We start from the raw sequence: 72,089 nt of genomic DNA, 5'->3' as shown, positions 1-72,089 counted from the left end.
GATTATGGATAGACTCACGAAGTCAGCTCATTTCTTACCAGTCAGAACTGCGTATGTGGCGGAAGAGTATGCAAAACTTTTTGTTAAAGAGATAGTGCGGCTCCATGGTGTTCCAATGTCTATTCTCTCAGATAGAGGAACTCAGTTTACAGCTAATTTCTGGAAGTCCTTCCAAGAGGGCTTGGGGACTCAAGTGAGCCTTAGCATGGCATTTCATCCGCAGACTGATGGACAAGTTGAACGTACCATCCAGACTCTTGAGGATATGTTACGGGCATGTATGTTAAATTTTGGAGGTAATTGGGATGATCACTTACCCCTCATTGAGTTTGCTTACAATAATAGTTATCATTCTAGCATCCAAATGACACCGTATGAGGCTTTATATGGGCGAAAGTGTAGATTCCCAATTGAGTAGTTTGAAGCAGGAGAGGCTAAATTGATAGGGCCAGACTTGGTCCAGCAAGCCATAGAGAAAGTTAAACTCATACAAGATCGATTATTAGTAGCCCAAAGTCGTCAAAAGTACTATGCAGATAATCGTCGAAGGGACTTAGAGTTCCAAGTTAAAGACTGGGTATTCTTGAAAGTGTCACCAATGAAGGGCGTTATGAGACTTGGCAAAAAGGGGAAGCTTAGTCCCAGTATATTGGGTCTTTGGGCGAGATTGTGCGCAAAATAGGCAAAGTGGCTGACGAATTAGATTTACCTCCTGATTTTGAGTCAGTTCACCCAGTTTTCCATGTCTCGATGCTTCGTAAATGTGTTGGAGATCCTGCAAGGATTGTTCCAGTAAATGATGTTCAAGTGACAGAAAAACTGATTTATGAAGAGGTACCCATTGCCATATTAGATAGGCAAGTACGGAGGCTTAGAAACAAAGAAGTGGTCTCAGTTAAGGTTTTGTGGAGAAACAATAACCGAGAAGAAATGACATGGGAAGCGGAAGAAATTATGAAATTCAAGTACCCACACTTATTTCAGCCCCCGGAAGAGGGCCAAGATGAGACATCAAGATCATAAGGTATGTATGTCTTCCTTTTTATGCATTTGGGTCGTGTGTGCTCAAATTCTATTGCTATTATGTTGTGGCCCTGTGAGGCATTGTTATTATGGGTTGTTGTGATAGGATGGTAGTGCCATATTATAGGGGAAACTCTGGCGAAATTTTCGTAGAATTCCCGAGTGCTTAACATTCGAGGACGAATGTTCTTAAGGGGGGAAGAATGTTACACCTCGAAAAAAATTTCGTTGATGCACAGTGAATAGACTAACGAAGAGTACGAAGTATATAGTGTTTCAATAAGTAAAGAGTGACATTTCATGACCTTAAGTAAGGTTTCAAAGACATTCGATTTTAGACGAGAAAGTTGCCAAGAGAAGGCAATGCATACGATAAGTATCAGAAAGAATTTACGAGTAACGAGTTAACGATGATTTAATGAGGCTTTGAAGAAGAGTTATAACATCCCTTAGATTATTAATGAGGTGATAAACAAGTGTCAAGAAGGTTCCATAAGGATTGGAGATCAAACGAGTCGACGAGAACGAGTTCGGATTAACTGGGCATTATACGGCCAAACATACTAGCCGTATAAAACATACGGACTGTATGTTCAGCCGTACATTCAGCCCAGATTGACGCCCTTCTCTGGGCCAAATCTACGGCCAGACATACGGTCAGTATAAATTATACGGACCGTATGTTGGTCCGTAGAAGTTGGTCGGGGCTGAATTGTGTTATTAATAAGGGATTCAAGTCTTATTTCATTTCATTTCCCTCTTCACACCCCTTCTCTCTAGACATCTCTCTACACTTCTCCCACAAGATTTCAAGAGAAATTAGTGTTCAACTTCATCAAACCAAGTGAATCAAGTATAAGAAACCCATTAAAGTTCATCCAAGACAAGAATCCAAGTGAAGGTGAAACTAGGGTTTTGCTCAAGTGAGGTGTTTGCACCCAAGGTTCATTCCTACACATTCTAAGGTAAGTTTTATGATGTTTCCATATTATTTAAGGTATTTGAAAGTTTAAACACTTGGATTGTAGAAGAAAATAGAAAATGGGTCATAAATGGGGGAATAGTGTCACTTGTGAGTAAATGTTTGGATTGAGTCATGATTCTTGATACATTATGATTATAATCATGTTATAAATGATGTTGAGAACATGAGATAGATGTCGTATATGAATGAACGTAATTGTGTGATATGACCATGAATATAGATGAATTGAAGTGAATTGAGAAGTAAGGATAATGTAGGTGAATAAAGGCTATTGTGATGATATTGTGAATATTATTATTGATGTTTGGGAGTTAATATATGATATGGAGGAAGTCGTATAAATAAAGGAGATGCTGTCCAATTTTCTCTGGCTTTAGTCATGAATGCTAAGCTATCAATTCTCTAATGTTAGTATGTACTCTAATGAAGGTAGAAACATGAGCATTGAAGGAGAACGTGCAAGTGATAGAATAGTTGAACGGAAAGGTATGTAAGGCTAACCCTTCTTTCATAAGGCATGGTTCTTTGGCCAAATATCTATTCTTCTATGAGCCTATGATATTCTCCAATGATCCTATCTCTAAAAGCTACTAAGTTTATGATTCTCGATATGATACGATTGTACTAAGTTCCTTATATGACGAGTAATCCTTTAAGGATAGATGTAATGAACGACGATAGTAATAATGCTAAAGATCTTTATGAGCTTATATGTATATGTGCCTATGTGTGGCTACTATGAAACCCCGAGCTTATATGGCCGGGTAGAATGTGTATATATATATATAATGCGCGCGCACCACTGCAATTGGGTACGGATAACCCTGAGCCTTGGTAGGGCCAGGTATGTGAAACACCGAACCTTCGTGGTCGGGTATGCTACATAAATGCTATGTATATGACATCAATATGAGTACGAATATGATAAGTATATGTAAATGCTATGTAAAGACTATGTATATGCAATGTATATGATATGAATATGAGTATGAATGGAGATATGAATACGAATACGAAAATAGATACAAAAGGTAAATGAGTACGAATACGTATACAGATACGGATATGGATGTATGTACACGGATACGCAATAGAAGTGGAATGTCCCTATGAAAAGCAAGTAAGTGCTATGACGATGATACTATTATCTCCCATTCTATGTTATTTCATATGTTATCTATTACGCTTTCATATTGATATTGATCATGCTTTACATACTCAGTACATTCTTCGTACTGACGTCCTTTTGTTGAGGACGCTGCGTCATGCCCGCAGGTGGCCAGGGAGACAGACTTGATCCATAGCTTCACTATTCAGGGACTACATAGCAGGGCTCCATTTCATTTGGAGCTGCAGCTTTTGGTATAGATTCTTTTGTGTACATATTCATGGGCACGGCGGGGTTTTGTCCCGCCTATATGATATGACGTATTCTTCTTAAAGGCTCGTAGACATGTGTATATGGATAGATGTGTTTGGACTTGTCAGCCTATATTTTGGATATTATTTCGTTAAGCCTTGTCGGCTTATGTACATTTATTTGGGCATAGTTGTTAATGTTGATATAAATGAATCGTCGCCCAATGAGATTAGAATGATGATGAACGAAAAGTATGATTTAACTATGTGGCTCACCTAGATGTGATGTGAAGGTATGTTAAGAGGTGCTCGGGTGGGTTAGCATCGGGTGTCCGTCGCGACCCTCCGGTTGGGTCGTGACATAAGGCTTATGTTATCTTGGTTATAGGCTTACGAGTTCGAGAAGTAGGAGTTGGATAATTAGATGCACTTCAAGGTATGTTAAGGCTATTCCTTCTTCATTTTGGCATGATCCTATGTTATGAGCCAACAAGCGATTGAATGAGCTTCCATATTACTCTACTCTTAGAAGCACTAGGAGTACTTCAGTCTTTGATGTTCCTATACCCCGTATGATTGTTCTTTCTGTTCATGGGTCTTGAGATTACTTATATTGATGATGTTAGCTCAAAGGTTGTCCATCGGAGGTAATATGACCTTATGTCACTCCGAGAGTTCTATGTATACATTGCAGTTATGCATGGCATTCATATACATATGCATATTGACCCGCGACCGAGAAGACGTTATATACGCGTGTATTATATGTATATGGGGTATGGGGAAAGGGATAGGCGCTATATACGCATTACCACCTGATCAGCTGGTGCACCTTCATGATGATATATGGATTGGGCCGTACGTTCCTCGGCATTATTATATGATATATGGATCGGGCCGTACGTTCCTCGACACTATTATATGGGATATGGATCGAGCTGAACGTTCCTCAGCACTATGACCTATATTTATGTATATAAGCATGATTATCATTGAAAACATGCATATTATGCGCCCACAGAGGCATTGTCAGTTGTACAGATTTATGTAAATACTTACAAATACTCGTTCATTATGCATGCAGAGTTGTATAGATATGATCAGATATTTAGTCATACAGATGTAGTCCGACAGCCATTTTAGCTCACGAGTTTCAAATTTATTCATGATTCTTTATGCGTTACTCTTATGCTTTACATACTCAGTACATTATCCGTACTGACTCCCGTATTTCTCGGGGCCGCGCGTTCATGCCGCGTGTGTTCGTGAGTACAGACATTGTGCGGTCCAGCTTAGTAGGACCTCTATCCCGCGGTGGTCAGTGCGCTCCATTTGAGATTTTACCCATTTAGAAGAACTTTCATGGTTTGATATTGAATTGTACCACCTCATGCTAGCATTCTGTAATTGAAGAAACTACTTGTTAGATAGTGTGTATATTATTGTAAAGGAAATGCTATATTTTATCTCAAACACTTTATTTGAAGAAAGGTAATGGTAGTTATATTTGGGATTTGGAGGTTAACTAAACTTTTTCCCAACTATGGATGATGCATTTTTTTTATTCAAAGCCACCTTTCGGGTGGGGGTTAAGCATGACCCCTTCCTCGTATATTAGAATCCAGAAGTGAAATACAAGTACAAGAGGTATGAAGGGCCTAACCTCTAACAAAAAGTTAAGACAGTGGTCATGACCACTTAGCCTTAGCATATAAGCATAAAATGCAACCAAAATGTATATTAAGGATGATGAAAAGGAGGTTTTGATGTACTGCACATAGCATTCCTATCAACAAGGCAAAAATATACAAGTTATAGCACATCGAATATATACTTTCATCCAGTTTCTTGTTCCTAATCCTAAAATCAGAACCATCCATCCGTCTAGATTCACTAAAGCCTTTGACCCGTCGGGAAGATCTCCATAGTTCAAAAAGATATTGTTCTTGTTGATAGCCGAGGCTTAAAGTGGCAAGTTTGTCAAAGAACTTGTTTGCTTCCCGAAGCGGTGATTAATAGACCAAATGATTCCAATAAGAGAATTCTAATATCCCCGATAGCAGCCTCAAGTCGCCAGAAGTTTGAACACTTCTTTAATCTAGGATACAAGAAGCATAGAGTCGATCTCCCAATTCAATCCGGTCAATCTCATTTAAAATTGCACCATTGAATGTTAAATAATAGAGCTTTAGCTTTAGCAAGGTTGCCGGATCCTCTATCAAAAGGGATAGAGTAAGCCATGACAAAATTTACTTGTGAATCTCTAACAATTCCCCTCCTCCACTGTTATCAGCTATAAGACTACCATCAGTGTTGACTTTGAAGAAGTTAGAGGAGGGTTTACACCAGTGGATTCTTTTGCAAAGTTTCACAAATGCCTATCCTCCGGTCGCCTAACAACACAAGATCATCCGTGCAAGATCATATTTGAAATTAAGAAATTGCAATCTTACAATTCCAATAGTAAACCGAGCGATCCGGAAGATGAGTTTTGAGAGGAAAGGTTTGTTGTTCCCATATTTACCGCTACATCGTTTCCCGAGTTCCCGGATAATAATGATAGGAAAAATCTTAAAAAACAAGGCGGTCAAAGGGTTAGAGACCACCAAGCATTCAAGATATGATTTAAGGTATGGAAGGCAACTCTAAGTCCAAAGTAGTTGCCCGTAAAGTGTTAGCTAAGTTACCGGTGACAAAACATGATCGATCGTCTCGGTTTGAGGGGGACATTACGCTCTCTATCTATTTTTGAAAATATTTACGCCACGTAACCCATATCTTGAGTTTGTTACCCGATATAATTCATATTTGTGTATAAAACACCTTTTATACACTTTATACAAGGTTGATACGTTATAATGTTTTCCCCCCATGTATAATATTGTATATTGGGCTACATGGCATAATAATTTATGTTGGGCAATTTGCACGATTTCCCTTATTCGGGGGTGGTCTTTCATTTTTGCCCCTCAAATTGCTGGTCTTTAATTTTTGTCCTTCACCTAAAAACCCATGGGTTCGGGGTTCGAACCCCGCTCGCCTCAAAAATTTAAAAAAATTCGCAAGGCAGAGTTTGCCTTAAGATAGCAAATTCTACTTTATAAGGTAGAGTTTGCCTTATCCGTATAAGGCAAACTCTCCTTAAGCAGTGGCGGATCCAGGATTTTTGCTCAGGCGGTTCCAAAAAAATAACAAAAGCTAAATATAAAACATTATGTTGTCCTTGGGGATCAAACCTAGGACGCTAGAGATAATTTTAAACACCCTGGACCACTTGAGCTAACCTTTTGCTTTTGTTCAGGGTGTTCAAAAGTTAATATATTTACATAAACACGAAAAATTTATCCTATATATACATTGTAATTTTTTGCCTCGGGTGAACACCCTCACCACCATGCACATCTGCCCATGTCCTTAAGGTGGAGTTTGAATTCAAAACTTTGCCTTGCGAATCCAAAAGTCTGTCTTGCGATTTTGCTTTTAATTTTTGATTGAAAGGTTGTTCGAACCCAGAACCCATGGGTTTTTAAGTGAAGGGAAAAAAAATTAAAAATCAACAATTTGACGGGCAAAAATTAAAGACCAGTGCCTTTGAAGAGCAATCCGCGCAAAATATATATATATATATAGAGAGAGAGAGAGAGAGTGAGAGATTTATGTTGGGCGATACAAATGGAGGGTCCCGTAATGCCAAATCTAGAAATACGACCATCGCCGAGCACTTTCGTGAATCACCCTCCAAGCAAGAAAGGACATTTAAAAGGATAAGGCCTGTGCACGCTTAGCAAGTAAGACTTTTTCGGTGCCTAGGATTTGTCATTAAGTTCCAAGCAGATCCTATTGAGAACATACCCGAATTGGTCTTTTCCCAGATAGGTCTGTCAGATTCACCATTCAGCTGAGGAGATATGCAATTTAAGTTCATTTTACCGCACTTATAATTATCCATTCAAGATTGTGCTGCTTACCTAAAGCATTACAATCAAAAAAGACATTCATATGTCCTGCGGCTCATAGATTTGCTATACTCTGCAACCACAAGGAATTAGTAAGAAAGCGAGACCTTCCAAATTACGTGTTCTAAAAATTTAAGTTTTGCAGCAAGGAAAGAGTGAAAGAACATAAAGACTCGTCGAAATTTTCAATCCGATACGTTTATAAGCAGGACTATTCAATAGAAATAATTATATCACTCTCAAACTAGAGTCAACTATATGAATCATGTTACTCCGTTTAAGCTCATCTCAAGCAATTCAATAGAAACAAGGAGGCCAGGACAAATGCTGTAAGATTAACAATATAATTTGGTCATTTGTATCTCCTAGAACACACAGCTTCTTTTTATTATCTAGCGATTAATACGTAAAACAAAGTTTTCTGTAGAGACCATTTCAAGGTAGAGTAATATCTGTTTAAGACAACTAAGGTTATTATTATAAACACCTATTATTATCTCCAAAAACACATACTAGAACTGCTAATGTGCTTCTTCAAGGAACCCTTGTCACTAAACAATACGCTATTAGAGCCAGAGTATCATTCAAGCTTCAGCAATAATTTAACAGATTGCAATTCTTCACAGTTCTAAAACATATTCTTGACATGGTAGGCCCAAGTAACACTATTATGAGATGTGAAAAGATGAGCTTATCATTTTACTTTTCTGTGCCGCCTTGCCTCAAATTATGAAGGCTTTGTTTTTTGTTGGGTGAAAAGTCATAATTTTGGAAAAGAAGAAAAAGGACAGTTTTGCTTTTTTCTTTTCTATGACTGTCAGGTTGTAGTTAATGCTAGAAAACATAATTGTATAAATTACAAGTAAGATTACTAGGTAAGATAAAGCTGGTCGATTGGTAGATAGTCAAAATTATTCTGAAACTATAATTTTGAAACTAATTTATCATATTTCTTGGGATTATTTTATCCCATCTGAAAGATGGGATAAAATAATCCCAATCTTAGTGGGATAAGGTGGGATATCCCACCCTTAGGATTAGCCTTTATTTTGTAACCGTATTTGGTAGGAGGTATAAATTTATTTCAGGATAAATTTATCCCAGGATGAATTTATACCTCCTACTAAACATGGTATAAAAATTTAGTGCTGAAATATCTCAGCCTATACCATGCACCAAATGACCCCTTGGTAAAATAGAAATATTGATCTTCTCAAAATTCTTAAAAGTCTCGACTCCACCAATTTCCAGATCTATCTTTCTAAAAGTCTGTATGTTATCACAGTTTAGAGACCGTATTAGCGCTGAAACTACTCGTGAAAATATAAAAAACAAATAATAAAACTTATTCAATTCATGAGTATAACGGGAGCTTAGTGCACCGGGCTGCTCCCTTTTTTTTTTTTTTTTAATTCAATTCATGAGTAGGAATAGGTAGATTCATTGCATTCATTCGACTATAAATTAAAGAGACAGCAACCTATTTGAGTCTTATAATTAGCTCTGGAAAGCTCTTAATCAATATATTACCCAGCATATCCTTCCAAAAAGAAAAACACATAACTCATAATATTAAAATTTTCTCTTAAATTTGCGTTCTCAAAAAAAAATCGTGCTGAGAAATTTCGGCATTTCAATTTTTATCTCCTTTCTCTTTATAAAAAATATCTCTCACTATGAATTGTCTCAGTAAGTGGTGCAGACTATAACAGTTTGTTACAACTTCACAAAACCTTGAACATCAGAAAAAATAATACTTGAGAGAAAAGAAAAATCTTTCAAAAACATATTCATGATATGGTAGGCCCAATTAAGCACTACAATGAGCTGTTGAAAATGGAAAATACATAAAGCAAAAGTAACGAATAGACATAAAGCAAGAGTTACCTTCCTCACTTGCCTCAATTAGCCGGTTGAGAGAGTAAAAATGACTAATCAACAAACCAGACTTCATTAGTCTTTGCTTTTGGTGATAGGATTTCGGGTCGGGTTAAAAGGGATTGATTTGAGGGATTCCATCAAAATAAGGATATATGTGTGAAGTTTGAAGACAGTAGAAATATAATTAGCCGCAATATGTAACAGAGGATAAAATTAGCTAATAAAATAAAATAGAGGGGTATATTTGACCGTTTTCTCTAAATTCTTAAAATCATCTGATTTTGAGTATCATTGTCCTATCCTGCCTATCAATTTTAATTCATCCATTCTTTCTTTTGCATGATCATCAAACATCAACGAGAGTATATCTTTCTTTTTTTAGTCAGCAGAACCGTACCTTTCTCTATTTTGGAAATATGTAAAATTAGCATCCAAATTTTACCCTTAATGACATAACTTATTTGGACCCATATTATATAAAAGTTTCTTTTTCACTAGGATGTAGAAAATAAAAAGATATGTGAAACTTACACTACCCCTCATTTAATTATTTGTTGTTAGGGTAATCTTGATACTTTCAGCTCATGTGTGAATGCAAAGTATCATTCAAACAATAAATTTAATTTTGAGTAAATATAAACTTCAGCAATAATCTTTTCAAGAATGATTTTATTTTATTTACATCAAGAACGTAGGCTAAACATATTCATGATACGATAGCCCTTTTTAAGCCCGTCAACCGGTTCGGTTGAACCGGTTAAAACCGGAACCGAACCGGTAAAAACCGGAACCGGTTAACCGGTTCCGGTTAACCGTTAATTGTTTTACCGGTCCGGTTCCCATTTTTTTGAAACCGGAACCGGACCGGTTTAACCGGTTAAATTAAAAAAAAAAAAAAAAATTAAAACAGCCGTTGGGCTGGCGAAATTGGACCGTTGGCAACGGTCCATTTGCAAAAATGGTCGTTGCCAAACGGTCAAATAATTAATTTTTGGCCCCTCCCAACCCCCCAAACTTTTTTTTTAACACTTTAACCCATCCCTCACCCCTATATAAACCCTTCTTCATTTTCATTTTAATTCACACCAATTCACTCTCTCTTTCTCTCAAATCTCAATCTCTCAATTATAGTTACTTTGCAATAATTAGTCACTTTATATTTCTCTCAAATAAATATTACAAAGTCTTATTATAGTTTCAATTATTAATTTTGCAATTATAATATTGTTGGTGGAGTTGGTGATTTTGCAACAATCCGAAGTAACTTTGGTGGATTTGCAATTCTAGCCGCCTTCACTTTGTTGGAAATTAATCCGGCAATTTGGTACCTTCGTTCCAACTCTATCTTTATTTTTCGCAATTTAATTCTAGCAATTTATTTTTCGCAATTTAATTTACGCAATTTAATTCTAGCAATTTAATTTATTGTGATTTATTTGATTGTGATTTAAATTAATTCTATTTAATAATGTCAAAGAGACTAAGACGTGGTGCCGGTAGTAGTAGTGGTATTGTTAGGCGTGGGCTTAATGAGGAAACATTTGTGGAAGAAACACCTAATTTAGGTATTGATGTTGGAGGAAATAATCCACTTTTAGGTCATGAGGCAATGCAACAACATTTTACCGACACTTTTAATGAAGACTTAGATGATGATGATGAAACACAACCCCCCGAAAATCCCATAGGAGATACATGTCCTGCACAATCACATACACAAGACAAACCGCCTAGAACTCGTGAGCCAACAGCTAAAGTTTGGAAATTTATGACTAAGAATAGGGAAAACCAATCAGCTACATGTACCCTATGTGGACAAGTATTTAGTTTTAAGAAAGGAACTGGTAAGGATGGTGGAACGGGTACACTAAATGGTCATATGAGAACCAAACATATGGATGTTTGGGGAGAGCAAACGGGTTCAAATGTAGGGGGATTCAAATGACGATAGACCCACGAACCGGTAGGAATTTTAAGTATGACAAGAAAAAAGAGCGTGTAGAAATAGCTAAAATGGTAGCTTATGATTGTTTACCATTTTCCTTTCCATAGGGTATGGGGTTTGTTACTTACATTCAACGTTGTTATAATCCGTTATTTGAGAGTATTCCTAGAAGTACTTGTAGAGCCGATGTTATAGATTTGTTTAAAAAATATAGATTTTATTTGCGCCATGTATTTAATTCTTTAAATTGTAATGTTTGTCTTACCGCCGATTTGGGTCTTAGTCTTAACAAGTTAGATTTTTTTGCTATTACATGTCATTGGGTTGATGACAACCAAGTTATGCAAAAAAGAATTATAGCTTTTTTATATGATGAAGGAAAAGGTCGTCACGATGGAAAAATTTTAGCTGATTCAATGTCTACTATTATGAGATTTTTTAACATTTATAGAAAAACACTTTGTATTACTTTAGATAATGCTTCTAATAATACAAAGGCGATTGGTCTTTTAAAGAGAGAATTAAACCCTCCGCTAGAAAATATTTTTCATGTGAGATGTAGTTGTCACATTTTAAATTTAATTGTTAAAGATGGTCTTGAATATTTTGACGATTCTATTCAAAAAGTTAGAAATGCGGTTGCGTTTTTTTTTTGTAATGCTAATAGGGGAAGAATTAGAGATTTTAAGAATGCTTGTGTGGAAAATAACCTTAGACCTAGGAAAATTCAAGTAGAAATTAAGACTAGGTGGAACTACACTTACATTATGCTACAACAAGCATATGAGTATAGGATTCCCATACAACAAATTCACAACAAATATAATACCGATAGTGATGATTGGTTAAATTTTTCGCATCAAAGAAGATGTTAAAGAATGTGTTGAGCTCTTAGAAAATTTTTATAATGCAACTCTTGCTTTTTCTAGACAATTCTATCCCACGGTAATCGGAATTTTAGCCTACTTAGCGGAAATAACTAGAGTTTTACAAGAGTATAAATATAAAAAAGTTATCAAGCGTCTATTTTTGAAATGATAATCAAATTTAAGAAGTATTTTTTTCCCATCCCAACTTTATTTATATTGGGTTCTCTTTTAAATCCTTGTTTAAAAATGTCTTATACTAAAAATTTGGTTGGTCAAATTTATACATTTTTAGAAATTGAAGCGTGAGTTCAACCATCTTTAAATGAAGGTTCGAACTCGCTATTGATGATGAGTTTAGAAAAAAATTTACTCATTATTGTAGTTTGGAAGAACATGCTACACCGTTCTCCACGCCCTACTACTTCTCGTAGTAGCAAAAAGGGCTTGTCGGGTTTAAAAGTTTTACATTCACAACCAACTTCTTCTTCTAGTGCAAACTTTGATGAATATAACTTTTATTTGATGCGGCCAAATGTGGATATCAAGGAACCGGGATGACGGACGTCTTAGCATGGTGGAAGAAGATAAGGCAAGTTATCCGATACTCTCAAGAATGGCTCGAGATATTCTTACGGTTCAAGTATCAACCGTGGCTTTGAGAGCGCATTTAGCCAAGGAAGGACAGCAAATTGGAGACCATAGACATTCATTATCGAGCTTTAGCTTGCAAGTACTAGTGTGCATTCGCGATTGGATTAGATCGAGCGACGCAACCAAAACTTAGAAGCGGAGGAAGGCGAAGAGGAAGAAATTGAAGATTTGATAGCTAGTGGACCGGACCAAATGGAAGACTTTGAAGATATTTCCATGACCGAATATAATGTGGAGGAAATTAACGAAATGGTTCAAAATTGGTGATTTTATTATTCGACTATTTCTATACTACTCATGTATTATTTGTAAGTTAAAAAAAAATTACAACTTGCAAATAAATGTTATCCAAGAATGAATAAAATATATGGCTCATTGATCTTTCTTCTATTTACTTGTGTTCATATTTTTACTTTTATAAAGTTAGGAATATACCTAAAATATACTAAGAATATACTTAAATTAAAAACTTGAAAGTTATATACTTGAAAAATAACTAAAATATACTAAGAGTATACTTATAATATATAGTATATATATAACTATTTAAAATATATATATATATATATATATATATATATATATATATATATAAGTATATAAGTATATAACTTAAATATATATATATTATACATATATATAAGTTATATATAACTTAAACATATTTATAGATATTAAGTTATATAACCTAAGTATACCGATACATATATTGATATATATATATAAGTATATTCTTACTATATTTTAGGTGTATATATATATATATATATACGTATATACGAATTTATAAACTTAGAAAACAATTAAGCTATAAATAACATAAGTTATAATATATAAGTTATAAGTATATATAGTATACTTAAAGTATGTATATATATATATATATATATATATATATATATATATATAAGTATATATATAATAAGTATATATAGTATATAACTTAAACATATATCTATATATAAAGTTATATAACCTACGTATATTGATATATATACGTATATTCTTACTATATTTTAGGTATATGTAGTATATAGTGTTAACTTAAGCATATAACTTAATATATATATGTATACACGTATATTCTGTATTCTTGTAGTATATTTTAACTTAGCATATAACTTAATATTACTTTTTAAATATTTAAATTTTACTTATAAACTTGTATAACATATGTATTTATACCTACAATATACTAATAAATACTATAATATATATATAATACAAAAAAAAAAAAAAAAAAAAGGTTTTGAACGCTTTTAACCGGACCGGTTCCGGTTTGAGGTTTAAACCAGAACCTAAACCGATAAACGGTTCCGATTTTTTAATCGGAAACCGGCCAGTTCCCTAACCGATTACCGGTCCGATTCCGATTAAACCGGTTAACAGGTTTAGCCCTTTTTAGCACTGTAATGAGCTGTACAGTTCCCCACCTGGGGCCCCTTTCTACATACCCATTCTTCTCTTGCTTCAATTATTCAATTGAGATATAGTACAGTAATTCTTCCCTTTCATAATAAAAATAAATGTCATCTTAATAAAAATTTCACATATTAAAAAAGAATAATATAATATAAAGTTTACTAAATTATTTTTATATAATAAAAATAAATTATTTTTTTCTCTTAATTAGAGCATATATGAGTAGTTTTTTTGATATTAAAATTCAATAATACCAAATTATTATGTTACTTTTTGTCTTGAATACATAAATTTATCACCTTTTATCTAAGGATAGAGTTAAAAAAAGCTAAATAATTTATATTTTAATTTTCTAAAGCAACATTTATTATGAAACAATTTTTTATAATTAACACGACACTTATTATGGAAGAAGGGAGCAATGAATAGTCAAGAAATCAGACTCCATTACGAAATATCTATCTTCTTGTTGTATGAAAAGTCATACTTTTGGAAAAGAGAAAAGGACAGTTTTGCTTCTTTTTTTTCCTATGGCTGTCAGTTGTAGGCTGTAGCTGTTTACTAATACCACTAGAAAACACCGTTGTACCAATTACAAGACAGACCACTAGCGAGAGAGAGAGAGAGAGAGAGAGAAATCACTGATCATTCTTCTTTGCAGATTACTCTTATTAGCGTTCAACAGGTAAAATAAAGTTCTTTGTAGAGATTATTCTAAGATAGAAACATTATTAATCTTCTCAAAATTCTTAAAATCATTTTGTGGTTCCTTGTTTTGCTTTGCAGATCTCAGAAATGGAGGTTGGCTTAGCAGTTGGTGGTGCGTTTCTCTCTTCAGCTTTGAATGTTCTCTTTGATAGGCTTGCTCCTCAGGGTGAGCTGCTCAAGATGTTTCAGAAGAATAAGCATGATGTTGGGCTGTTAAAGAAGCTGAGGATGACTTTGCTTGGCCTTCGAGGTGTGCTAAGTGATGCAGAGAATAAGCAAGAATCAGATCCATGTGTGAGCGAGTGGCTTAACGAGCTTCGAGATGCTGTGGACGGTGCTGAAAACTTAATAGAAGAAGTCAATTATGAAGCTTTGAGGCTTAAGGTGGAAGGTCAGCATCAAAATATTGCTGAAAGAATAAGCAACTTGCAGGTAAGTGACCTTCACTTGGGCCTAAGTGATGAGTTTTTTCTTAACATAAGGGAGAAGTTGGAATACACCATTGAAACGTTGAAGGAGTTGCAAGAGCAAATAGGTGACCTTCATCTGACAAAGAATCTTGATTCGACTAAACAGGAAACTAGGACACCTTCAACTTCTTTGGTTGATGAATCTGATATCTTTGGTAGGCAGAATGAAATAAAGGAATTGGTTGACCGTTTATTGTCTGAAGATGCAAATGGAAAAAATCTGACTGTAGTCCCTATTGTTGGCATGGGGGGCGTTGGCAAGACAACACTTGCTCAAGCAGTTTACAATGATGAGAAGGTGAAAAACCAATTTGATTTGAAAGCTTGGTTTTGTGTGTCTGAACCATACGATGCTCTCAGAATAACAAAAGGGTTACTTCAGGAAATTGGCTCATTTGACTTAAAGGTTGATAACAATCTCAATCAGCTACAGGTCAAATTGAAGGAAAGCCTAAAGGGAAAAAGGTTTCTTGTTGTCCTTGATGACGTGTGGAATGATAACTATAATGAGTGGGATAAGTTGAGAAATCTTTTTGTACAAGGAAATATAGGAAGTAAGATCATCGTGACGACACGTAAGGAGAGTGTTGCCTTGATGATGGGTAGTGAGGCAATCAACGTGGGGACTTTGTCGAGTGAAGTATCTTGGTCTTTATTCAAAAGGCATGCATTTGAAAACATAGATCCTATGGAACATCCAGAACTTGAAGAGGTTGGAAAACAAATTGCACACAAGTGCAAAGGATTGCCTTTAGCTCTAAAGGCACTTGCTGGTATTTTACGCTCCAAACCAGAGGTGGATCAGTGGAGAGACATTTTAAGAAGTGAAATATGGGAGCTGCCAAGTCGTTCGAATGGTATATTACCAGCGTTGATGTTGAGCTACAATGATCTTCCTGCACATTTAAAGCAATGTTTTGCTTATTGTGCAATATATCCCAAAGATTATCAATTTAGCAAAGACCAAGTTATTCACCTGTGGATTGCAAATGGTCTTGTACAGCAGTTGCATTCAGGTAAGCAATATTTTCTTGAGTTGAGATCAAGATCATTGTTCGAAAGGGTCCCAGCGTCTTCTAAATGGAATACGGAGGGATTCTTAATGCATGACCTTGTCAATGATTTGGCCCAAATTGCATCTTCAAAAGGTTGTATCAGGTTGGAAGATAACGAAGGATCTCATGTTTTGGGAAAAAGTCGACACCTGTCATATTCAATGGGATTTGATGGTGAATTTGAAAAGTTGAAACCCCTCTGCAATTTGGAGCAGCTGAGGACATTGCTTCCAATCTCTCTCCAGGGGTTTTCCTCATTTATGCTAAGCAAGAGGGTGCTGCATAACATATTGCCAAGACTAACATCCTTAAGAGCACTATCATTGTCTTTTTATCGGATTGAGGAGTTGCCTGATGCCTTGTTTATCAAATTAAAACTCCTAAGATTTTTGGACCTTTCTTGGACACTGATTACAGAGTTACCAGATTCCGTTTGTGCATTGTACAACTTAGAGACACTTCTCTTGTCATCTTGTAAATATCTTGAGGAGTTACCGCTGCAGATGGAAAAGCTAATCAACTTGCGTCACCTTGATATTAGCGGCACTGCTTGCTTGAAGATGCCGCTACATCTGAGCAAGTTGAAAAGCCTCCATATGCTAGTGGGAGCTAAATTTTTTATAGGTGGTAGCAGTGGTTCGAGAATTGAAAATTTGGGTGAACTACATAACTTGTATGGATCTCTATCAATTCTAGAGTTGCAAAATGTGGTTGATAAAAGGGAAGCTAAAAATGCAAACATGAGGGAGAAGAATCATGTTGAAAAGTTATTGTTGATGTGGAGTGAAAGTATTGCCGACAATTCACAAACTGAAAGAGACATACTTGATGAGCTACATCCAAATCCAAACATTAAAGAACTCCAAATCACTGGATATAGAGGTACAAAATTTGCTGACTGGCTTGCTGATCATTCGTTTTTTAAGCTGGTGGAATTGTCACTTAGCAACTGCAAGGACTGTTATTCCTTGCCATCACTAGGACAACTTCCTTCATTGAAATTCCTCGCCATTAGAGGGATGGATCGAATAACAGAGGTGACTGAAGAATTCTATGGTAGTTCATCTTTCAAAAAGCCATTTAACTCTCTTGAGAAGCTTGAATTTGAGCAGATGCTGGGGTGGAAGCAGTGGCATGTACTCGGGAAGGGAGAGTTCCCTACACTTCAGGAACTTTCAATTAGAGATTGCCCCAAGTTGATTGGGAAGTTACCTGATAATCTTTGTTCTCTAACAATATTGATAATTTCAGAATGTCCTGAACTCAATATCCAACTTTCAAATTTGAAAGAGTTTGAAGTTTTTGGTTCTCCTAAGGTTGGAGTTCTTTTTGATGACGCTGAACTGTTTACATCCCAACTTCAGGGAATGAAGCAGATTGTTAAATTAGAAATTACTGCTTGTCAGTCTATTACCTCCTTACCTATTAGCATTCTGTCGAATACCTTGAAGACAATAGAGATAGATGGTTGTGGGAAACTGAAATTGGAGGCGGCATCAGTTGGTGAGATGATCTCTAGAGGAACTATTCTGGAGAAATTGGATCTAAGTGGATGTGATATATCACCTGAGTTGGTCCCAAGAGCACGTGATTTGAAAGTAGAGAATTGCCACAGCCTTACTAGGTTTTTGATTCCTACTGGGACTGAAACTCTCAATATTTGGGATTGTGAGAATCTTGAAAGACTTACGGTGACATGTGGGACTCAGATGACGTCATTGCATATTGAGAGCTGCGAGAAGCTGAAGTGGCTGCCAGAACGTATGCAGGAACTCCTTCCATCTCTTAAGGAGCTGATACTATGGAGCTGTCCAGAAATAGAGTCCTTTCCTGAAGGAGGATTGCCCTGCAATTTAGAAGTCCTTAAGAACTATGATTGTAAGAAACTGGTGAATGGCCGAAAGGAGTGGCGTTTACAGAGACTCCCCAGTCTCAGAGAGTTACAGATCTTCCATGATGGCAGCGATGAAGAGATTCTTGTTGATGAGAATTGGGAGTTGCCTTGCTCTATTCGAAGACTTGAAATATCCAATCTGAAAACATTAAGCAGCCAAGTTCTCAAAAGCCTCACCTCTCTTGAATATCTATATACTCATAATTTACCTCAAATTCAGTCACTGCTGGAAGAAGGGCTTCCCTCGTCTCTTTCTAATGCTATCATTACATGGCCATAATGAGCTCCATTCACTACCGACTGAAGGTTTTCTGCGCCTCACTTCACTTCAACGTCTAGAGATCTGTGATTGCCCTAATCTCCAATCTATTCCAGAATCAGCACTGCCCTCTCTGTGCCTCTCTGTCCTAATCTCAATCCCTTCCGGTAAAAGGGATGCCCTCTTCCCTCTCTGACCATCATGGATTGCCCTCTATCTCCAATGCCCTCCAATTCCAGTAAAAGGGATGCCCTCTTCCATCTCTGAACTATCTATTTCCAACTGCCCATTGCTCAAACCACTTCTAGAATTTGACAAGGGAGAATACTGGCCAAATATTGCTCATATTCCCACCATAAAAATCGATTGGGAATATCTGTGATGATTAAAACGAATGGGGCTCCAACAGATGTAAGTTATTCTTTTCCCTCAGTAGCTTTTTTTTTTTGTTTACCTCTCTTTGCTTGTTTGTTGATTCTTTTCCTTTTTTAAATCTTGTTGAGCAGTGTGGAGCGTCTATTGCTCAAACCACGTCAAAAATTCGAGAAGGGGGCTTAGTGGATCATATTTCCACCATAAATATTGATTGGGAGTACCTGTAATGATTAAAACGAGTGGGATGCTCCTATAGATGTAAGTTATTCTATTTTCTTAGTATCTTTTGATTTTTGGTTACTTCTCTTTGCTTGTGTGTTTATTCGTTTCTTTGTTAAATCTTTTTGACCAGTATGTGGCATCTATTGCCGCTGTGAAGTGGAGGAAGCATCTTCAGATCAGGTGAATATATTGATTTTTGATTACTTCTCTTTGCTTGGTGATAATTCTTTTTCTTTATATCTTGTTGAGCAGTCTGGAATCTATTATAAAAGAAATCTTCAGATATATTTGCAGATTCCCAAAAAAAGGTGATAAAAAAAAAAAAAAAAAAAATCTAGTATAGGTAGGAATTGAAATAATTTGCTCCAGAAAGTTGATAGCTTAATATATGTCAGCAGGATGTTTATTGCCTTTGGAGATTCATCTCAATAGCAATTCATATATTCTTGTGATATATCTTCATCTTACTTGACTATTAAGACTCTCTTTTCTTGTCTATTAACCTATGTTCTCCCTCAAATTTTGCAGACTGGAAAATTGTTCGCCATCATGAAAGCTGTTCGGCTCTGTTCCGCATTTTTTGTCAAAAGGAATTAAGGAACGCAACCTCACTTTCTCAATCAGGTAGCCAAGACCTAGAAAATAGTTACATTAAGCTTGAAATTTAAAGAAATTGGAAAAGACTTCCAATATCTGCTTCCATTATTTAAGCCATGTTACATCGCACTTGATTTCAACCGTTGATGAAAAATTGCATTTGATAGCAAATACTGAGCTTTTGTCAGAATCTGGATCTTTAGCACAACGGTTAAAACACCATTTTCTTGTTTTGGATATTCAGAGATTCGGACTGATAACTTTGGAGATTATGAAGTTTCCTTCAAATTATTTCCATTACTCAACCTCGAGTAGAACCTTAGAACTAGGGAAAAGGGAAGGAAGTGTACCCTACTTGGAATAAATTCAAGGTTAGATAACAGAAGACGATTTACCCATGTTTTAGTTACCAAGATCTTATTTCTGGTGGTAGTAGTTTGTAGTTTATGTGTATGAATAGACAGCATTATCCAGAAAGAGTCATCTCTTTTTAATTTGTCTATTATTAACTGATTCATATAAGCTCTTCAAAATATGAGTCAGACTTGCTTAACTCGTTTATTTCAATTTACTGTCCAGATAACTTGACTGTTAGTTTTGAGGATTTCTCCTTTGCTTATCTGTTAGCTTGATTTGATAGTTGATCCATTGTCATTGTAGGAGTTGTTCAATCTCTGAGCTGCATATATATCATTGTCATAATCTCCAACCCCTTCCAGTAAAAGGGATGCCCTCTTCCATCTCTAGACTATCTATTTACAACTGTCCATTACCGACCAAAAACTGCTCATACCTTCCTGCAACTGTTGAGATTGATCGGGAATAACTGTAATGATTGAAACGAGTGGTATTCTGATAAATGTAAGTTATTCCTTTTTTTTTTTTTTTTCCCCTTTTTCAATAGGTTTTTATTTTTTTCTTTACTTCTCTTTTCTTGTTTATTAATTATTTTCCTGTGTTAAATCTTGTTGAGCAGCATGTAAGGAAGAAATCCGAGTGAATGGAAAGGACAAATAAAGGAAAAATTCCACTCCCACCTTATAGAGACAGGATAAAATTGTAATTGTGAGGAGAGGCAGCAAGCGCTGCAGACGGAGCAGGAAGCGCTTTTTGTTCATGGAGCACTCGGTCTCCTGGTAGACTTTAAAGACGAGATGAAATCTTTCTTTCTGATCATAAGTTGTGAACTCATGGTCAAATGGCTTCCGAGGTGGGCTTCCCCTTCTCTATGGTAGTACTGCGTCTATTGCCACTATGAAGCTGAGGAAGCATCTTCAGATCAGGATGAAAGATGACAAAAAAGGTAATATGTTGCAACTACAGAAAGTTTTATACATTGTGAGGAAAAAAGACCTAGTTTAGGTCGGAATAAGGAGTAATAATTTTATCTAGGAAGTTCATAGCAAAACATAATCATATACTGCTGCGAAAAGGCCTGCCTAGTTCATGCATTTTTGTTGTTTCAACTTTTCCAGTGACTTGAGAAAGGAGGATGCGGTATAGAGTTGCACATGTTCACCCTTGTGCTTTGAAAATATGTACAATCTTATTGTCCTTCGAAATGCGGAGTCTCTAATAGAATATCCAAGGTACATGTGGAAGAAAATTCTAGTTCCTATATATAAAAATACAAGAGGCATCAGAATTTTGAATTACTTGGCCTCAACTATTAGGGAGTTTTTTTTTTTTTTCTTGATCAGGATTTTGGTAACGATATGTTCTTAGCTCAGTTGGAAAAAGAAAAAGCATGCTAACATTCTTCATTGAATAGACAATCACCTCAAATGTGGTCTGTCAGCAAACTGTAAGTGAAGAGAAGTGCTTCTCTTTTGTGTGGAATTTGACAGTACTACTTATCTTTGATCAGTCTTAGAACCAAATATCAAGCAAAATTGTAAGTTTGAACACCAATTAGGACTAGTCGATAGTATCAATTAAATGATCCAGTGGTATTAACTATCAGAACTGATATTTTGTCCAAATTACAATAGGTCATTGCTTGTTTGTTAATTGTTCTTTTTCTTAAATATGGTTAAGAAGCGTGGAGTGTTTACTTCCACTGTGTAACCATAAAGTAATGCTAATGTACTACAAATCTTTTGGCATTAACGTAGGTAGATATGTCAGCTGGATGTGCATAGTAATTTGAAACATGAACTAATCTTGCTTGAAGATTTTTAGTTCATGTACTGCTTGAACTTAAACTTATTATATAAAATATTTGACTTATCAGCTTATTAAATATAAAAAAATCACTCGTTTTTGGACAGACCGTAAAAAATAAAAGAAGATAAGACACCTTAAAATAAGACGAAGTGAGTATTGTTTACTTATACTGCCAACTATGCAAACACAGACAACTTAGTTAAAGCAATATATTGCAAATAACTTTTGCTAACAGTTAGTATAACCAATCTTTCTTTTTTGCATGTTGCTCTATCATTGAACAGCTATAGTAAAGTTCTTAGTAGAGACTCTTGTAAAATAGGGAGGATCTTTAATTTTCAGAATTCTTGAGCATTTTTGTGATTCCTTGTTTTGTTTTGCTACTTTCAGAATGGAGATTGGCTTTCAAAGTTTTTGGGTTGATATTTGGTGAAATTGAAGTTTTGGAAGCTTTGTCAAATTTGGGGTTTTTATTCAAAAGAGGTAAAATTATTTGTTAAAAAATAATGTATTGTATCATAGAAACATGACTTATATTGTTTTGTTATTATTTTCGGTTGATTCAATGCTATTGATTTGAATTTTTGTTGTTTAGTTTAGGGTGGTTTTAGTTAGTTCTTACATTTTACGGAAAAACTTAATTTTTTTTAAAAATTTGTATTTTCGAGGGTTTATATGAATATAAATATAGTTTTTCACATTTTAAAAAAATAATTAATTTTTTCAAAATTTTATAAAAAATCAGTTTTTTTTTCAAATTATACAAGGTTTGTTGTTGTTGTTGTTGTTGAAAAATAAAAGTGCTAAGAAAAATGAAATCATGAAAATCAAGATCTTTTAAGACATTTTAAAAAAAATAATCAAGCTTTTCATATTATTAACAAATCCATTTTTCCATATTTTAAAGAAAAATCAGTTTTTTAATTCGACTTTTCAATTTTTTTTCGGATAAACAGTTTATAAAAATAAACTATTTTCAAATAGAAAAATGTTTTTTAATTGGTTTTCAGTTTTTTTTTTTTTTTTTAAAAAAAAGTTTTAAGAAAATAAACTTTTTTTAAATAAAAATCATTTTTAAACGTTAGTTTTTTTTTTATTTTTAAAAGAATTTTGAATATGTTACTTTAGTTATATAGTAGTAATATGTTTTTAGTGACTTTGTCTTTTTATTTTTAAAAATTTGATATTTTAAAATTAACAGTTTTTTATTTTTTTATTCTTAAAAATTGACATGACTTGTTTATTAAAAAAATAAATATAAAAAGTTAATTTTTCACTAAGATACAGAAAATGAAAAGATATGTGGAATTTTCACCACCCCTCATTTATTTATTGGTAGTTAAGGCAATCTTGGTACTTTGAATATATTTAGCGTTTGTGTTAAGTGTCTTCTTTTATTTCATAAATTCTGTATTTAATCAAAGTGTCAAACACATTCACGGAAAGTAAAAGCATCTAAATACTAGATTAGGCACATTCCCCGACTAAAATGGCACTATTGCAATTTAGTGTTGATCTGAGAATCTCTGAAACAAATATCATCTTTCCTATGTTGAATGCAATCGAGGGAAAACAAAGAGAATGGAAATTGAAAATTTTGGAATCACCTTATCATCTTTAAACTGAGATGGTTATTAGTTGGTTTGAGGAGTTATTTTCGTCAACTTTTGTTGCCTAATTTTCAATATTAGAAAACCTGGTACTTTGAATATATTTCTTGTGTCAAACACACGGAAAGTAAGAGCATCTAAATAAACTCTTAGCTTAGTGGAAAACATAGAGAATGGAAATTGAAAATTTTGAAATCACCTTATCATCTTTAAAATTATAAGGTTTGATGTTGTTGCCTAATTTTCAATATTAGAAAACCTGTTCTTGTACAGAAACTCTTAGCTTAGTGGAGCTCTGCAAAAAAAAAAAAAAAAAATAAAGAAAGAAAAGAAATCCTTTCCTAGAACACACAGCTTCTTTTTATTATCTAGCGATTAATACGTAAAACAAAGTTTTTTGTAGAGACCATTTCAAGGTTGAGTAATATCTGTTTAAGACAACTAAGGTTATTATTATAAACACCTATTATTATCTCCAAAAACACATACTAGAACTGCTAATGTGCTTCTTCAAGGAACCCTTGTCACTAAACATTAAGCTATTAGAGCCAGAGTATCATTTAAGCTTCAGCAATAATTTAACAGATTGCAATTCTTCAGAGTTCTAAAACATATTCTTGACATGGTAGGCCCAAGTAACAGATTGCAATTCTTCACAGTTCTAAAACATATTTTGGTTGTGTGAAATTCTTTATTGTTTTTTGGTTGTACCAATAAAAGTTGGTTTATTTATTTTGTTTGATTAAATGTTATGTACTATTCATGTTTATATGTTTGTATTGGGAGAATATGCATGTACGTACTGTCAATCCCTCAATTTAAATAAAAGAAATTGTTACTATAAATGTGTTCTAAGGGGAGTAAAAATTTCGTACAACAAAACTTTTGATTTTTTATTTTTTTTGCCGAGTACGTTTGAAGTATTACTCGAATTGAAATTATGACTCTTATTAATGCAAAGCAATATTTGCATATCAATCTCTCTCATCACTAAATGAAGAAAAAGCTCTCATTCATAGAAGCTTGTAACGAAAATTCAAACGAAAACATAAAGTTGAACTGACATGCTTGATCTTATCGGGATGATATTCTAGTTTTTTTTTCTCTCAATTATATAACCACAACCAAATTAGTAATCTCTCCATTACTTCAAATCAAAATAGAACAAGATCAAACGAATTAATTTGACTAAAGTTTTGCTACATATATTGCTGCAGGGACATTTGAAGTTGTATTTAAGAAAGGCTAAATAACATTAGCAACAGTGCTCACTTACATAGAAGCCGCTACTTTTATATATATACTAGAAAGGATTTGCCGGTGCAAGCATGGGCCCAAGCACTACATCGAACATGATTTTTTTCTCTCTCTAGTTTTTATTGTCATGGATAAATGATGAAGGAATAAATTTAAAAATTTAACAGAAGTCTTTTCTCATCAATTCTTGTTATTTCGACAACATATTTTATACTTTTTTAGGGCACATTAACAGTTAGCCTAGTGTGATGACTGATGGCTCTCGACATTGCTTGGTATTTAAAGGGAGCCCTTGCTTTTCTAGTAAAAGAATGTATAGGGATAAAAAGGCATAGTTAGATAAAATTATTACACCTCAATAGTTACAAAGCAAACCGAGAACGAAGTTTTGAGTAAAATGATTGAAATATTGGTTTTGTTTTGATTGATTTCATAAAGACTTGGTTGAATTTAACAGCTTAGGTAATTTGAGGTGGAGTTTTATTGATTTTATCTGAAGAATTAACTGGGTAAGGTTAAAATAAAAATAGAAAAAGGAAAGCCTTCAAGTGCCATTATAGCTTTTATCTCACATTTGGAAGAGCATATATTGCTCTAACTTGTTATTATGTGTGTCGATACTTATTTAATTAACTACAATGGATTTGAAATTTGGTAAAGTTAATAATTTAAGTGTAACAATTTAAGAAGGAAAAATGAAGTTCTAGCATGCAATCATAAAATTAGTGAGGTTCCTCTCATTGGGTCAAGCTATTTAATTTTTATTTTAAATTTCAAACTTCAAAGTTCATAATTTTTCTGATGAAAATTAGCAAAATAAATTAAAATTCTTAATGAAATTAAAATTGTGCCATATACAATGGGATAGATGTAGTACAAAATAATGATTATGTCCTTAATTTATAATTTCACTATGATAACTTTAATTAAAAAATTAATGCATCAGTTTCTATCTAGCTTTAGAACTAATCTAATTATTTTTAGTAGAATATTAAATATTAGAAATATTAGAATATTTCTTTGTATTGCTAAGGGATTAGAATGCTTTCACCTTCGTTCCTTCACCTTGGAGGAGTTAATTGATTAGGGTGCCACTTTTTCTACAAATTAATATAGTTGGTGAATCAATTAATATGTAAAATATGTATATCCCAGCAGAACTTTTAAGACACTACACCAAATAAGGGGTATAATTAGAATTTAAACAATCATAGGAGAAAGTGCATAGCAAACAGATGCCAGGGAGGTCAGGAAATGTCCCTGTCGAACGGGACCCAGAGGTGCAACAAAAGGAATTAAACCAGAGTGAAGGCCGCAAAGTTGAAAATATTTACCATTTTATACCAGGATGACCAATGGGATAAGTTAAATATTAAGGGTAAATCGGTCAATTCAGTAGAACGGGAAGCTCCTCTATTCCCTATTATTAAGAGTAGTAATAATATAACCATATGATGTATGAAATCAGCTGGTTTTAATAATGAATTCGCATCGCATAGGGTTCAAAGAGAGTAGTTCGTGAGTTTCTCTGCTCTTAGGGTATCGGGTTAATTAACTTAATATAAAGATTAAATATTTGTTACTATTAAATGTGTTCTAATGGTAATAAAAATTTGATATTATGCCTAGATAAAGACTATTTTATATGGATTTCACCAAAATAATTGCCGTTGATCTGATTTATATATCCCTTTTACTTTTAACTTGAAACACCTTAAAGTTTATATTATTGATTATTAATAATAACATTGTACAATTTTCATAATTTAGATATAAATCTCTCTGAATCATGGTTACTGTAGAGGCAAAATTCTAGGCAAAATTGTGCTCTCATTCATAGAAAATTACGTTCGATTTTTTCACCGAAAAATAGTTGAACTGGTTCTTACTTGATTTATATAGTTGATTCGATTTTTTCAATTCTAGTTTTTTTTAATATATCACAACCGCTAATTCATATTCTCATCTCAATAAAACATTTGATAAATTGAAATCAAAATCAAACAAGATCAAGTTAAAAACTATAATTGAATTTAGGTGTTATATACTTAGAATAATTAAGAAAACACATAAAAGGACATATATTAATCTAAAGAGACATCCCCGTTACCTTTCTTTGTTAAGGATATTTGATTTTTTATTGAAGTGGAAAATTAGGGATACAAATGCAAAAGAGGACTTATTACAATTGGATTTTTTTTGCTTTAAATTTAATGGGCCTAGACTATTTTATAATATATTTATCAAATGGACTATTTCGGTTTTCGGTTTTTTGACGATAGACACCAAACACCGAACCAAACTAGTTCGGTTCGGTTCGATTTTTGAAGTTTCTCTCGGTCTGATTTTTCGGTTTTTATTTATGTCATAGTTCTAAGATATTCTGTTACGAGGCCTATAGTAATGCATAGGGGTGTCAAAAAAATATGAAAAATCGACCGAACCTAACCATATAGTGTTTTTTCAATAAAATCGTGGATTTTTATTTAAGCTTATAACCATCCCGAACAATTAGGGTGGTCTTTTTAATTTATACAAAAAATTAAAAAATTCCCGAACCGAACCGAACCAAATAGCCTTACATGTATGAAATACATTTTATATATTACAAATATGTTAAATTGAATATATAAAATATATTTTATAATTTTTGTTTCAAATATAAAAAAGAATTTTGACCACTAAATTTTGGGCCTTTAGTTGATTGGATTTAGTTTCAAAAGGATACCTCATATACATAGTCAAACGATCATAGATTTAGATGATTTAAGTAGGCACTTTTGGTTATAGTTTAGTTTATCTTATCTTGGTCTCCTCACTATGTTGCTTGATGTATATGTATCAAATTCAAGTTGTGGTTAAAATGGCATACAAGCTAATGTTTGTTTTGGCTCAATTCAACATTGTTGTCTTTAAAGTTATTCTTCTGGTTGGTCAATCGGTGAGGATTCAATTTGCGATGATGCATCGTTGTTGTCTGATACTTGATATAACACATTTCTGCTTAATTACTTTGTATAGTTTTTTTAATAGCTTTTACATTAAATATTTCATAAAAAACAAATAGAAGATTTATTTGATGGTGTACTACAAATAGGTTTGTGGAGATACGTGTCTTTTATTTTAATGGTGGTGTATTCTTAGGTGACACTTTAAAACTAAAATAACCGAAAAATTAACCGAACCGTACCGATGCCGAAAAAAAACAGAGATGATGGGACGGTCTCGAAAAGTCTAATTTTAATTATACAAAATAAAATAACCGAAGAATTAGGATGGTATAATTTTTTTAAAATAACCGATCAAATCGTCCCATTGACACCAATGCATGGAAAGTAAAGGCGAACAATATTGAAATGACAGATAATGCTAAGAAAGAGACAAAAGGGTAGAAAAATCTAGGAATTTTTACTCATTGTAGCTTCTTTTAAGACCTAATTATTAATATTAAATATTCTTTTGTTTAATTATATTTAGTAGCTAATTAACTTTTCTAAATTACAAATGGTAGCTATATCAAAAAATACATAAAACACATATATCTTTCTTTTTTCTCAATTAAATTTCGGACATTTTTCATATACAAAACCCTAAAAATGTCTCTCAACCACCACCATGACCGCCCCTCTCTCTCTTCTCCCTCTAATTTATACCCCTTCTCTCTCTCTGCCCCTCTCTCTCTCTCCGTCTAATTAAAAATCCCTCTCTCTCTCTCTTTGCATCAGCCGTGTGCATTGTTGGTGGCGGTGGTGATGGATTGAATTGAGATTTTTAGTGGAGAGATTAGGGTTTTAAATATTGATGGAAAGATTAGGGTTTTTTAGAATATGGTTCTTTGTGGTTGCTGAGAGATTAGGATTTTTTCACCTGGTAGTGTCCTTCACCATGTGTATTTGTTAAAAGCCAAATACAAATACATTCAAAAATCTGATTCACAAATACACTGTTTTTTAATGTATTTGTCTTTGTATTTTTTAGTGCATTTTTTAGTGTATTTTGTTAATAGCCAAACACATTATTTTTTTGAATGTATTTGTCATGTATTTGAATTTTTTGGTCTTGTAACACGAATGTATAATTAAACCATTCAAATACACGAAAATTTGAAAATATTTACTTCATAGTTTGAAATGTACACAATGGATGAAATACATCAAAAAAAAGTTAAATATAAAAAAAAAATCAGTAAAATACATTAAAAAAAATCACTGAAATACATAAAAAAAAAATCACTAAAATACATCAAAAAAATATATATTAATATCTAATTTAATAGCTCCACCGTTAAAGGTTAAAATGATCATGTTTTTTTTCAGCTGGTTTTATATAACAAATACACGCAAAAACATACACTATTTTGTCAAAATGTAGAGATGGTAATATTTAAAAGGATAGTTACAAATCTAAGAAGTTACTGAGGTAGTATAAGTTTGCCAAAAATCTACTACGGATTGATATTTGTCCGACATATGATATAGTGTAAGATACAACCGAACACTACCAATATATTAACGGAAAAGGGTCAAAAATACCCTTTGAACTATCGAAAATAGGCCACTTATCTTCGTTAAAAAGTCAATTTTACCCTTGCCGTCTAATTTTGAGACCACATAAAGACTACACAAGCCGCAACATGGAAGAAAAATGACGTGGTTGCCAACGGGGAAATAAAAACCTAATTGCCCGAGTTGATCTACCGATTTTTATATATCCAACTTTTACTTTTCATTCCCGCACAAAACAACAAGAGCGTTAAATTTTTTTTTTTTTTTTGATGTATCGAGATAAGCGTTAACATTTAGATATGAAGTTTCATAAAATTTTGAGAATATAAACTTTGATTTAAAATAAGAAATCAAGAATACTTACTGGAAGAGGCAAAATTCTAGGCAAAACCTTCCCCTGTGTTCTATTAAGATCAGTTACGCCGGACTCCGGCGAACTCGAGACACCGACGACCCCTTTTTGCTCCAACCACATCTCCAATGCATACGCCCCTTCTCCCTTCCCCGGCTTCCTTTTTGTTTTCTTTCATTTTTAAAATATGAAGAAAATCCGACTAGCGAGCTTCACATCCTCCCCCCGTCCTCCGTTCATTTCCTAAGAAGAGGTTTGTTTGATGCTATATCCGATACGTTGCTTTTTCAATACGCCGTCTTGCGTTTTTCGGTGACTTAACCGTTGTGTTTTCTATTTTTGTTTAATGTTGAAGAATATAGGGACTTGAGGTTTTTTATTTCCACGTTGCAAAACGTCATTTTTTCTTCCATGTTGGCGTCTTTTTAATTTATAAAAAAAATCAGACGGCAAGTGGTAAAATTGATCCCATACTTTAACGAAGGGTATAAGTGACCTATTTTGTATAAAATTTTTGACATTTTATATATATATAAATACGGTATTTACTAAAATTGAATATATAAAATATATTTCCACGATATACCCCAAAATTTTTTTGTTTCACGAAGTCAACGAAAAAACCAAAAAAAACAAAAAGAATTTTGACCACAATATAAATTTTTGGGCCTTTAGTTGATTGGATTTAGTTTCAAAAAGATACCTCATATACGAGATAGTCATACGATCATATACTTTATATTAGATGATTTAAGTAGGACTAAATTGTTCTATCATTATCACTATTTTATTTTTTTTCCGTTTTATCTTGGTCTCCTCTACTATGTTCATATTCGATTATGTTTTTAATAAAAAAATGTATTGATTTTTTTAATTTTTAAAGCATGATTAACTCAAAAAATATTTTAACACATGCAATAATTTTGTTTATAGCTCAATAAAAAATCAAAATATGTTAAATGTCTTTGGTAAAGTTAAATTACATACTAACTATTCCCATGTTATATATTCTTGAAGAGTGAGAAAACAACAATCGTACAAGTTAAGATGATGCCATCGTTGTTGTCTTGATACTTGATATAACACAGCTTTCGTTTAATTACTTTGTATAGTTTTTTTTTTAATACGATTGTTTTTACATTAAATATTTCAAGAATATATAACATGTCTTGTTTTATAGTTAGTATGTAATTTAACATTTACAAATAGGTTTGTTTTTATTTAACTTATATTTTAATTTTTTATATTCTCGCATATATAACACATTTAATTAACTAAAATAACGAAAATTAATCCTTTAAAAATTAAAAAATCAATAAAAAAAAACATAATCGAAGATGATTTAAAAAGTCTAACGTCTTTATTTATACGGAAAAAAATATAAATTAATGGAATGAAGAATTTAGATGTATTATAATTTATAAAGTATAGTTGTAACACAATACGTCGTGTAAGTTGAGGCTCTCCAATGCATTTGGAAAGTAAAGACGAACAATATTGAAATGACAGATAATGCTAAGAAAGAGACGTTATAAAGGGTAAAGAAAAATCTACTACTGGTATTGATATCCTTCAAGTGTCCGACATATGATATAGTGTCAGGAGGTAGATGCTACAACTGAACACTACCAATTGTTTTAATTAAGGGCAAGCATGGGGGTATAATTTATCTCCTTCAATGGAAGCTTGAAAGAGGTACAATGCTTTTTTAAGTAAATGGATACAATCTGGAGGGAAAGTTAACTCCGAAAACTAAGTGTGTTGTAGATTTGGATAATGTTGAATGTTCTTGAAGCTTCTTCTTCGTCTCCCATTTATAATTGTTTGTGTGTTTGGGTCTAAGACTGACTTGTAGGTTTTCGATTAGTCTGCCGAGCTTATTCGACCTTTGAGACCGATACCCCCCCCCCCCCCCCCCCCCCCCCCCCCCGATTTCTATGGATGCTGTTGAGGGAGTTTGTTAGACTTGCTTCTATCCCCTGAGACTCGGTCAAAGGGGTTGGAGAGGACTGTGGTGTGGCTTGCAAGGCAGAGGTCTGGCTCGTGCGAGGCTGGGATTCGGGGCTCGGTCCGTGTGTTCTAGGTAGGGGTGTACAAAGTAAACCGACAAACCGCACCAAACCGATAAACTGAGAAAAAAAACCCGACTAATGGTTTGGTTTGACTTGGTTTGGTGTTTAAAAAAAAACCCCGACCATAATTGGTTTGGCTTGGTTTTAACTAAAAAAAGTCAAACCGAACCAAATCAACCCGATATTACATGTATTCAACTTTTAAAATATTTTATACATAAAAATATTTATTTGTAATGTAATTTATAAATATTTCTTAAATTTTTTCGTAGTTTTTTTATCCATTATCACATTATCAAGTCTGAACTTAATTTTGAATGTCAATAAGTTTTATATCCTATGGATGTTAGTAACTCAAATAGAGTCCAAACCAAAACCAATTCAACACTAATGCTAACAAAAGAAATTCAATTTACCACTAGGAATGACAATAATGTTGGATATCTATTCTTTTGTTTTGCATAATTGATTTAGTGAGTGAAAATACATGACTTAAGTTCTTTTCTTTGTCGTGTAATTAATACTTATTAGCCGTACTTATTTTAGCATGACTTGGTATTTTTAGATTATGGTCATTTTCTTTATGGCTTGTTAATTAGCAATATTTATTTTAACCGATTTTATTAGCTTTTGTTGAATATTTTAATACAATGTCATTACTCTTCTCACATTTTGTGTTATTTTTTTAAGAAACACCTTAATTATGTAGTTGTATCTTACTAGAACTAAAGAAATATTTGAAGTAAAAGTTATATGTTTTGTATCAAGACTATTCCGGAAAAAAAAAATCCGAAAAACCCGAGAAAATTAAATAACCCGAGGTTGAAAAACCCGAAATTTATTGATTTGGTTTGGTGTATATATTTAAAAACCCGACGCAATTGGTTTGGTTTGGTGTATTTATTTAAAAACCCGATGCAATTGGTTTGGTTTAGTGTTTAAAAAATTCGAACCAACCCGGTCCATATACACCCCTAGTTCTAGGCATGATTTGGACATGTGCAAATTTTTTTACACTTACTGTAAATCTTAACTTAAATGTGATATTTTTGTACCAAATGAACTCGGATAAAAGAACTACATTCGTAAGTTCATGGCAGGTAATAGTACCAACAAACGTAAAATACATGAGTTGTCTTATTAATTTATAGCAGTACATCTTTATTAAGTAGTAAATTTTTCTTGACACCGAAAGCGGAAAAATAAAAGAAAGCAAAGTCCCATATCACCGACATTGTGGTCAATTCTGAAAACGATAATAATGATTTTCATTAGCACAAAAAAATTTAATCTTTATTTCCTCAGTAGGCCTAGTAGTCTAGAATGTTTGAACAGTTCAGACAAGATTAGAACACGAATATCACGATCAAACAAAAGAAGAAGAAGAAACAGAAACATTAGCGCGTTTGGTAGAATAGAAAGTTAATGTCAATCTTTCCCATTTGGGCAATTGCTAAAAAAGTGTCACAGTCACCCAACCCCCACGGATCTAATGTATGTCCCCACACCCCATACATCCGAAACCACAGCCTCTCCAATCTCCATACATACAAACGCGTCACATTTCAAAACATCATTTTCAGTCCTTTCAATTCACAGCTAATTAATTCCTTTATTCAATTCTCTTTCTTGGATCCTTCCTCCTGGTTACATAAACTCTACTATATATATTCATCCTCCTTTTATCTTCCCATATCAAACACAATCACAAACAACTCTAATTTATCCCTTCAAGGCACAAGTACATATCCTTTAATTGTTTCCTTAAGATTTTCTATAATGTTGCTGCAGCTCTCCATTCTTGCAATTTTCTTGCTATGTCCTGCTTGGGCTGATAATTTCTACCAAGACGCGACGGTCACGTTCGGTGACCAGCGGGCTCAGATAAAAGAAGGTGGCCGCCTTCTCGACTTGTCCCTCGACAAAATTTCAGGCTCCGGCTTTCAGACCAAGAATGAATATTTATTCGGAAGGTTCGACATGCAGCTCAAACTAGTGCCTGGAAATTCTGCTGGCACTGTCACCACCTTCTACGTAAGTTCTTAGGACGTAGTCCTGAAGCAGATTCAAAATTTTGAGTATGCGTTCTGAATTCTAAAAGAAAAACAGCTTATTGGATTCTAAAATATCAGATGCATTAAGTGAATTTCTTAACACAACTATAGGATTTCTGCTAATTTTATTAGGTTCTACCGAACTTGTAACCAATACTCTAGCTCCACCCCTGGTTCTTACAAGTACTTTTTAACTATAAAGAACATATATACTTGATTGAAGTTCTTAACTTTATTAGCTTTGTGTAATTTGCAGTTGTCATCTCAAGGAGCAGGGCATGACGAAATTGATTTTGAGTTTCTGGGAAATTCATCAGGCGAACCTTACACAGTTCACACCAATGTTTACTCACAGGGAAAAGGCAACAAAGAACAACAATTTCGCCTTTGGTTCGATCCCACCTCATCGTTCCACACCTACTCTATTGTTTGGAACTCTCAACGCATCATGTACGTTACTAACTAAACTTCTCCTTTTAGTATACTCTAAACAATTACTAGTACAGTATTATTTTGTGTTACCGTCTGACATTTTGGGGATTTGTCTAATTGTCCAGATTTTTGGTGGATAACATACCAATAAGAGTGTTCAACAACCACGAAGCACTTGGTGTTGCATTCCCAAAGAATCAAGCAATGAGAGTTTACGCGAGTCTATGGAATGCTGATGACTGGGCAACACAAGGCGGACGGGTGAAAACAGATTGGTCCATGGCTCCGTTTACAGCCTCTTACAGGAATTTCAAGACAAATGCGTGTGTTTGGTCAGCTGCATCGTCTACTTCGTCTTGTGGAGGCTCTAAGGCTGACTCAGTGAATAATGATCAGGCTTGGCAAACTCAAGAACTGAATGCCAATGGCAGAAATAGGCTTAGATGGGTGCAGCAGAAATACATGATTTATAATTACTGTGCAGATGCGCAAAGGTTCTCTCAAGGCTTTCCTCCTGAATGCAAACGTTCGAGGTTCTAAGGATTAAGTCAGTCTATGTTGTCTATAGAATTCTTGTTTTTCTTTAATTTTGTTCTGGGATGTCATGAGAAAAAAGAACATACTGTAATTATCTGTATAAGCAACTTAAATTCTTTATTCTTTTTGTAATCATGAAATAGAAATTGTAACAATGAATCATTTTTCAGCCAAGCTTACGATACTGAAATATAATGCATTACATGATGCGTTTAATCTGTACTTCTATCATCAGTAAGAATACACCAACAGAGTAAAAAGTTCATCATACTTGCAGTTTATTTGATTCAAATCTTAGAATATTTAGTGGTAGAATCGAAGAAATGAAACAATTACTCAGCTTCTTTCACAAACATATGCTATGACAGAAGGGCAACTCAGCCTCTCACAGTTGTAATCCACACGTGGGGCGTCTGCAAGATTGACTAGGCTCTTGCATTAGCTTCCTGAGAAAGTATCAAAGTTTCAAGTATCCTACCTTAGTTCACTCTATGCTACAACATCACACATTACGATTACCCTCATCAAAAGCTTCAGTTATCATACAAAACATCCAATCTGCAGAGTCCATCTTTAAGGTATAGTGGTAGAATGGCGGAGGTAGTCCAATTCGATTGGTACTATAGTTGTAGGAATAAGACAACGAAATTTGAGTACGCGCGCATGTTTTCTCTAGAAAGATGTCGAGCATTTCTCTTTCATGGAGTATGAGAATACTTTTAGAGCCTGTTTGGAAAGCCACCTGGTAATTGGAATTGGTGTAATTACTACTTAGCGTCAATACTGACATTTTGGGGATTTTTTTGTAATGTGTCCAGATTTTTGGTGGATAACATACCAATAAGAGTGTTCAACAACCACGAAGCAATTGGAGTTGCATTTCCTAAGAATCAAGCAATGAGAGTTTACGCGAGTTTATGGAATGCTGATGACTGGGCAACACAAGGCGGGCGAGTGAAAACAGATTGGTCCTTGGCTCCGTTTACAGCTTCTTACAGGAATTTCAATACAAATGCTTGTGTTTGGTCAGCTGCATCGTCTACTTCGTCTTGTGGAGGCTATAAGGCTGACTCAGTGAATAATGATCAGGCTTGGCAAACTCAAGAACCGAATGCCAATGGCAGAAATAGGCTTAGATGGGTGCAGCAGAAATACATGATTTATAATTACTGTGCAGATGCTCAAAGGTTCTCTCAAGGCTTTCCTCCTGAATGCAAACGTTAGAGGTTCTAAGGATTAAGTCAGTCAATGTTGTCTATAGAATTCTTGTTTTTCTTTAATTTTGTTCTGGGATGTCAGGAGGAAAAAGAGCATAGTGTAATCATTTGTTAAGCAATATATTCATTATTCTTTTTGTAATCGTGAAATAGAAATAACAATAAATCATTTTCCTGCAACTCGAGCTTGTACTTGGCAACTCTGCTGGCACCATCACCACCTTATTGTTCAATACTTCAATTCCGCTGTTTTAAAGCTATCCCACCTCTGTATATACTATTATTCCACTAACAAGTTGGTTCTATGATAATATCGTTACCTTCTCAACGAGTGGCACTCGTACAAGATTGATTCAGCTCTTAGGCAGTCTGGGGGAACCCATATACAGCTTATGTCTAAGGAAAAGGCAACAAAGATCAGCAATTTCGGACTTTGTTTTGAGCCTACCACTCTCTTCCACACCTATTCGATCCTCATGGATTTCAAACCACATCATGTAATAACTCAAAGGCGCCTTGCAGCTTTCATTGCAAAATTTTATGTAACATTCCCCTTGGACAACAACCAACCGAGCCACTGATCCGCCATTCCCCAAGACAGAAATGATGGTCCATACAAGCTTGTGGAACGCCAATAACTAGGCACAACAAAGCCTCATCTTCTGCTGGTTAACAACCACTGTTTCTAAGAACAATGTAGCTCAAGGTCAGGATGAGGCTTGAATGGTAGAACAACCACTTGAATGGAAAATGTAGCTCAACTTCATTGGCAATTATGCCACTTCTTACTGTGTCAATTACATTCTAAATCCTTCACTAAAAGGCAGCTCTGATTTTCTCACAATTAAAGGACGCTTGGTTTTCCTACTTCGTATTTTGAGACAGCTTTGATTTTCTCACAATTATCATCTCAAAGTGCACGACATGATGACATTGATTTTGAGCTTCAGGAAACATGTCAATAACCACTGTTTACAGTGATGGCAAAGGGATAAGGAATACTAACTCTACCATGGCCAAGAAAAGACCTACGCCTATGGATTTGCTCTTTAATACTAATAGATGTCATGCAGTAAATGTAGAATCTTGAAAGCCTTCTCTAACTTGGAATAGTCAAAAACTCTAGCATAGTTCACATCATCACCAAAAAAGTTCTTAAAATCTTAATCAAAAGAATCGTATGCTCCTTAAACCCTATATTTTAATGATTATCCTCCACCTTCACATGTTTATTGCTTTACTTCCCAGAGCACAAAGCTGTTTTAGAATCTGTATGTTAATAATTGATGTTTTTCCTTTTCCATCAGATTTTTGGCATGAGATACCAAATCTAGAGTGAAATGAAGAGAAGAGAACTATTCAGACAGTAAGCAAGCTGAATGTAAATATCAAATTATCCTTTTGGAGTGATCACACACTGAAACACTAACTGAGCATTGCTTCTTGATCGAATTTGAATATATAGGTTAAAATTCAGAAAAAAATAAAATGAAGTAGCTTTAAAATGCAAAAGAAATGTTCTGCTCTATGAATCCCAGCATGGATATTGTCAATATAATACAGAGATTGATATGCTTCGCGGACCGATGGCTTCATTCCCTACTTAAGTAACAATGTACTTACGAGTTCAGGGTTTTCACATGTTCCAGGAAAACAAAAGGAACAGTAAATTCAACCAGGTTTTGCAGTTGAAGACGTGAAAACTTCTGGAGCAAGCTTTAATCCTACTTCTCTACTTGGCCTGCAGAAGTCGAAACCAAATAATGGAAATGCATCAGGTCCAAACATGACAGAGATCTTGACAATTGAGAAAGGAACAATTCAATTTCAAATCCATTGCAGGATAAACTATCAGAGGTATAACTAGTGCATAGCCCTTTTTTCTTCTTTTCGAGAAGAAAGTGCATAGCCTCATTTAACCTGGCCGAAATCACTCCCCAGTTTTCCAGGTTCCTCCTACTGAAAAGCCTACAATGATCTACATGATATTTGAGGCCAAATGAATATATGAAATGTTTTACTTTTCATTTGGCTCAGGTTTTATGTAAGACCCTAGGACCTAGCACTAATTCCCATTTGATCATCATTTTCCTCTTCAGGATGGATATAGAAGGAGGAAAAGAAAAAGAAATCTCTAGCAGACAATATATGCTTTGAAAATAAGTTCCCAACCTTCTCTTTTATATGATGCATATACTCCCTCCATAATTGTCCACTACCCCTCTCTGAAATGGATCTAGAAGAGGAAAACAAAACAGGAATCTCCAGTATACTACTACTTATGCTTTGAGAAGGATCTCCCATTTCATTTGTATGATGCCTCTTTTTCCGCCATCCTAATTAAGGTGTCACATCATGTTTATTAAGATAAGAGTTAGAGTTTTACTATAGTTAAACAAAAGTGAAATATAGTGTGGACAAATTCAACTTTGAGAAGAATTTGAACAATTTCTTATGGCGTAAAAGCACTGTTGGCTTCTTTTTGATACTAGAATATTGAAAATGTTGAATTGTTTATGGAGTAAGTTTCCCTTTGGGAAAGTTGGAAAGATTCTACCTAGAATAATAATAAGTTAAGTTAATTTGGGTTATACAGAGTACTTTTTCTAGTCCAATACAACTGCAGTTTCGCCTCTTCTTTTGTCTCATTAGTTCACTATTATCTTGGCTTAATATCTAAATTGACACATATACATGCACCGGGTTTTAAATCCGTCCCCACAACTTCCGTTTATCCCATTTTAACACCTCTAATTGGTCAAAATACACATAATAAGCACCTCTACAGGGTTGAGCTAATCGCGTGAATCATAGTTGTGCACACGTGGATAAAACATAACAAATCTTCTCCACCTACATACTAAGGGCTTCAAGTATATGCAGTAGATTATGGGTTAAAAACTCACAGATACATAATAAAATCCATGTTGAAAAATTAACAGAAGCTCCTCAAATTTTCCATTCAGAAAAAACTTTAAGAAATTAGCAAGATGATCAAAGGAAAAAAAATGGAGCATTTGTTATGGAGGAAAATGTTTTCCATGGAAAACATACTACTTCCTGAATCATTATACAACTAGGATAATGTAAAGATACTGTTTGTTTTCAAATCTAATTATGTGGGCTTAAGGTTAACAACAATCTTGCTGCATTGATTGAAGTAAGTGATATAGACAAGGAATTGAGATATATGTAAAAGGAAAAAACTCTGATATGTCATTTTTGTGGAGAATATATTTTCCTCCAGGGAAATATTTTCTTCCTTCCAAAAAGGTAACAAAAAGACCAAACCACAATAGGTGCTTAATGGTTCTCCATCATATGTCATTACAAATGGGGCATGCTTAACTTATGATTCTGTTCATTTTGAAAAAAGAAAAAAATGAAATCTTGCTAAATAGAAGTAGAACAAAAGCTCAGTGGTAGTTTTATTACCTTAAGGAAAGAAAAAGACACATTTGGAGAGAATGTAGTAGCAATGCCATGGCCGCGTGATACAAAAAACCCTAATTGGTAAGGGAGAAAGACAAGAGTTGAGAAATTTGGATTCAAAAGGATATTGTGAATCCACCCCTTTTAACTCACAGAGAGCATTAGAATTTCAGAAGAGAAGGCTCTGTTCTTTTGTCTTCTTCTTCAAGAAGCAGTCCCCAACAGAACAATGCACACTCTCTGTTTTCTGTGGGTTTAAGAAGGGGTTTTCCACAGCTTGCACGACTTCCCATGAAGAGGATGCCAGCTACATTCAGACAAGTCTGGTTTCCAATGTGGGGTTATGTATTTCTAATTTTGTACTAGGGCCCTATTAATTTGAATTTATGTAAGACCCATCTATGAAGCTCTAGTTCTTTTTTTTTTTGGCGCGGATTGCCCCTTATTTGGGGTGGTCTTTAATTTTTACCCTTCAAATTGGTGGTTTTTTTAAATTTTTTTTAATATTTAAAGTTGTGGGTTCAAATCCCAGCTCATTTCAAAAAAAAAAAGTGATCTGCCCAGCAAATTTGACCTCCAGCGAAGGGCAATCCTGCAAATTGCCTGCTCTAATTAAAAGAGGAAAAGCTTCTTGTCACTTTTAATTAGGGGTGTGAAAAATATTTTTACCCAATCAAAATATAATAAATGGGTTGGGAAAAATATTTTGGGTTGAAATGGGCTAAAAATATATTTTTTGATTCTATTTTTTAAAAAATATTTTTCGTGGAAAATATTTTCTAGAAATACATATTTAGCGAAAAATATTTTCATGGATTTTTCGTGGAAAATGTTTTCGAGAAAAACTTTTTTTGTGAAAAATATTTTCCTTCATATCAAACACACCACAAATTTACAAGATGCATGATACAAGAAATGTGTATACATAAAAACCTCAAGCAATAAAATCAAGTAAAATTTACTTGCCATAGCTACCCCTAAGACTTAATTATAGATAGTAACTACCTTTTTTAATATTTAAGTTTAGTAACTATATTATTCAAAATTTACATTTCATAGCTACCCTTTTTTTTTAATTAACTGTGTTGCCCCATAATCCCTAAATACACGCCGCATTACTATCTCTCTCCCTAAATATACTCTCTCTCCCTAAATACATGGTAATTGTTCCATTTTTTTTTCTTCCATTTTTTCAAATCATAATTAAAAATGATTTCCAGCCAATATGACTTCATATACAAAGAGTTAATTAATGGCATCAACTAGTAAACTTGAAAACAAAAAGATCAATGGCACTGTTGTCCTTATCAAAAAGAGAGCTTTAGAGCTTGTTCCATTTGAAGTGGTTCAACGACAAGTTTATGATATTCTTGGGCATAAAGTTATCCTGCAACTTATCAGTTCTGTTAATGGAGATTTAGCTGATTACATTCATAACAATTCACTTGCTAAATCTCCATGGATGGACCGAAAGAAGAGGAAAAACCTTCTTATGTTTGCTGATCATGTGGTGTTGTTTATCTTATGAGTGATGAAGAATAGCATTGATTATAGCAATATGATATTGTAGCATCCTCTAGGAGCAAAAGAATAGGTTGTTGGTGTATAAACATCATTAATGAGTGTTGTGGAGCTTAATGCCCACCAAGTGTTTGATAAAATGTTCAGTATATTTCTGTGTATATTTGTGTATTAGTAAACAATATATTTAATTTTCAATATATTTCAGTGTATTATTTTTCCCATTGACTATATGTATTTCAGTGTATTTCTATTTATAATTTAATTTTCTTTGAAACGCATATTCTTTCGTCTTGCCGCTTCGTCTACATTGCAATCGGTTCAATTTATGGCTACTTTTCATTTTTCCTTTTTTTGGTATGTGAAATTTATAGGCCGAATAATCCAAAATTTCTGCCGAAACTGTCTACTATAAAGGTAATATGACAATATATTACTCAGTGTTTGGATAGAGATTAGTTTCTATTTTTATAACGGTAATGTTCATATCAGCTTGCGCTCACATTAACTAATTTCACCGAGTATGTAACTATGTCCACAACGACTTTCACGAATCGAAAGAAAGTAGTATTTTTGCCTCACAAACCTCATAGTTCTTACCTCAGTTTAGTGACCACTACCCACATATTGGATGCCTAGTTGTACAAATACTTCGCCATATTAGCCTGTAGATAATCCATAGCAATCTGTTGCTTGGTTTCGCATGAGCCGAAACTACTATTGTATAGACCGGGATTTACAGTCCTAGCCTCCAAATTTGACAAATACAAAATAAAAGGCTTCCGAAAGTTTACCTACAACCTAATAAGACCCAGTCTAGTCTTGAATAATCATCTTAGCACAGCAGGTTACACCTGAAATTCCAGTCTTAACCTAGTGTTCTGTTCGACAACAAGACCTGCTGCTAGGAGGATCTGTAAGAGCCACTTTCATGACCTCAAGTAAGAAACTCATCAGTTTCTAGAGCTGAAATCATAAGTATACTTCTTCCAGATAAATCCCAGTACAATTGAACACATATAAGCAATAAATATCATTAATAATATGATATCCAACACTGCCCACCAGGGGTTATACGAATGAAAAGATATTACCCAACATTTTTTTTTTCCCTGTGATGGATTTGAATCTTAATCTCTATCGTGTTTATCCATTTCATTGATCACTAGACCACATCCTTCAATAGACAGGTTACATTACGACCAGTTCACCACGTTAGTTAGCAGCCTAGCAGTCCCTTTGCTGTACAATTTCATTCAAGAGGGATCTTCTAAACCACAAGAGTCAGATAAGATAACTTCCAACAGAGCCATAAGCTACACCACCACACATGATGTAGCAGCAACTGTGCATTAAGGCAACAGAGCTAACAACTAAGTGGTAATGTTAAAAACGTAAAACCATATCTAAGTTCCAAAAGTTATGGAGTTGATAGGGGAAAACAAAAAAATGGCCAGTGTCAACAAATAAAAATGAGAAATGATGGACAAAACTTGCATAAACCAGCTATACAGAGTGAATTTTCAAGCTACATACAAAAAGCCATGACCCATCCACATAAAATGCCATGTTTAGCACTTCCGGGACTAATATCCGGTTCGATACTGAGGCATGAATCAATAAAAAAGCCACCCCAAACTACATTGGAAAAGAAGGGGAGCCCAGCAGCATTCGGGGTGCAGTGTAAGCAATCTACCTGACACGTCAATCAATGATTGATTTCACAGTTTAAACCCGTAACATACAGATCACACCGAGACAACTTTTTCATCGCTCCAAGGTTCCCTCTTCCCAACCCACGTTGGAAAAAGAATGAAGAATTGACAAGGAAAAAAGACCAAAACATGTATATAGAGTGAGTATTCGAGCTACATACAAACACACATAACCCACCCACATAAAACGCATTGTTTAGCACTTCCAGACTAATATGCAGTTCAATACTGAGCCATGAAACCAATAAAATAGCCTTCCCCAATCCACATCGAAAAAGAATGAAAAATAAACAAGGAAAAAAAGGACTAAAACAGGTATTGACAAGCTGATGGTAACAATCAGCTAAAGAAACTAGAGCTCAGCAAGTTCATGACAATTCAGAATATACTTCCCAGAGAAGATACTGCAACATAAGATATGTTCAAAATAGGGATCATCTTTCTTGTTTTTTTCACCAAAACAACAAATTGTGGGAAGGGGTTTCATTTATAAATCCAACCAGAGGGAAAACCACCAAAATGTTGTCATACGATTGCAATAGCAACAACCCCGCTTGCTTCACAGTAATACAACTCCCAACACTTTATGAAGCCGAAACTATCAATTTAAGCAATTCAATCATTCGATGCAAACACACTACTACATACAAATTCAGCAACTCTCTAAGTAATTATTACATCACATTCGGGATCAACAAAATCATCGTAATCAAACTCATTGAAATGAGAAATAAGCACTAATACAAGGATATAGTGAGCTAATTTCAGCATAACAAACAAAAACATATTTCGGCACCACTAGCTGAATAATAGTGTAATCTATTATCGAGTAATATCAAAAGGTTAACTAATAATAACCCAACATAACAAAAGCACTATCAAAATTGTAAATTCCATAACTTGATCAGCACAAAACCAAAAGAAACTAAACTTATTAAAGATCAGGCTATAAGGGTTTACGCTTTTCGTCCGTATCGAAGATACCAAATAACACCAACAACTCCAATTGCAACAACTGATGATGCAGCAACCACAGGCAAATTCACATCAGCACCAAAAAACCCAACTTTATCATCACCAACAGGAATACCATTAATATCCCTAGCAACAATTTTTTCACTAATAACCCTTTCTTTCTCAGCTAATTTCTTTTCCAACACCCCAGCTTTCTCAATCATCTCCTTAACTCTCTTTTCTAATTCCTCTTTCACCATATAAAGCTCTTTCTTCTCCTTTTCCCATTCCTCATTATTCACAACAGTACCCTCAAGTTCCTCAATATGCTTCTTTAGTCCCTTAATTTCTTCTTCCTTCACTTCCACTTCTTTCTGATTATTTCCAGAAACCTCTAGCTTCTCCAATTTCGACAATAACAGATTCTTTTCACTCTCAATAGCATCAATCTTCACATTCTTCTCATTTTCACTACTCTTCAGCCCTTCTAATGACAATTTTACCCCTGACAGCTCATTATTGGAACTTTCTAGATCACTCATAGCAGTTATAAGATCATGTTGCAGCTTCGCCACCTCACCTTCCAGCTCAGCAGCTCTGGCAGCTACTGATACTAAACCTTTGTTCTCTTGCTCGATATTCTCCACCTTTTTAAGCAATTCCGATTTTTCGTTGTTAGATTCGTTGATTGATGTTTTGAGTTTCTCGATTCGCTGTTTGATGACGTCATTCTCGTGTAAAAGCTGAGTTTTCTCTTGCTCGAGGGCGAGTATCTTCGTTTTCAGTGCTGAGGTTTTTGATGACGTGGCGTCGGAGGTTTCGTCGACGGCGATATCTACCGGCGCGTCGTCGTAAAACTCGCCGTTGGTAACGTTATCATCTGCCATAGTTAAAACCTGAAAATAAACAAATGGATTAATTAAACGAAGAGAAAATTGTTGAAAAATTAAGAAGAAATCAAACAAGAAACTGTACCTTTGTAGTATGAATTAGGGTTTTTTTGTTGATTGTAGAGAAGAGAAATGAGAATAATTAGAAAAAATATCTTTTACGGGTTTGTGGGAATATTATCAAAAATCTTGTTGGAAAAGAATAAAATGAGATATCGCTTTTGGAGCGGATGGAGGACACGTGTAAAAACGGACGGTGTATTATTGACCATTTTTTTTTTGTAGTGTACGCACATGTGCCAAAAGCAATTGTGATTCTTTTTTCGGAAAAGATTCAAATATACCATTCAACTATCAAAAATGGCTCATTTATGCTATTCGTCTACAGTTTGGCTCATTTATGTCATTGAACTATAGGAAATGGCTCATTTATGCCATCGAACTATAGGAAATGGCTCATTTATGTCACTCATCAATAGTTTGACTTATTTATGCCATCACCTGTTACTAAAATGACTCATCCATACCATATTTCATTAAAGTTGGTTTTACGATATCATGTATGACATGTGGCCTCCAACTAGATTATGATTGTGGATAGGTAAGGTGTATGGGTCGGATTTTTTATTAATTTGGTATTTAAAATTAGGCTGGTTTAATTAAACGACGTAGATCTCTAATTGGAGGATACGTGTCATGTCTGGTATTATAAAATCGGCGTTAATGAAAAATGGCATGGATTAGTCATTTTGATAACGGGCGATGACATAAATGAGTCAAACTATTGATGAGTGGCATAAATGAGTCATTTCCTATAGTTCGATGGCATAAATGAGCCAAACTGTTGACGAGTGGCATAAATGAGCCATTTCCGATAGTTGGATGGCATATTTGAGCCTTTTCCGTTCTTTTTTTGTGCGGATTGCCCTTCAAAGGCGCTAGTTTTAAGTTTCCGCCCTCAAATTGTTGATCTTTTAACTTTTGTCTTTCGTCTAAAAATTCATGGCTTTTTGTTCGAATTTTTTGCTCAGTCAAAAATTTAAAAAATTGTCAAACTTTTACATTGACTTTTTTTTTAATTTTTAACTGAGCGGGGGTTCAAACCTGAAATTCATAAATTTTTAGGCGAAGGGTAAACGTTCAAGACAAACAATTTAAAGACCATCCCCAGATAAGGACAATGTGCAAATTGCCATTGTGATTTGAGACGAAAACTTTTGTTATTCGTTGGTGTAGGGCCAAGGCGATTGTGAATGGGCAAGTTACATATTTGGCCAATCTATCAAAAGTAATAACGGAGTTCATTAGTTAATTATATAAAATAATATCCATTATTATATGTTAAAAATATATATTTTATGTATATTATACATTAATATACAAAAAAGTATATATTTATTGGCTATTATTTTTATGATTAGCTATTTATGTCAATTTCTCGTTATGAATTGCATTGGTTCATTCGCACAAATGCCCTATTTTGGGGGTGGTCTTTAATTTTTGCCCCTCAAATTTAGGGATGGCAACGGGTGGGGCGGTGGGGGTGCGGTGTGGGTTCTATCTTAACCCGCAAATTTTCAACCCGCCCTGCAAAGCATTTATACCCGCGTCCCCCCGCCCCGCACACAAAACCGCATCCACCCGCAGGTATAACTTGTTCCAATAATGATGATCCACTCTTTCATTCATTTTTGAACTCTTGACCTTTCGAGAATAACTGGACTTTAAATAAGTCCTTTTAGATAATAACCGCGCAACTATAACGAAGTTATTATTGTAACACTCTGTTGCTTTCATCCAAATCTACGCTCACTTACAGTAACTAATATTAGTTTACGTTAGTAAAAAATTAACTTTACTAATTATATATAAAATTTTAGTTTTTTTTTTGGTTGGGGGGGGGGGGGGGGGAACTGAAAATTTAGGAATTAGAAAAGAATTATTACTGTGTACATATGTAATGCTATTTTTATTAAAGAGTTTACTTTTACTCAGTGAAAATTGATGCCCCTTACTATAAAATAAGATGGACTTTATTTTAACTTTGACGGAATCTTCTCAAAATGATAACTAGATACATACTTGTGCGAATATTATCTACGTGAACATGAAATGATAAATGAAATCTTGTCTTAGTTAAGTAAACTATTCTATCAAACTTATTTTTTCTTATGGAAAAAATAAATGAAAATGATCATGTAAATTAATGTGTTATTTGCAAAGTTAGAATATATTATGCCAAGAAAAATGGCATTCAGTTGCCTTTCAAATTTACTTTCATCCCATTATCTAGAGAATGGAGATATAGGCGTAAGAATTGGCACGGTGAATGCAAACACAAATACATAATTTTAGTAGGCGATTGGCCATAGATACCAAAAATAAATTCATTTTTTTTGGAATTTTTGAAGTTGGAGTTGTGTTTGACCATAGTTTTTGAAATTGTAGTTTTTGGTGAAATATAGTTGTAAAAAAGTGAAAAAAGTGAAATTTTTTTTTGGTGAAATATTGTATGGCCAAACGCCCAAAAAAAAAAGTGGAAAAAAGTGAATAATTTTTTTGAACCCAAACCGCAAAGAATTTTAAAATAATTTATTTTGGCCCCCCCCCATCGCCATCCCTATTTGCGGTCTTTAACAATACTTCAAGTTGAAAATATTCGGAATATTAAAAAAATGGAAGGCAAAACGCCCAAATTAAAAAGTTTAAAAAAAAAAAAAAAATCATAAAAAAGTTTCTGAATAACTATTTTATTGGCCAGTTTTATAGAAATTAAGTTACCACCTAGTTTTATATAACCTACAAGATAACCAAATAGGCATAATTTACCCGTGCTAGTACGAATCCGCAAAGATACTTTTTAAAATAATGAGAAATAGAGGCAAAAATTAAAGATCAATCCATATGAAGAACAATCCGCACAATTTTTTGAATTGCATTGGCATAGGTTAATTGGCAGCCCATCAAGTCCAAGTTCTGATGAGGCTCCCTTTTTGAATATATGTTTGACCATCTTTATAAAGATAGCAATCTTTTGCGACCAACAAAAAAGAAAATAGAGCGAGTTAAATTGGGACCCTGAGTATCTTTTTCTTCAGCAAGTATAGTTTACATGAGAATAGAAATATTTAATTGGACAATAATCATTACAGATTTTTTGAATACTAACCGTAGCTTTTTGACCAGTTGTCCCTTTAGGAAAGTCGGAATATATAAGATTAGTTTTTGCTTCACGATTTTGTTCTTTTTTTTCTGGAAAACAATTTCAAACAAGTATTCTGTACTATATTTCTTAATTAATATAAATAAATGTGATATTAATTGTTGTTTGTCATAATTATTAACGGACTTTGGGTTGGTGTGGAGGGCGATACTCACCATGGTGCCACACATCTTCCTTTTTTTTTTTTCTTTTTTTTTTTTCCGGTTAAACCACACATCTCACTGTATTTGGTTTAAACTTTGCCTAACTTGTGGAGAATTAACAAAAGTAGTGTTTTATAGGAGTTGGTTAAACGTGGTTAGGAATCAATATATAATATAAAGCCTAAATCTATAGAATCTTACCTAAAGAGAAAAAAATTCCTATTTATCTATTTTCTCAAATTTTTGGCATTTTCTCTTATTTTTCACCTAACAATTCTAGCAGAATGATAAAAGAAATCCTATTAATTCCCTCATTAATTAAGTTCTTTCCTCATAATTTTGTGTATACTAAAAGCCTTAAGTTATAAGAAGTCTGAAAGGTAACGTATTTCATAATGTTATTAAATGTAGATGAGAAACTCAATGGCCTGCTCTATCATATGGGTATTGCGGTTGCTTATTTTGTTGTAGGGTTGCATTTTAAAGAAAATATGCAGAAGGAGTTTTCACTCGGATGAAACCAGCCGTGAATGAGTGGATTTTTTAAAATGGTGATTGACATTTTTACATTGTTACGTTTCGGGACTCTTTTTTTTTTTTTTTTCGTGGTGGAAACAAGTGGTATATGATGTGAGACTCATGGTAGATCACTATTTTCTAATGAGAAATTCTTCATGCATTTTCTCATTTTTTCTTCTTGCAGATTTCCAAGCAATTTGCATTAGCGAGGTATATATGTTCTAAAATTTACTCCTTTTTGTTAATTTATGGACATCCAAATTTTTGTTTTCGATGATCAATTTAACTCGATTATTATGGTTATAAGAGTATTTTTTTTTTCCTTTAATTTTCTTTACTTTGTGTGTATGGATTGTGATCTTTATAATAATTTTGTTTTTGTTTCAGATGTCCTCCATGGAAATACGAGCTAACAACGATATGAGTTGTTACATTCTATTTCCCGTTTTAATATCATAAAATGTCATTTCTTGGTAGAGATTCCACCGTTGTTTTACTTGAAGATCTAACATTTATGCTTATATTATCGACAATAGTTTAACTCTCCTAATCTATATATATATATATATATATATATAAATGCATTGGCATAGGTTAATTGGCATTTATCATTTTGTCAATTTTTTGACATTTTTCTCTTATATTTCCCATAAAATGTTTGTTGAAAAATAAAATTACTCTATCTGATGATTGTCTACATTCATTGCTCAATTAAAAGGCATCTTTAAGAAAATAAACCACCATCATTACCTTTTTGAAGAAGCCCAGTTTGTCTTTAATAAAGATCTCTCCTTCAAAAGGAGCAAGAATCTTGCTACTTGAATATAAGGAGTTGCCATCCATGATCAAGAAAAGAAATGCAAAATATAGCCCGTGCTTATCATTTTGGCCTTGGCGGTGTGAAAGAGAGCGACTCTAAAATAATTGTGTTTGGATAAAGTCTTGTGGGTAAATATAAACACAAACATGATTACTTTTATAATCTCTTTTATTTGTTTAATTTGTAACTCACCAAAAGCATTTGCAAGATACAAAAGTTATAGTTTGCTTTACTTTCTAACGTATTCATTGACAAAGTATATACTTGAGCTTTTCTATATATGGACAATCAACCACGCTTCACGAAAATACAGATTTTTCGGTGAATATTTTCACTATCCCTATCTATATATATATATATATATATATATATATATATATATATATATATATCGTCGTTATAAGATAGAGATTTGAAATTTTACCATGATAAGTTTGAGGACATTCATGTTGTTCCTTTTAGAAATAAATACATCATTTATGTGTTATCATAAAATTGTCGCGTTTTTATTAAATAATAATTCATATTCATATATTAGATATGTGAAAGAATCTAAATATGCACTTAATTCAAAAGTTCACGTATTATTATTTTAATTGGCAACTTACGAATACTAAAACAAGTTAAACATTCTACAAAATAATACTCCACTAAAAGAATTCTATATCAATCTAATGGATGATGTAATACATTCACAAGCACATGCTAAAATCACTGCGAAGTGGATTGCAATTTGTCTTGAGCACTTCATCCATTAGACTGATATAAGTTTTTAGCATATGGCATTAGCATAAGTAATTATGGTCATGATATATAATTCTAAATTTGACTTAAAAATAATTTATGTGCAACTTAATTATGTGAAAAAAAAAAAGAAAGTAATATGGACTATAATTTGTTACTAATCTATAATTTTTTTTTTTTTTGGTTATAATCTCTCTACCACACATCTCACTGAATTTATTATGTTGTTGTTCTATATTTTTATTTTTATATTAAACAATAATAATTTGATTAACTATGTGGAGGAATTAACAAAAGTAGTATAATTATAATAAGAATTCATCTAAGTTTTGATTCTAATAAGAGTTCATCTAAGTTGTAATTTTTATAAAGATAATTATATATAGTTTTATGATAAAAGAATTGATTTTATAAATGGAGTATGTTGAACTATTTTATTTCTTCTTATGTCAACTAAATTTATAATAGTATTATTTTATCGCAAAGCGCGGCCACATTCACTAGTGGTATGATAATGTAAGTATGATAGTGATTTTCTAGAGAACCTATCTTTTAGAGAATTTCTAATTTATATCTTGTATTAGCAGTGCAATGAAATATGCTCGGCAGAAAAGATACCAAGAAAGCATATGATCAGTTTTAACGGGTTTAAAATTATAGCCGAATACAAGATATGAACTTTATGAGTTCGATTTAGAAAGTTTATCACAATAAACTTTACTTACTGAGTTTGAATTATTTGTAAATAGATTTTCTCTAATCATATTATGAACTTGAATCAAAGTTATACGATCAGGCTGAGCTCATATATCCGCCCTGACTTAAATTAAGATGTAACTTTTAGTATAACAGAAAATTGATACGTCTTTGACATGTCAGCAGCAAGGTGGCGGTGGCAAATTAATTGAATTTTGTGCTGGCCTCATGATATTTACGAAGTAAAGCTAAGAAATGGTACAAATCTAACTCCTATGAAGTTTCATTTTTTTGTGCGGATTGCCCTTCAAAGGCACTGGTCTTTCATTTTTTCCCTCAAATTGGTGGTTTTTAATTTTTATCCTTCGCCTCATACCCCGGGGTTCGGATCCCAGCTTAGTTAAAAAAAAAAAAAAAAAAAAATCGCAAGGCAGAGGTTTGGATTCGCAGGCAGAACTCTACCTCAGGCGGAGTATTGCATGCAAAACTCGAAACTCTGCATGAGGTAGAGTTTTGAATTCAGAGTTTTGAATTCAAAACTCTGCATGAGATCTAACTTTGGTCCGAATAGGCCTAATTTTGTTACGAAACTCTGCCTTACGATTTTTTTTTTTAACTGAGCCGGGGTTCAAGCTCCTAGCCTCATTGTATTAGACGAAGGACAAAAATTAAAGACCACCAATTTAAAGGACAATAATTAAAGACCAGTGCCTTTGAAGGGTTCCATAATTGTTGGACACGTAGCTAAGGAAACATAACTATATGGGCCTCAAAGGAAACCCAGTGTGATGGATCAGAGAGCCCAGTTACCCACGTGAACAATTGAGCCCCATATATTCATGTTCAGAACTCTGCAATACCATAGAATAAGGCACATTCAAATGCTGTAGTTAGAATTCTGCATTTTTTCTGAACCCACTTTAAATAGGTGTTTGGCCATAAAAATTAAATATTTTTTACTTTATTTGATATTTTTGAAGTTGGAGATGAAGATGGGAATTGTGTTTTGTTATACTTTTTGTAAAGAATATTTGGTTGTTTGAATGACCCAAAAGTGAAAAAAAGCGAAACAAGGTTTTAGGAGTTATATTTGAAATTTTCATGGCCAAATGCTGATTTTTAAATAAAGTGAAAAAAAATTACGAAAAAAGTGAATAATTCTCATGGCCAAACGGGCACTAAAATTGTGAGCCACATATTACATTTGCATTTCCTTTTTGTATATTGCGAACTAACTTGCAACTTTCATATATTCGTTTGTAATGTCATAGAGGCTCGCATAAATGAGTTATCTAATATTTTGGTTTATGCTTATACGTATGACCTTACAAATGACATATTTTAATTCTAATGGCATTTACTTGCCTTTTGTTTATTTAACATTGTTACTGACGAAATAAATCATGAAGTGGATAATTGTAGCACTAAATCTGTCCGCTAAATGCAAATTGCCATGCAAAGAGTATTGTACCACATCTCAGCCCAATTTAGGACGTGACAAGCTTGGTACATAAGTCCGTAGCCTTGTATAAATTACCTGTCTATTTTGAGAAATTGACTGCTGCTGCACCACATGATTCATAGATTCAACCCAACATTCGTCTAAAAACAAAAAACAATTACTGCACTTCAATTCAAAACCCAAGCTAGCTGTATAAGTTTTCTATTATCCATATCATTTTATTTAAATTAATCCTAAAGAAACTAATAAGTTCTTTAAGTTAAAAGTTTTTTATTTTTTTATAATGTCATACTCAGATAAATTTTTAAGACTAGACTCCTGCCAATTTTTGGATCTAACATGGCACATTTAACTTAATCTTTAACTGCTGGCTAGATCGAATTATGTGTGTACAAAACTTTTATTAAAACTTTTTTGTTGCCATGGTCTATCTCATTTCCTCATTTTTAAAATCACTTCACAGCTCACAATTATGATTTCCATTTTTTTAAAATTAAAACAGAGAGAGAGAGAGAAAGGAAAAGACAAACTGATGACCATTTTCTTGGTAAAGAAAACAGGAGATACCTCCAAACCATGTACTCAAAACCAAATTCCTATCACATTTCTATTACATGATCCAAGAACATTCCACCATTTAACCCAATGTAAGATCCAGATTAATTTAAACTTATACCGCGTAAATTTTTAGCCTAAAAAAATTCCATTTCAAAGGCTGGAATACGAGATTTCTAATTTCATCCCACCACAAACTCATAATTATACATCTTCATTTATTAGACACTACCTACGTTTCCACCAATTCATACATATCCCTAGTAGATATATCTATCCAAAGTAACACTTAGGAATGAAATAATATTATGGAGAAGTTAAATTAAAAATAAAATTAATCCCTATCTGAAATCTCTAAGATCTCAAGAACCACCACCCTACCAACCAAAAAAAAAAAAAAAATAAGCCAAACAAACAAACAAAGAACAGAAATGAAGAGAACCAAATAATTGAGTAAAGGTGCAAGTTTTAATTAACACCAGCCCTTCTCCTTAGCTCCAAAAGAACAAAACAAAAAAAAAAAAAAAAAAAAAAAACTAACTTGGTCTATGATTAATAACCAAAATGTACCTAAACCAAAACCAAAAAAAAAGAAAAAAGAAAATTACATCAAATTAATTAATTAACCTCCAAGCTTCATCCTTTCTTTCTCAGTACCTTCAACAAAGCTAGCAAGAACTTTGAGTGCTTTGACTTGACATTGCAGTTGCAAAATATAACCAGCAGTTTCTTCAAATAACATATCAACACCAAGTTGTTCCCCACCTGGTACTATTTTTTGCAATGCCATGATCTTCTCTTCCACCTCAGCCTTATCATCACCTTCCTCTTCTTGATTTTTCTCATTATTAACAACATAGCCACTATCTCTCCTCCTCTTTATCCTCTTTGACCCTTTTTGAGTCATTCTCTTATCTTTTCTTGAAAATGTGGTTAGTATTGAACTTGCTTCTTCACTGTTGTTACAAGTGCTCTCCATGGTATTTATTTTTTTTTTTGATGGGAGGAAGAGTAAGGAGGAGGATGGTTATAGGAGGAAAAGCGGGGGTGGTGAGTGTTAAATTATTGTAGTTATGAGTTCTGGAAATGTCAAAGCCAACGAAGCCTGGCCCTACTTGGTTTTTTGGGCCTTTTGGTAAGCCCCTGATGGATATTGATTTGTCATAGCAAGTAACTCCCACGCGTTACACTATTAATCTTCCGTTTACCTTAACGTAGTAATAATATTAATTTTATACTATTATCAAAGAATGTGATGCAGCGGATGGGGCTGCTCCTCTCTTAATCAGAGGTCTGGGGTTCGAGTCTTCGGTATGAAAGAATCCTTGGTAGGGAGCGCTTCCCCCTGAATGGTGCCCTATGCGAAGCTAATCCGGATATAGTCGGGCTCCAATGAGAGTACCGGACACCAAATGGGAAACAAAAAAAATATATATTAATTTTATACTTCCTCGTAGTGTTTTTAATTTATGCACACCGCTTAATAATTGCTCAATCCCAGAAAATTATGAGTGTTCTTACTAACTTACCCCTAATCAAATTTTACCTTTAATGATTTTTTATTATATAAATAAGGATAATTTTTAAAGAATAAGATCAATTTCTTATTGAAATCTTAAAGCACCACTTAATTTGAAACAAAATGAAAAGCCTAAAACACCAGAAAATTGATGAAGTATATTTCATGTATATTCTTTTTGTTAGTTTTATATGGTGGCGTTTGATTAGATTAAAAAATTAAATCACTTTTTTAAAAAAGTTTGTGATCTCGAACATAAAATGACATTTTGTTGGCTGTAAAAATATATCATGAAGATAATATTTCTTATACATGTATGTCTCAGAAACTCCAAGTTTCTCGAGACACATACATTAAAAAGAGACAAATTTTGGCGGACGTTTTACATTCTTACCCAATCTGGGATGGCATCCGTTGACGAATAATTATACAACTATGGTCCTTATGAACAACGTGGTCGTGGATAGGAGCTTAGTTTTTGTCTGGGTCTTTGCGATTTATGAGAAACTTGCTTTGGGGAAAAACATACTAATCGCTTATATGTCGTAGGAAGTTTACAGTTGTGAAAATACAATGCTTATAATACCAAGCCAAAAAAAATTTATATTTCATGATCAAGAGTATAATAATCTTTATTATAATGGTCCTTATATATCTGAACAATAATTGAAATATAAGTGCTTTATCTTTTTTTTTTTTAATTGCTCTCTCTCTCTATCTCTTTCTATATATATAGAGAGAGAGAGAGACACACACACACACAAAAAGAGAAATTGCTATGATTATAAGCATTCTTTACCTTCAACTTGAAGATTGTGGTTCAGCTAACTAAGAGAGCAAAAAGGAAAGCTCATGGTAAAAGGATAAAAATGAATACGCTAGATTAAGTTTTCTTTGTCTTAATTGGCCTAAGCATGAAATTCAATAAAGGAAGAAAGTCACTTGACACATTAGCTAAATGTGTATCGACTACCAAAATTATCAACTAGTTGTTTGTACCAACTAGAGCTTATTGCAACTCATATCAATGATAATGGAATGTAACAAGTTAATTAATTTTTAGATATATAAAATCCATTTTTTTAAGATGAGCAAAAACCAAAAAACAAAACAAAAAAATGTCAAACAAGTGAACTGAGTGAGTACAAAAAAGTTACACTTACTCGTATCATATCAAATTTTTTCGTTAAAGCCGAATCACCCCATTATTAAATTCAAATCTCAACACTTAATTGCCAGATGTTTTCACAAGCTTAAATCTTTTTCTGAAAACGTCAAAATCATGTAAGAGGCGACGTGTAAATCTAAAAATTACTCCCTTTGTCTCAAATTATCGATTGTTTTTTATGTTTTACACGCCCTTTAGAAATATTAATTAAGAGGGGGATCTGACTAACTTTATCTTTATTTATATCTAAGTTATAATCTCTTTTCATTAAATGTGTACTCTATTTAATGATGAAATTCTACCAAATATAAAATGAAGAAAAAAATAATTAATCAAAAGAGGAGACATGTAAAATCTATAGTAATCAACTCATCAACAAACAAAACTATCTTTTCTCTATCAATCAAATTAACTTTTTTTTTTTTTTTTTTTAATTAAAGCGGATTCTCGCCAGTATTAAATTCAAATCTCACCACTTAATAGCCAGATGTTTCCACTTAATCATGAACATCTTAATTAACTACTCATCATCAAAATTAATTTGATTTCTATAAGCAAGTGAACCTCACGTCTTTGAAACTGGCGAGTAAGAAACGGAGAGGCACTGTAATCGAGTGTGGGAGGGTAGAGGGGAAAACAGGATAGACACGCAGGTGCATGGGTGGGGTCCACGGTAAGGAAAAAATAAAAATAAAGGAAAAGCACATGTGATCACATGAATTTCTTGAAGCAAACAACCATCCCCATGTGCAACCCTCTTCCCTGTGCATTAAATTATTATTATTAATCTCTATACAAAGGTTGTACCCAATAATCATGGATCCACGTTTATACTTTTAATTACATAGGTCCCACCCTTGAGCCCCACAATATTACTTTTCTTAATCTTAATTTGATGACGTGGCTTACAAATTTTGGAGAGTTAGTAGTGAGATGGTGTTTCCAGGAAGGAGACATGAGTCGGCGGTTTTGGAATCCAATTTTTTAGTCTATAATTTAAAGAGTTTTAAGTTAGGCGTAATTTAAAACAAAAAGATAATTGTACATAGCTGTTAATAATAACACTTCCGATCTCTAATGCACTTTTGGTCCGTTTATTTGTGAATATTTATAAATTTACCATAAGTGTCAACCATTCAAATGTAATTACTCATTTGTTATATTAAATTTGTAACCAATTGCCAATTGGTTGGTAATTTTGTTGTCTCAGCTTGCTTGAAAAACACGCGCTTCATCTTGATGAAAGTTTGTGGCTCAAGTGCTTAATAGACAAACTTTGGTGGAAGTCGGAGTGCCTAAAAGGAGCAAGATTCAGTTGAGGTCTCAAAATAAAATTTCATCTCAACTGTAAAGGCCTATTTATTTATTTGGCCTTCTAAAACCATCAAGATTTTACACACTTCATACATAGAAAAGATCTAAACACACATCTTAATTAATTGAAAGTTATATAACGTGACTTTGTTAGATATCACTAGGATCAGGATTTACCAATAAACGAAGGACCAAAAATATTATTATTCCTAGTAAATAGTAGTACTATGTATAACAAATTAAATAATACTGGCCATGTTAAAATTTATTGCATTTTGTCAGTAATCAGTATAAAGATATATAACTTAAATTATAATCTAAAGGGAAGAGAATGCTGATTTTGTGGGGTGGGGATGGGGGGAGTTTTTACTAGTTTGTAGGGGTATTGGGATTTCATGTGATCAGAATTCAGAGCTACCAAATTTTTGTTACCCTCAAGCATTACATCTTTACACACTATCTATATTTTATACTCCTTATATTTGTTTATTGTCTCAATTTTTGTAATATAGTGTACGTTGGGAAGTACAAATTTTCTTGGATCACTTGCATAAGTCCTTGAACGTGATCCAACTCCAACTCACACTCAGCCATGTTGATCCCCTATATCCCAACTTTTAATTACTTTTTTCCTTTAAAAATTATATATTTTGTACTGTGAATTTGAAATCATGTGACGACTAGATTTCTTGTACCAAAGTAAAAATCCAACTCTGATCTTATTTTACTGGTTTGTCGATACACGTTTCAGTTTCATTAAGGACCTTTTTAAACATGTCACTTTTTCTTTTGATGCGAGTGGGCCGTGAATAGGAAAAAGTGAAAGAGGAACAAAGGATTTTTTTAATGAGAGTTGAACTTTTATCTAAAAGGATGAAAGGTAAATTTTCTATAAGGGGGTTACAAAACTAATGTTAATTTGCCAATTATTGGTAATATCTACGCCTACACAGCCAATTTGGATATGGAATGTCAACAAAAGGTTAAAGAACGAGCATTACTAGTTCAACCGCCTTTACACATATATCGCATTTTATGAATTAGTCGCAGATTCAAGATTTTAACTCATGAATATTTAGCTGCTTTTAATAAGATATTACTTCTGAAAAGAGAGTGCTCAATCACGTATAAAATATAATGTTTGGATAGAAAATAATGAACGTATATACTTGAGAACCTAGAATAAAATCATCATCCCCCATGTCACAAATAACTTCATATCCGGTGTTTGGTCTCGCTATGAGACCCGATTAATATGGATTTGCTGGGGAAACCCCACTTTGGAGAGTAAAGCGCTTGTTACGAGAGGTCAATTCATTCTTAAAGCTCGAACTCCAGACAATAGATTAAAAAAAAAAAAACTTTAATGATTTAATTAATATCAACTTGAGTCCTATCACAATAAATAAGAATGAGTAGTTGAAGGACAAATTACCTCCAAAGGCGGATAACAAGCAATATACATGCAGCTATAGAGGGGCCATAAAAATTGGTTTTTCAGAAAATGTACAATATTCAAATATTAATTTCAATCCTCCTTCTTGTGTTACACTATGTATTCAATTGTTTATTTGGGGGCTGTTTGATTCAACTTACTTTAGTTGATCAAAGATACTAATATCAAGGTTTCATTATCCATTATCTGTTCTTTTAGAAGCAAATAAAAGATTGCTCTAATGATTGAAATGCTGTTGTCATTTAATTTTCTTCAGTGATCTATTCATCAAGGTTATAGGAATATGCTTGTTAAATTTTTCAAATTCAAGAGTTAATTGATATCTTGCTCTTCATTCAATTGAGTCCCTTTGACTACGTTGCTCTTGCTGTTCTGATTTCTTCTATGCTACTGTGTTTGGTAAAATGCAAATTGAGACTTGGATGAGATTGAAAATTTTAACAGAAAGTTTATTGACTCCTTTAAATTGTGGTAATGAGCATTGATTTACTATGTATGCTGTATATTTATTTATTTATACTTAATTAGATGGGGTTATTTACTTTTATTTTAGTTGACTTAATATGAGTCCTTGAGAAAGCATTTACCAGACAATAAGAAATACAAAATAAGGATTTTTTACTCACTATCTATATTTTATACTCCTTATATTTGTTTATTCAAATGGATTAAGTCCTTGAACGTTCTCAGCCATGTGATTAAATCTTTTTTCCTTTAAAAATTATATATTTTGTACTGTGAATTTGAAATCATGTGACGACTAGATTTCTTGTACCAAAGTAAATCTTAATTGAATACACGTTTCAGTTTCATTAAGCACCTTTTTAAACATGTCACTTTTTCTTTTGATGCGAGTGGGCCGTGAATAGGAAAAAGTGAAAGAGGAGAGAAGGCTGAAAGGTAAATTTTCTATAAGGGGTTTACAAAACTAATGTTAATTTGCCAATTACGTCGTTACACAGCAAATTTGGATATGGAATGTCAACAAAAATTAAAGAACGAGCATTACAGTTCTTTATCGTGCATTTTCGTTTTTGTCTCATAGCGTTTGGATAGAAAATATATTTCTAGAATAAAATCATCTAAACCAATGATAACATTAATTCTTTTTATTTGAAAAAGAAAAAAAAAAACTATAGGCATCACGTTCTTATGCAACATTAATTTTATAATAATTGGACAAATTGAATGATAGTTGAAGGACAAATAGTATGCAGCTATAGAGGGGCCATAAAAATTGCTTTTTCAGCATTAATTCAAACTGATTAAATCAACTAAAGTAAGTTGAATCAAACAGCCCCCAAATAAACAATTGAATACATAGTGTAACACGCCAATATTCTTTATTGCATTTTCCTTTTTGTTCCACCAATGAAACATTAATTTCAGTCCCTAACATTAATTTTATATAATTGGACAAATTGTCATTTGTTCATGAATTGATCCAAATCTAATCCATCTGTCCTGTATCTTAGTCTCAATTATTAGGATTTTGGAGTGAGAAATTAAGACAAAAGAAATTGTGTTAGGACAAAGTCTTCGCGGGACTAAGGAAATTTCTTATATTATATCAAATCATCCACACTTCTCTTTCAAGTGTAAGAAACAACGTACAGCTAATCTTCATGAATTTCTTGTTGAAAAGCAAATACAATTATAGAGTTATAACTTATAAGGAACGTATCTTCAACCATTATTGTGCAAACAAAAATTGATGAAAATTCACCTCGGAATTTTCGTGAGCTTGTAACCCTGAGGAGAACTTGATAAAATGCCTAAGAGATTTTTAGACACTTAAGCAACAATTTTAATCCTAGGAATTTCTCAATAAAATAATGTAACGTAGGACGACTCTTAATAAATTGTTTCATTCCATGAAGAAACTATCGAATATATTTACATAACTATAAAATATTACTATCTGATTATTACTTTATTGAAAATCATAGGAATTAATTAATTACCTAATATATATGGTCCACATTAAAAGTTTCTTGAAAAGATTGTAATTCTAACATTTCTTGCAGATTAACTATGTATATACAGTTGAATACTTTTAGAATTATATATGGAATTAGTAGTTTATACGAAATCTGAGTCCATTGTCATAGAGTAATAGGTCTAATAGCAGTACTTAACCATAACAATTTCTACTACAAACTTAAAATATAGAATTATTATGTAGATGATTGTACTCATTACTAACACTGGGTACTCAACTTATATATACAGTGTAAGGGATTGAAATGAGGAGCAAGTGGGTTAAAAAGACACTGAAACAATGTGGGGTTTGTTTTGAGACAATGCACACAAGACATTGTGGACGCTATGTAAGCAGGCTGAAAAAAGGATATTGAATAATCATGGCTATGAGGAGAAACACATGCTATGCATTGAAATTATGTGCCCCCCCACGCCCATCCTTCCTTCCTTTCCCTCCACCCCCACCTCCACCCCAATAGGCATATATACTGTTGGCTGGAAACTGGTTTTTTTAATTTTCTTACACTAATTTTTTTCCATATATTTAAATTTTAAATAGATAGAATTACTAGATATTTGTGTTACTGAAAGGTAACAAATACTCAATGAAACAGTCGAGGGCAAGTTATCCCGGATCACTGTCATAACAAAAACAAACAAAAAAAAAAATTGGTAATTTTTCTCTTTTAACTTTTTGAAGTGAGGTTGATACATGAGTGGTGAGAGAAGGGAACTTATTGGAGGTGCTTATGTTTAAATTGATTTTGCACCCAAGCGCTATACAAAATAAAACTGCAATCATTAAACTATAATTCTAACCCCTCAAGACATGTTATATACTGACACAAGAATGTTTAGTAACATTTGATAAAATTAAGAGGTCAAAGAAATATAAAAGCATGGATTAAAGAGCATAACATTTCAAGATGACAATTTAAAGACAATATGAAGAACCCCATAGACAAACCCCAAAGCGTATATAAACATATTCCACATATCATATGATACAACCACATCAAAATCCAACAAAATTTATGATTTATATATACTCTACCAAAATTCTTATCTAGAAATTGATATAATTAACTTAATAAATTATAAATGGTAGCTCGATTTTAAATATTCAAGATGTGATTCTTATTCTTTTTCTTTTTCTTTTTATTTCTCTTTTGTAGCATGTGACGAAAAAGCATGTGAAGTGGTCATCTAGTCTAGATAATAAAGAGTGTTCCTTCATTTTCGTTTTATGTTATATGATTAATCGAGATATAAAAACCTACACTAAAAAGTTGTTATTTAACTCTACGCCATTGGGAGTTGGTGGTTGAAGGAGTGGCGTGGGAGGTGAAGTGAACTTGGAGAGTAGGTAAGATTTGGCTGCCAAACATGTTGAGCAATTGGGCTTAAGATCTTTTCTTTGATATATGCACTCTTCCAAAGGGACATTTATGCGATGCGTCCAGGCAATAAAATAATTAGAAGAACATATATATAACAACAACCACATACCCAGGAGGCTCAAAAATTTAAATTAAATACACGAAAAAGTCGGGGTTCAACACTATATATATAACAAAATAATTTTAACTTTGAAAATACACTGTAATTTTTCGCCGAGGGGGTTCGGATCCTGGAGCCAATGTGGCTCCGCCCCTGCACATACCTAGTGAAATTAGACGAACATATATATAACAACATACCTAGTGAAATCCCACAGGTAGGGTCTGAGAAGGATAAAATATACGCAGACCTTACCCTACCTCGTGGAAGTAGCGAGGTTATTTTTCGAAAAGCCCTCGGCTCAAGTAGCGCATATCAAAACAGTTGAAACAATGAAGTATAGCGGTAAAAAGACATAGCAGATAGTAGGAAAAGCCTTACATAAAATTCAGAACAGAGAACAGTAGCCACAACAATAATAACTGAAGCATATGAAACAACAGGTATTAACAGCAGTTGGAGGACAAAAAACTACGAGAAGTCGAAAATAATTCTAATACTACTGGTATGAAAAATAAACAAACATATCTATATTTAAAATATCACATTCCCATATTTATTCAGAAAAAAATATATAAAAATACTCAATAGATATGTATATTACAACGGACATAATTGTTGTAGTGTAATTTCTTGAAGGGCAAATTTTGTGAATGGATATAAGCGGAAAAATATTTTATTCTGTCTTAAAAAACATGAAAAGAAAATAATACTAATAAGCTGTCTAATGGCTCAATAGCCCATGCTTTGCTTCTCGTACTAAAGAAATTTGTTTGATCTAACGACAGAAGGTTTATCATTTAGTAATTCTGTTTTTCTATGGTCTGGTCAGTATATGTTTCGTGATGAGCCACCGCAAAAATAATGCAGGTGCTGGTTTTTTCCTTTTTCTAAATAATTGCTTGTTGACTCTTTCCTTGGATAAAAACACATTTGGGGCCTTCTTCAAAGTTGCTCATAGAAAGTTTGATTGGAGCTCCATTGTCCAGAAATTTTAGTTGCTTTAGCACCAGAAAGTACACCATCTAAAATTCAAAATGTTGTGTTTGAGAAAGAGTTATCTACAAATGGCGAACAAAGCCATATGAAAGCAATTGAAAAAAGTATATGACTATTCCCATATACTCACAAAAATAAAGAAAAAAGAATACAATTATCCAAACATATTTTTATTTTACATAATTTTTTTCCCTGAAAGAGTACATTCTTAAAAAAGTGTAATCAACAATTTTGTAGTTATTTAACCCTTCGATCCTCAAACTTTAGGATGAAGGATAGAACTCCCTTAAGCTCTGAAAGAGGAAACTATACGCTCTTGATCATATATTTTTCGATGTGAAAAATACTGACAAAATGCCTAAACATTCGATGTGAATGACTAAACAAAATGCCTCTTAGGGAAGAGAAGTAACTTGCTAAGATAAAGAGAAATTTACTTAACCAACGATCGCAAAAAGAAAACTTGATCAAGGGACATATCTCACCTAACTTTTTATCTCTCTCTTGCTATGTAGATAAACTAGAAGAACATCATGAAATTGATGCTTCAAGCAGAAGGGCAAAAAAAAAAAAAGTACCTTCAGTCGTCGATAAATTATTTTTTTAATTTTTACCACTCACTATTTTTCAGAAAGAGCGAAGGCGTCGCTGCTCGGGGGAGGGGTAAGGTTACTGGATCATGGCCAACATACATTACCATCAGGCAATCAAAGTTTGATTTCACTAACATGAATCTCATGATGAAAATATCATTTAGTGTTTTGTGATGACTAGGAAAAACTGACAATTAGAAAACAGGACTAGATCCTTGCAGATTCCCCTGCCTGTACATCCACCATACCCTTTTTGTCGCCAAGTTTTTGCCCCCATTTCTGAAAAGGACTTCCACCCACTCAACAAATGTTCATCTCAAAAAATCAAAGACCATTCACCACTTGAGCCATTTTTCTAGTACATCCTGGACATACCATACTGAACAGTCCCCACTTTTCTAGTAGTAGCTGCTGCCGCTGCAACTCCAATTCCACCATATTGAGATTTCGCCTGCAATAAGTTTGTGTCTATGGTAATTCGGTCATCAACACGATCAGGTTTTGTCACTCCAGCTCGCATCATATAGAACGGGTTGCTATCAATGTTTATAGCAATATCTGGGGCTAACTTGGCAGCCATACCACATGGTGCCATTGGCTTTGCATGAGAATTCATATCCCTATCTGTTTCAACAGGCCTTTCTTGCTTCACCACCCCACTTCTGTCGTAACCAAATGCTGAAGGCATAATCTGAGGGGCGCCTACTGTATTCCTGACTTGAGGTCTAGGATCATATTTTTCTTTATTTCCGGAATCATAAGCGAAACCTGGACCAATAACTTTTCCTGGTTTGGCTGTTGGATTTGAATAGAAGCATGGGGAACCAGACAAACAACATTAGAAAGATCACATTATTATAGAAATCTAAACTAGCAGAGGATTTCATGATTGACAGAAAATACCTAAGGCATTTCTTGGCTGAGCCTGTATGGTTCTTGTTAGACTACTAGCAAGGCCTTCAGTATCTCTGCAGTTTCTACTGCAAGACTCCTCACCATTTTGCCGGTCTCTCATATTGGCAGCAATAGGCTGCTCCTTCGAAGGGATTGTATTTGAATGTACAACTGTAGACCTGCAATACCATCACAGTTTTATCATTTCTAACTTCAAATCACAACAAACAAACATGTTTATACTATAAAATTTCTACTCGTTCATCTTTAACAAGACCTTGCAGAAGCCAACAAATGTTGTATGATGCATATATTACATCTGAAGATGCATATTACCACAGAATTACAACATAAATACATGCAAGGGACGTCCCAAGCTGAAACATCAAATGATTTTCTTGATAGCACCAACAATCCAGTCAACTCAAATGCTTTATATCAAATGTCATATAAAAGTAAATGTTTGATCTTATTCCTAGACAGAAATATAGAGGAGGAAATTTGAGTATCAGGACTCATAATCACCTTGGAAGAGAGACATGCTTCCTGTCCATCGGAACCACTGGAACGCCATTACCACCATTCTCTTCCAGGTGAGCAAACTGTTTCCTGAATTGATCAACAGCACTGCATGGAAGAAGCAATATCTAGTCGGTAAAACAAACATTTGTTTAGACAGGTTAACCACTGAACAGAAGTCTAGGAAAAAAAATATAACCTTGGATACAGAAAATTAGTCCTTTCTACACCATTCATGTAATCCTTCCTCAGCTGAGGATGGTATTCTAGTATCTCCCGGAATATTAATTCCCTGAGGTCCTCCTTCGTCACTCTTCGTCTCTCAAATTCAAACTCCATCTTTGAAATTGCCTTGCATGATGGTTCCCTTTCAGATTTAGCCAGGCCCTTAAAGTAAGGATCAGCTAGTGCCTGATTTGTTTAGGTGGGGAGAGGGGGGAATGAGTAATTACAATGCAAGAGAACAAAATATACTAAAATATTCAAAAGAGAAGTTCAAATAGTATGATCGCCACAAAACCACGAACCTCTTCAGCAGTGGGTCGGTCCTTGGGGTCGAAAGCAAGTAACCTTTCAAGAAGTTTAAGGGCCAAAGGATCAGCATTTGGAAATTTCTGGGCAAAAGAAACAGGCTGCTTCTTTCTCATGCTAGTTAGGTATCTCCTAGCCTTGTCATTACGCACCTGCAACAACCACAAAAAGGACTAATGAGAAAGGTAGTTCGAGGAAAATTGTCAAAAGTATGAATTCACACACACATACACGAGAAATTGTATCCATTGACGGCGTCCCAAGCAGATCAGTCATTAAATCCAGTTGGTGAACAACATTTTTCCCAGGAAAAAGCGGCTTCCCAGTGAGAACCTCAGCAAAGATACAGCCAATGCTCCATATATCAATTGCAGGGGTATACTGCAAGCCGAAAACCATCAAAATTTATATAGTGAAAACTATATGCAATGCAATGATTACGAACAAATTCCAGTAAAATTGACACTCTGCTAAGAAGGGAGATCGACCTCACAACAGGATAAAATATCCATAATGCATGAAAAAATCAGCAATTCCATATAAAAGGTGAAATGCAAAATGTTCACAGCAGGTGCAGCATGTAAACAATTATTCTGATCCATGAATAAAAAAGCTGTACAATCAGAAACTTCACACGACACGTGCACATATACATGTCACTTATCCCATGCCATGGTTAAGGCCAATGCCACCCTAAGTTGAAAGTAGAGAACAAGGGAAGTAGATACCTACTGCTAGATTATTAACCATAGCAGGAAACAAATCAACGGATTAAAGGTGAGAAATGCATCTAGCTTGTGACAGCACCTAACATACAAAATCTTTTTTTAAACCAATTCATTGATCACATGTCAAGATTCAAACTACCTTGGAGTAAAATGAACCGCATAACTCTGGAGCTCTATACCATCTAGTAGCTACATAATCCTGCAATTTTCAAAAGTGAAGTTATTACAAGAGGATGCCCCAACAGAGATGAATATGACATGTTGGTAATATAGAATGTGTCCAACAGATAAGTGATGAGTGGTGGCGGAAAGTATATGTGAACATATTTAACTTTCAGTATCACCTACCGTCCAAAATATTGTGGTAGGTGTATCATTGAATGCAACTCTAGCCAACCCAAAATCACAGATCTTGAGCTTACAATTCGCATTTGCCAAGATATTTTTTGGCTTTAAATCTCTATGGTAGACATTAGCTGCAGCAAAACAAGAATCATCGAGATTATGACAACACATAAGAAATGACTAGTCCGGTATAGATGACAACAGGGTCGATCAGTGCCCCATTAAGGCATATACACACATACTTTTAAAAATTTGTCAAGGGAAAAAATAAGATAATGTGTAATATTATAAGCACTTAAAACTCTATGAAGATGCAGCAAGAGACATGAGTAATTTACCTGTGTGTATATATTTTAAGGCACGAAGCAACTGATAAAGGAAAAACTGATAATGTTCACGTGTCAAGTCATCATTAGCCTTGATAACTTGGTGTAGATCTGATTCCATGAGCTCAAAAACAACATAAATATCTTTAAAATCCCTCCTAGAAGGTGGCAGCATAATATGTTTGATTTCAACTATATCGGGATGGCGAAGAAGTCTCAGAAGCTTGATCTCGCGGAGGATCCGTGCCGCATCAGATATGTGTTCAAAGATGTCATGAATTTTTTTAATTGCCACTTTTTCACCAGTGTGTGTGTCAATGGCTGAGCAAACAACACCATAGCTTCCTTTCCCTATGACTTCCTGAATTTTGTACCTATTTGCATCACCATATTCAGAGAAGAAGTCCATCTCTGCAGAACTCTGCATCATGGTACATAAAATCAGATTATTCATTTCAGATAAAATAGAAAAGCATTCAACTCTGTTCATCTAAAGCTAAAAGCAACTAATCCCTGATAAATAATTGTCATATTTCTTCCATTCTATGAGTTTTGCAACACTTTAAAATCAAATTTACAAGATCATAACTAGTAGACATGTCATTTACTAACATTTATACAAATAGAGAATTTAACAAACACTCACCCTTAATATGATTAAACAATATAGGATAGTAAAACCTGAATGTTGCAAAATACCATTTTTTATCAAGTAAAGTGAGAGGATTATACAATTACCATAGAGTACATACAAAATATACCTAGTTTAAATCAAGTAAACAATTTTTCACCATAGTAAATAGAATAACCAATGCAGGAAATAATCTACACATCTTTCTGAAAATTGAAGTGTCAAAAAGAAGGATAATCTTAAATACAAAACCGTCAACAGGCTTAAAGAATGACTCTTCAAAGTATGTTAATTAACAATCAGGCATTTTTAACTTTTCAAATGATTGAAAATCTTTCATTAGTTGTGGTAGACTTGAGTACAACATCATGATCTCAGTTATTGGGCAAAATAAGTAATCCAATTTACAAAGAAAAACAAACATAGAAAAATTACAAAGGACCCCACTTTTCAGCTTATCATTCAAGAATAACATTGTAGCCCACCTAATCATTTCACAACAAATTCAATCCCAAAAACACAAGAAAATTAAAAAAAAAATACACACAAAAAGGGATACCATTTGAAATCTTTAAAAACAATTCACAAACAATACAACGAATTGAACATATGGATAAAGATTGTAATTTCATCAGGCTAAATTTCAAGAAAAGAACAAAAATCTCACTTTCTTTCTGTGATCAGGCTGCATTTTTTTTTTTGAATAAAACCCCACAAAACAATTGATAAATTCAAATCGAGTAATCCCAATTCAAGAATTCAACCGCATTTGCCCCAACTAATCCTCTTCAAATTGTCCTTATCTTGATCCTTCATAAACTCTTCTCCCTCAAGAAGAATCATAAACAAAATGGCCTCAACATTTCCACAAACAAAACCCTAAATCTCAAGAATCAAGAAATGGGGATAATTAATAATAATGTGGGGTGTGAAATTATGTGGATCTGAAGAAACCCTAGCTCGTGGGGAAGAGGGAGATCTCACACCGACAACTTTGAGGTGATGGGGTTGGGACTTGTGGAGAAAGAGAAATGAAGACACACAAATATGGAGATGTATCTATAAACTTGTTTAATCTTATAATAATATAAAGTTATCACTTTTCCTTAAACTATTTGTAATAGAAAAGTTGAAACATAGTCACTTTATTTAGTTTTCGAATATATAAATTTTAATATTAAAATATTAAGTTAATATTATCTAATGTAGCTTCAAAGCTAAATTAAATTGACTTTCGAAAAATAAAAAATGACACGTAAATTGAGACGGAGGGAGTACCACTTTACGTATTATTTTTGAGGTGCATGTGATGTGAGTGTACCTTATCTGGATACAATACAGCATTAGCTTTGTGTTTGCATGTACGAGTCAATTAGTCACACTAAAGCGGCGGGGATGCATTTAACTCAAAAAGGATAATTGATCACTTGCTGACGTTTCATATTTTATAGTACTACTTATTCAACTTATATTAAATTAATAATACTATATTCATTAGTTTTTATTTTTTAATTCAATTTCTGCTCCTATTTAATGTACCCTTTATTTCGATTGTTGTATTATTTTGTTTTAGTTACTGTTCTCTTTGAGAATGGCTATTTTGTCATGGTTTTTTCACTCTCGCTGTTTTTTTTTTCCGAACTGTTTTGAAGTGTTTTTACTTGAGCAGGAATTCTACGGAAGCTTGACATACCTTCAAGGTAGAGGTAAAGTCACTTCTACTGTGGGACACATTTGGATATGTTATTATTGTTGTTGTAGCGCTAAGAAGTACATTAATGCAAAAAAAAATTATTGATTAATCATTATTAAATGATCAAAAAAATATTTAAAGAGAGATTACATACATTTAATTGGTTTTGACATAAATAACAAGCGTGATTAAATCTTATCCGCTTATAGTTAATGTATAAAAATCCGATGCTTTCAATTTAAATTATGTTGGAAACCTATATGTATAGGGTCCAAAAAATGAACTTATACATGATGAGTGTAGTCTGATCATTACAGGCTTAGAGCATATTAGTTACCTTTTCTTTAAGTTACCAAGAATATTTATTATAAAAACTTGTTTATAATTATTTTCAAGTGCCTTCTAAAAGGGGTGGTCGAAGCATGAGATTCTAGTAAGCTAGAGATCGACTTCAAGTCAAATCACAATTATAATATTTGGTGCGAGTTCAATTGCTTCAACCTTAGGATTGCTTTCTTATAGGCTTAACTGACTGTATGTTAATTAAGTGAAGTACGCATAAGTTGATCTTACGCATTTTTTAAGAAAATTATTTCGAATAACATGATCGTTTAAGTATCATATCGTATGAAACTTTTATTTCTATTAGTAATAACTTTACACTTATTATCATAAGTGAGCGTGCTATATTCTGTCCCTGATTAATTACTCTGTAAAATAATAATACTTAAGAATGTTAAAGAGCCAAGCTTTTACTCGGGGGTCGAAGATTTTACTACTTTCTAATATTTATCCGTTCCTTCTTGTCTTATAGTACTACTATTAGATTTTGTATGGAAAAATTGTAATTCCTAATTATTGCTACTTGTTATGTAAAATATTGATGGGAAGGAAAAGGGATTTCCGTGATGATGAAAGAAATCCGTGCTTTAAAAACACCACCACAAACACAAAGAAGAGTAAGGGATCATATGTATGTGTGATCTCGTTATCATTTATGGTCCCTTTTTGAATATGCATTGAACATTTAATTGTGTCCACCAAGTTGATGTTGTGTCATTAGCTTTGGAAAGTTGAGTAATATTGTGTTTGTATGCATCTTTTAGCTCTGTCCTACCATCAAAAGATTATGGTTAAATGGTACTCTCCTCGTTCACTTGTAATTTTACACGTCTTTAAGAATTAATAAATGAAGTATATAGTTTATCATAATACCTATATTAATTGGTGTATAATCTTAATAGACCTGTAAAATGATTTTGAAATGAGTAATTAAAGTTAAGGATAAAACGAGAAAAAAAATTGTCTTTCTCTTGATATGCTAAAGTGGGCATGTAAGAGAATTTATTTTTAGTATAGTGGAAAGTAAAAGTGAACGGAGGGAGTAAATATTCTTCATTATTAGTTAGAGATATTGGGTTTGAAGTTTGAACCATGAGAATATAATCATTTTTAGTAGGGAATATTTTATCTTCCAAAGTAGAATTTTTAACGCTAATTTAAATTAATCAAGCTCTAAAATGGATACCCGAATATCTTACGAAAAACAAAATAACGTACAATTCATATATCTCATGTTTTATAGCACAAGGCTATAAGTAATAGTTGGCGTTACATTATGCTATTACAAAATTTTGATACAACAGTGAAATATAGGTATTCTGCGGCAATACACTATTTTGGCCTATCAATAAAGAGATTAAATAGTTATTTTCAAAATGACCTATGTATATTTTTATTTCATTATTTATTATATCGAATGTTTACACTGACGGAATCAATTTAACCTTAATAACTTAAAGTTAATATAATAATGCACATCATAGGGAAAATATTTGTATAGCAATAGTCACTAACGACACCCTATTGATCTAGATGTTACACTCGAACTGCACCCTATTGATCTTGATGTTACACTCGAACTGCAATGTTATATTTGAGGCTCTTATTGTCTAGTTAAGTTCTTCCCTACCGATTTAATTATGTACAAACATAAACAAAATTCCAGAGGCACTGGCAATGCCATGAAATTAGGGAACACAAGAAAGAAGGGTGTTTGAGATAAGATAATAGTAAAACAAACATGGAATAAAGATGTTAAGTTGGTGAAGTAAAAAAAAAAAAAAAAAAAAAAAAAAAAAAAAAGGTTGTGCCACATCAGTTCACAGCTTCCAGAATAACATATTACTCACGTCACAATTAGGTATGGAGATGAGAAAATCAGTAACACCAACCTGCCAACTGTCAGTTTATTGTACTATATCTTGTGTCGGTTCAAATAAGTAGCTCTCTGTTTTTTTTAAGATTCTAAGGGTTTTTTTTTTTTTTTTTTTACCTCAGTGTCTGGTATTTAGCTTTCAGTTCGGCCAAATTTGATTTATATGCGATTATTTTATTTAAAAACTTAAATTATTAATAAGGCTCTTATGTATGGCTTGATTATTTTATATGTTAAGCGTGAAATCTTTAATGATAACTAATAGTATTAATAAGATTCGAACGCAATATCTTTGTTTGCTTCAATACCATATTAAAATGTAAGATCTATCTTATGAGAAAGTTTAAGCCGTTAAAGAAAACGAAAATAGAGTTGGCTTTGCTAGTACTCATTTGTATTTTATACTCGGAAAGGCCAAAAGAAATTGGACTTTTAATGTACATAGCACAGTAACAATTGAAAGGTTGATTGGAGTTGTAAGGTACAACTTTATTACTTTCTCGATCAGAGGCGAATCAGTGATTTCAAGATGATGAATTCACTATTAGCAATGGGATTTTTTGATTTCTTTTGCCTTTAGTTCGTTGCACCATAGTGCGTATAGAATTTTTTGATTTCTTTTGCCTTTTGAAACTTGGGTAGTTAGAAATAAAAAAGGGGGGGGGGGGGTAGTCATTAGAGGTAATATAAAAAAAATAAAAAAAAAGGAAACATATTTTTTAATTTGGGGAATTAGAATTATAGAAGAAAAAGGATTTAGAGTAATATAAAAAGGAAAATTAAAAGGCTGCTTAGAAAAAAAAAAAAAGCATAAAACATGCGGGAGCTGGGGTTTGATACCGAGACCTTGAGAAAATAAACACAACCCCTGACCAGTGCTCCACTCAACCTGATTTGACTATGTGTTCCTTCAGCTAATATTAGATCTATTTTCATAATTATATACATAATATATCGAGTTTAGTCGAGTGATCATGTGTTCACGTGACCCAAATTTTATGCCTAAATTCGTCTCTGTTCTCGATAGAGTTGAAAGGTTGATTGGAGATTTGAAGTTACAAGTTGTTATGTTTTATGTGTAGAGTTTTCAATTTCACCAAGGAATTTCTTTCTTTTTACCTTTTT

General features: G+C 33.5%; 6 protein-coding genes and 2 long non-coding RNA genes across 8 annotated transcripts; 4 read left to right on the top strand and 4 right to left on the bottom strand.

Annotated features, from left to right (window-relative positions):
- Window positions 1-14,754: 14,754 nt before the first annotated feature.
- On the top strand, window positions 14,755-19,038 carry LOC132035955 (putative disease resistance RPP13-like protein 1). Its single transcript, XM_059426137.1, is given in 3 exon segments — window positions 14,755-18,477; window positions 18,479-18,888; window positions 18,984-19,038. Coding segments are annotated over 2 exon segments (3,972 nt in total). The 5' UTR covers window positions 14,755-14,886; the 3' UTR covers window positions 18,860-18,888; window positions 18,984-19,038.
- A 168-nt stretch (window positions 19,039-19,206) lies between these two features.
- On the top strand, window positions 19,207-21,260 carry LOC132035956 (uncharacterized). Its single transcript, XR_009409493.1, has 5 exons — window positions 19,207-19,254; window positions 19,448-19,698; window positions 19,916-20,042; window positions 20,648-20,974; window positions 21,147-21,260. It is a non-coding gene; the product is annotated as an uncharacterized LOC132035956 (long non-coding RNA).
- Window positions 21,261-33,328: 12,068 nt separating this feature from the next.
- On the top strand, window positions 33,329-34,830 carry LOC132037244 (xyloglucan endotransglucosylase protein 7-like). Its single transcript, XM_059427738.1, has 3 exons — window positions 33,329-33,667; window positions 33,944-34,137; window positions 34,245-34,830. Exons 1-3 carry the CDS (start codon window positions 33,413-33,415, stop codon window positions 34,657-34,659), a joined length of 864 nt encoding a protein of 287 aa, XP_059283721.1. The 5' UTR covers window positions 33,329-33,412; the 3' UTR covers window positions 34,660-34,830.
- Window positions 34,831-35,247: 417 nt separating this feature from the next.
- LOC132038318 (probable xyloglucan endotransglucosylase/hydrolase protein 16) lies at window positions 35,248-36,532 on the top strand. The gene is made up of 2 exons (XM_059428999.1): window positions 35,248-35,309; window positions 35,475-36,532. Exons 1-2 carry the CDS (start codon window positions 35,248-35,250, stop codon window positions 35,878-35,880), a joined length of 468 nt encoding a protein of 155 aa, XP_059284982.1. The 3' UTR covers window positions 35,881-36,532.
- Window positions 36,533-37,235: 703 nt separating this feature from the next.
- LOC132036448 (uncharacterized) lies at window positions 37,236-39,702 on the bottom strand. The gene is made up of 2 exons (XR_009409585.1): window positions 39,309-39,702; window positions 37,236-37,614 (listed from the first exon to the last, which is right to left on the bottom strand). It is a non-coding gene; the product is annotated as an uncharacterized LOC132036448 (long non-coding RNA).
- A 3,539-nt stretch (window positions 39,703-43,241) lies between these two features.
- Window positions 43,242-44,382, bottom strand: LOC132036150 (peroxisomal and mitochondrial division factor 2-like). The gene has a single exon (XM_059426405.1). It carries the CDS (start codon window positions 44,380-44,382, stop codon window positions 43,498-43,500), a length of 885 nt encoding a protein of 294 aa, XP_059282388.1. The 3' UTR covers window positions 43,242-43,497.
- An 8,597-nt stretch (window positions 44,383-52,979) lies between these two features.
- LOC132036221 (transcription factor PAR1-like) lies at window positions 52,980-53,587 on the bottom strand. The gene has a single exon (XM_059426500.1). The coding sequence runs from the start codon at window positions 53,524-53,526 to the stop codon at window positions 53,170-53,172; it is 357 nt and encodes a 118-aa protein (XP_059282483.1). The 5' UTR covers window positions 53,527-53,587; the 3' UTR covers window positions 52,980-53,169.
- A 9,486-nt stretch (window positions 53,588-63,073) lies between these two features.
- Window positions 63,074-68,091, bottom strand: LOC132037927 (mitogen-activated protein kinase 20). The gene is made up of 10 exons (XM_059428583.1): window positions 67,721-68,091; window positions 66,435-66,843; window positions 66,100-66,227; window positions 65,891-65,950; window positions 65,255-65,404; window positions 65,020-65,175; window positions 64,692-64,903; window positions 64,499-64,600; window positions 63,983-64,152; window positions 63,074-63,874 (listed from the first exon to the last, which is right to left on the bottom strand). The coding sequence occupies exons 1-10, from the start codon at window positions 67,742-67,744 to the stop codon at window positions 63,435-63,437; spliced, it is 1,851 nt and encodes a 616-aa protein (XP_059284566.1). The 5' UTR covers window positions 67,745-68,091; the 3' UTR covers window positions 63,074-63,434.
- Window positions 68,092-72,089: the final 3,998 nt, after the last annotated feature.

This window comes from Lycium ferocissimum, chromosome 11 (genome assembly GCF_029784015.1).
Source record: "Lycium ferocissimum isolate CSIRO_LF1 chromosome 11, AGI_CSIRO_Lferr_CH_V1, whole genome shotgun sequence".
NCBI lineage: Eukaryota > Viridiplantae > Streptophyta > Magnoliopsida > Solanales > Solanaceae > Lycium > Lycium ferocissimum.
Note: the sequence above shows the minus strand (reverse complement) of the source record. Positions and strands in the feature narration are given on the sequence as shown.

Coding starts and splice junctions, on each gene's coding strand:
- LOC132037244 (XM_059427738.1), top strand. CDS start 33,413: ATGTTGCTGCAGCTCTCCATTCTTGCAATTTTCTTGCTATGTCCTGCT. Junction 33,668..33,943: donor GCACTGTCACCACCTTCTAC/GTAAGTTCTTAG, acceptor TGTAATTTGCAG/TTGTCATCTCAAGGAGCAGG. Junction 34,138..34,244: donor TGGAACTCTCAACGCATCAT/GTACGTTACTAA, acceptor CTAATTGTCCAG/ATTTTTGGTGGATAACATAC.
- LOC132037927 (XM_059428583.1), bottom strand. CDS start 67,744: ATGCAGCCTGATCACAGAAAGAAA. Junction 66,228..66,434: donor CTTAAAATATATACACACAG/GTAAATTACTCA, acceptor GTTTTGCTGCAG/CTAATGTCTACCATAGAGAT. Junction 63,875..63,982: donor TCAGCCAAGAAATGCCTTAG/GTATTTTCTGTC, acceptor CAAATCCAACAG/CCAAACCAGGAAAAGTTATT.
- LOC132036221 (XM_059426500.1), bottom strand. CDS start 53,526: ATGGAGAGCACTTGTAACAACAGTGAAGAAGCAAGTTCAATACTAACC.
- LOC132038318 (XM_059428999.1), top strand. CDS start 35,248: ATGGCGGAGGTAGTCCAATTCGATTGGTACTATAGTTGTAGGAATAAG. Junction 35,310..35,474: donor AATAAGACAACGAAATTTGA/GTACGCGCGCAT, acceptor TAATGTGTCCAG/ATTTTTGGTGGATAACATAC.
- LOC132036150 (XM_059426405.1), bottom strand. CDS start 44,382: ATGGCAGATGATAACGTTACCAACGGCGAGTTTTACGACGACGCGCCG.